At 38.8% G+C, this 72089-nt stretch overlaps 1 protein-coding gene, 1 long non-coding RNA gene and 1 pseudogene across 3 annotated transcripts; 1 reads left to right on the top strand and 2 right to left on the bottom strand.

Annotated features, from left to right (window-relative positions):
• Nucleotides 1-2796: 2796 nt before the first annotated feature.
• On the bottom strand, nucleotides 2797-4344 carry LOC149831552 (uncharacterized). The gene is made up of 2 exons (XR_016433030.1): nucleotides 4255-4344; nucleotides 2797-3200 (listed from the first exon to the last, which is right to left on the bottom strand). It is a non-coding gene; the product is annotated as an uncharacterized LOC149831552 (long non-coding RNA).
• Nucleotides 4345-25956: 21612 nt separating this feature from the next.
• Nucleotides 25957-36780, bottom strand: LOC149831551 (uncharacterized; annotated as a pseudogene).
• Nucleotides 36781-44470: 7690 nt separating this feature from the next.
• Nucleotides 44471-66514, top strand: LOC149831550 (iron-sulfur protein required for NADH dehydrogenase, mitochondrial-like). 2 transcript variants are annotated; one of them, XM_090013958.1, is made up of 8 exons: nucleotides 44471-44698; nucleotides 44789-44939; nucleotides 45133-45255; nucleotides 60684-60781; nucleotides 62568-62694; nucleotides 64118-64203; nucleotides 65757-65882; nucleotides 66131-66514. In XM_090013958.1, the coding sequence occupies exons 1-8, from the start codon at nucleotides 44636-44638 to the stop codon at nucleotides 66299-66301; spliced, it is 945 nt and encodes a 314-aa protein (XP_089870084.1). In that variant the 5' UTR covers nucleotides 44471-44635; the 3' UTR covers nucleotides 66302-66514. The 2 variants fall into 2 exon arrangements, with proteins under 2 accessions (XP_089870084.1, XP_089870085.1); XM_090013959.1 differs by lacking the exon at nucleotides 45133-45255.
• The last annotated feature ends 5575 nt before the right edge of the window (nucleotides 66515-72089 follow it).

Genomic DNA, 72089 nt, shown 5'->3' with positions numbered 1-72089 from the left:
AACCCTTAGATCCCTTTCTCTGTCTTCCCCTTTGCTTCTTTCAACGGCCCTCACTCATCAACGTTATAAGCGTACAGGTGATGCCGGTGCCCAACGAGGGATATCAACGGGGCGACAGAGTCGTCGTGGCCAGAGGTAGACGAGGAGGAGGAGCCACCCATTGTGTTGTCGAAGGGATGTTGCCTCTTGGCGCTGGAGGCGGTGTTGCTGCCACCCGCCGCTCCAATGGAGCCCTTGCACAGAGAGAGAGAGAGAGAGAGAGAGAGAGAGAGAGAGAGAGAGAGAAGCCTGTCGATGCATTTGGTGTGGAGGCTGCGAGGAGAAAGGAGGGGAGAGGAGGGAAGAGGGAGAGATCGTGCCCTAAATGGGCCTTTTAATATTGAAACTTAGCTACAGAATTATTTCATCGCAAAAGTCATCACTATTTAGCGACGGCTTCGCGATGGCACAATTCCATCACAAACACCATCTCTAATTTGTCGCGTAGTAGCTACAGATTTAATTTCATCGCGCATCCATTACGAATTAGCGACGAATGAGCAACAAAATATTTTTTGTAGCTAATTTCATAAATAATTCAAATGTTAGCGACAAATATTTTTCTCTCGCTACTTCATCGCAAATTTACGACGGATTTTTTTCGTCGCAAATTTTCGTCGCTAATTGAAGTTTTTCTTGTAGTGGCATAGTCTCTTTCCTTTTATCGTTAGGATAGAGACGAGACCCTATCCAAATGGGTGCTATGTTATGTACAAGATTTTAGGGATTAGTTTCTGTGTATAGATTATCGTGTTTGTGATCCCGAAAATAGTGGGATGGTTGTATATATTGTTTGTTCTTTTCCTAATGAGATACGATGGAAATTCTTTCTCATGATTTTTGGCTCTGCTCTTCACATGGTATCTGAGGCATTGAAAGGTCTATCATTTTGAAGTTGAATGCCCATTGAAGCTAGTTTTTCCATATCTCACTCGTTAAAGTAGATCATGAAGTCTGTTTCAATTGCAATAGGCATATCTTTGAGTTTGGCTGTGGTGAACCACAAGATAGCGTCAGTAGCCCTATCGTCATCATCGTCTAGGTGGGCAGTAGGTCGACCTCTGGTTTTGCACTCAAGGTTGCTCATCACAAGTTAAGTCATTACTTCTGTTTTTGTGATCTCCTTTGATCGTTATGGCTAAATCTGTTACTACATCTTCAAACCCATCCGATGAAACTACAAATCCTCTTTATTTGCACCATTCCTGTAGACTCAAAACTGTCTTAATATCTCAACCCCTTGATGGGGATAATTACGCCACCTAGAGTAGAGCCATGATAATGGCTCTGAGTTTATAGATCGACAAACTACCCAAAGTGGGTGCGATGTAGCAACATGATCTTATCATGGTTGTTGAACTCAATTTCATGGGACTTGGCACATAGTGTGATCTATGCTACTACAGCCCATGAAGTATGGTTAGACCTTCATGAGAAATTTTCTTAAAGTATTGCTCCCCATATTTATCAAATACAATATGCCATTGTGCATCTCTGCCAAGACTCAATGCCAGTTGCTACATATTTCTCTAAACCGAAAGGATTCTAGGATGATCTATCATCCTACAACCCACTACCAGCATGCACGTGTGGTGTGTTTAAGCAACTGAAAGAACAACAAGAGCGTGAAAGGGTGTTCCAATTCTTTATGGGCCTTAACGATTTCTACTACACCGTTAGAGGGCAAATTCTTCTGAAAGACCCGCTGCCTTCGGTTGCAAAAAATGAGGCTCTCTTGATTCAAGATGAGAGTAGTAGGGAAGCTCGTGTTGTGTCGGCAACAGCCTCTAGGAAATCAACTCTCTTTTCTCTAGGATTTCAAGCGACAAAAGTGTATCCACTGGAAGAGGGAAGCAGATCAGGTCATGCTGAAAATGAGCGTTTTTGCTCATGCGGGCATCTTGGCCGTCTGTTTGCAATTTGGATGACCCAAAATTATTCATAATACAACTATACCTGGATCTGACTGAACCCATTAAACTATATCATGATCAAGAGATCTTCAAAATCAAGAGACATTCATTTGCTTCATTACCAAATGTACTCTGAAAATTAAAGATTTTGTGTGAATTTGAGTCTCTATGGGTGTTTTGAAAAATGAGTCTGGGCCAGGTCAAGCATTTTAAAGGCCAGTTAACATCTAGTCGGGCCAGGTCAAGCATTTTAGAGCCTTGCTTGTGCAATTTGATCAGCCTGTCACTGTGCAATTTGATCAGCCTGTCACTCGGTCTGGTTCAGGTCAGGCATAAAACTTTGACCAAACCTAACCCAAACTAATTTGGGTTCGGGTATGCCTGGAAATTGTAGATCATATAAGTTAACGGGTTTGGGTATGTATCGAGTAGGTTGGGTCTTCAATAAACCTGATGTAATCAGTTCTAGTCATGACAGGTTGGGGATTCAGCTCTGGTCGGTATTTCAGATCCTCATTTTTTGTACTGTATTCATGATTGTCATGTATATTTTGAATTTGGTTTCATCCTTACCTCATTGGATATTATTCCAATGTGGACTTGGATTTGGATCCCTTCAAAGGGAAAGTAGCTTAGCTTGGATGAAGGTGTGGAAAACCTACTCACTCACCAGCATTTTAGGAATGTGGTTTCCCTTCTTCTATCTTATGATCTTATTATCATTTTATTAATTTTTTTCCTTCGCTCAAGAGAGAGAGAGAGAGAGAGAGAGAGAGAGAGTACCATCAAAGGGAAGGTTCGGTTGAGAAATCAATATCTAAAGAGCTGGACCAACCACACAACATTTAATAGGTAATTATGAATAGTGAAACAAGTTTGTATTATGAATCCAGTACATGATTTTAGAGAAACAAATTTCCAAAATAATTTTAATTTATTGCAATTTATTGGCACTTACAAGGTTGTTGTAACACAACCATGACATTGTATAGCAAGCCAATTTATTCAGTTACCTTCGGCATGTTATTACATAGAAACGTCCCGTTTACCCTATACTGGGGACCTGAAAAACTGTCCCATCCCTCTTGCTAACCCAAACCCATACCCTTTTGCAGTCAATATTAAGAATTACACTTGAGCCTTCTTTAACAATAAAGGCCTTCACATTAGGGTTCTCCCTCTCAATGGTGCTTGCTGCAATTTGCCCATACGCACCTACCAATTCTGGCCAAGAGCTCTTACCTGCACCTGAATTGTTTCATCTCCCTCGCATTAGCATCACATGGTCCAGCAGAAAAGCAGCAAAACAATGAAATAATACAATTGCTAGTTACTGTAAAGCCATACAACTGCACTGAAATTGGGGCAGTCCAAATCTGCCCCACAAAGACCCAGACTTGCTGAAATGACCCAATCAAGATCTAGGCAGGGCGGGCAGCTCTAGGATAGATGTTTGATATAGAGGGCTCCTTGTATTACGTCTTCTAGGAATTGATTACTCATCAATTCTTTTCATGTTGTAATTCTTCATATCATGATATTAAATATATTATTCTGTTCTTTCAAAAAACAAATCAATATATTTAAAAAAGAAAGTGGAGAAAGCAGGTGACGAGTTGTCACCACAACTCACAATACCGCAATACGCAACGACTCAGCAGACGAAATAAAAAAAACATCATACAAACCAAAAAAAGAAAAAGAAAGCTATGCCGATATAGAAACGTATGCGTACATGACTTGCCGGGTTCGAGAAAGTTTTAAAAAGATATTGCAACACGTTTGTGTGTGAATAAAATGTTTTTTTTTTCTGAATGAATAAGGTGGTTTTTTTTCTCAACAAAGAAGGATAATAAAATGGTTTGCTCTATTACTAATGTAATTCTTGGTTCTATGATACCATATAGGGTGTTCTTTTCCACACATTTTATATATCAAAAGGTAGCCACTGTAATTCATAAAAGGTTTTGTCCGACGTCCCAAGTAGCTGCCACGTGGTCTGAGTTTGGGTCCCATTCTCTCCAGGTGGCAGCCACATGGCTTGGGTCAGGGGCAGGGGCCGGGCTAAGTAGTTAGCAAAGCATTTGCCCGAGCAGTGGGGTGGTTTAGACACAGCTGGAAAAGGATAGCCATAGATACCCTGATACGCATCATTACCGAATTCCTCAACTAAGAACAAAATGAAGATCACCATGTCACCTACATAACATGAGTAACTTACAATTTACAGAACAAACCTTTTCGTTCTGATGCAATACACCTATATATGTGACATGAATAATATATGGTCATCAATCCATACCTTTGCAAAAGGATGACATCTCTCTCTCTCTCTCTTTGAAGACGTTCACTTACGGTTATAGCAAGCCATTGGTAGTGGGTATTTATAGATTTGGCTGGATAGTTATCCTTACCTTTCGTAAGGTGGCGAATGCCTTGTTTGAATGTTGACTATATTTTTCGTACCGTTCCAACATTCATTAAGGATTTTGTCACCTTCTCTCCTTATTCTTATGCTTCCATTACTAAGTCTGGATAGGCTTGTATATGTATAAGTTGGTTTGATTTCATGGCTGAAGTTTCTAACCAGCTGGCCGTCTTAATTGAACGTTGACCATATTGCTCCAGCCAATTCATACCTCTTTCAGTCTCTTATTGAAAAGGGTGTTGTGCATGTGTGGACGTAGGTGTTGGACATTGACAGATTTGGTTTGATAAAGACCACATCGGCTTATGGTTTACGCCTCGTGAGCGGATCCTATACTCGGCCCAAATAGCTATGTGTTGTGTCCCAGAAGGTTAAGGAATAACATGAGTATGGATATCACAATGTTTAATCTTTTCTTAACAAATTTTGAGTTGTCCTGAGAAATCTCATCTACTGAACTTTCTTTTTCTTCAAGACAGGCAAGAGAGATTTCAACTTCCTAAGAAAGCTCCTTAACATTATATAGACAGTTCATCTGAAAATGGTAATCTGCATCGGCTAAGTTGGATGAGACAAAATCTTTCACTGCATCAGCATACTCAAACACCACTTCTTCCTCTAAAGTGGGAGAACTAATGGTTTATTCAAACACAATATGTGCTTCTTCTTTTGGAGCTATGAGAGAACTGATCTAGAGCCTTCAAAGGGCTTTTCTCTTCTAAAGCCATGACATGACTTTATTTTTCTAAAATATTGACAAGACCTTTCTTATTATCTTTTATAATGATAACCTCAATGGATAATTCATGCACAATCTCTTTTTCTGGTACTTGGATACATGCATTTTCTTTTTTCTCCTTGATTTCAGTGTCATATTGGTAGATCTGAGTGCAAGCACACTGTAGTGGTTTAGATAACTGTGTGACTCATTTCTGATCAACAAAGTCAACATAGACTCTCAGGATTGTAATGATTTTTTTCAATATTGGTTCAACCTTGCTAATCATGTAGACTTCTTCGTTTTGAGTGCACAATCAAGGATTACTTTTCATCGACTGCTTGACATATTTAGTCGCAACGATTACTAACCTAACAAGGCACAACAGTTACTGTGGCACAATGGCTCATAGGAGTATGATGCCCTTGAAGGCAAAAAATAAAGCGAGCCATCATGACAGGTTCGGGCAATGAGGGCATCATCATGCCATCCATACTAGCCTAGGTGAGTATTCTGCCAAAAATTTTGGCAGCAACTCCCCTGTTTAATGGAAAAAATACTACGTTTCTTTTTAGCTTAGAGAGAACCTTGTCAAAAATTTTGACAGCATCTCTCCTATTTAACGAAAAATTGCTACACTCGTTTTTGGATAGATGTGCATCATTATACATATGTTGCATCTCCCATGGTTTATCAGAAACCTAGGCCTTGCCATGATTTCTTAGATGTTTACATAAATGCAGTTTTGGGCAAATCTAAAACCTTTTTAATATAGGGGTTTCTTCACCCAATAATATTTTAAATATGGTAAGGCTTTTGAATCACTTTTGGGCTATAGAGATCAGTCACCATTTGTATGCTTATTATCGTGAAATTATATTTATTAAAAGTAGGAGTATGATGCCCCATTGGGCAACAATTTTCCTCGCCATGTTTGAAAGTAAACCTCTTCATTTTTCGTCTATTCCTAAATTCTCCTTTCTTCTTTTTCTTACAAATTTCAGTACATCCATCAGACTTTTTTTTTCATATTTACACGGAGACACTACCCCTAGAATCAGAGACCTAGCCGTGCTAGCTGTCTGCCCTGACCTACTTACGGTCACTCTCCTGGCAGCATAAAACTTTGTGGGCTTACCCCTTGCCCCAGGGACTCGCTGTGATTCGGCTTGGGCAAGGGGTGACACCTTGAGATTTGAACCCATGCCACCTTCATAAGGGATTAGGCCCCATCTTACTAGGTCAACCAAACCCCTTTGGGGCTACCCATGTAAAATTGACTTTAGATTCCATACTCACGTGGATGTGGAGTGGTTGGTAACTCCTTTCTAGTGAAAAAGAGGGAATTCTCAAGCCTCATGCCAAACACAAACTATTTTTCTTTGGAAGATCTATCTGACCCCATCAAAATGGCTTACTCTCCCACCTTTGAAATATTTTCTGACATCCAATGAGCATGATCTTCCTATGACACTTCCATGTGTTTTGGTCACTAATGCCATTATCAGGATTTTCACAAAGTGGACAATTTAGTAATAAATTTAGTTTTTTATGTTTTCTCTAGAAAATCTTGAAAAAAGTAGTCTATATTGGAAATGCATAAAAATTAAAAACCATGTCAAATGACAAGATATATTGACATAAAATCTTGATATTTTGAGAATTAGGCAATACTTATAAAATATCATGATTTTATCTACATTTCATTGGTTTCCATAATTCACTATATTTTAAAAATAATGCCACAATTTTTTTTACCATGGTACGTACCATTTGTCCATAATCCAAAGATTCCAAACATTCCCAAACAGCCAACACGGCCACTGTTATGGTGCAGGTCTTGCAGGTACGTATAGGTCAACCTCAACCTAGTCTATGCCTTGCTTGTGCAATCTTATCAGCGTGTCATTCATGTCAGGTTCTAGGTATGACAGAAAAATGCCATATAGGCTGAGGCGTTAGGATGTAATCAGTTCGGGTCATAACAGGTTCGGGATTCAGCTCTGGTCGGTATTCCCGATCCTCATTTTTCATCCTTTTTGTACTGTATTCTTAAGAGGATCTATATTGGTATCCTTCTTTTGAACTATGGTCTAGATCTAAATCAAACAAGTCCAAACAATCAAACAACATAGGTCTAAATTTTTTAAAATAAGTTTTCTTAGGATGTTCTCGAATGCTCTACGAAACGTGAGGTCGCTCGGAATGATCTCTACTAAGACAAGATCTTTATACTAGACCTTTCACGATATACCCAAACTAAGGTTCCTAATACTGTGAGCGGGTTTATGATCTCTTTAGTCTATAATTTATATATCCAAGATGAAGGCTTCTGGTACTAGTGGAGGGATCCATAGATCCAAATAGATAGGATAAGTTGGGGGGTTTTGAAAATCCAAGTTGTAAAATAGATTCTCTATAATCAAAGTCCTAAGAAAGAGGATAAAAAATTAAAAACATAGATGAAGCAAACATTGTTTCTGTACAAAATGATTTTCTATTCTTGTTGGAGGTTCAAGATTTTCATAAGAAATTCTAAATGTCATGCAAATCTACAAGTTTTTCTAAGTTATTTTCTTAAAGCTAAACAATAAAGCAAACAATCTACTTATTGTCTTTTCTTAGGAAAAAACCAGAAATGCACGGGAGAAAACACTATGGTTTTGCATCCAAAATGATTTTCACGCGAGAAATAAAAATAGATCAGATCTTGGGTCTGAACATGGGCCTTATCCAAAAGGTACAACCGGGTCCAAACGACACCAAAAACACATGAAACCAGCACACACAGGTTTTGAGAACCGGGGCTAAGAAAATTGAATCTTATCCAAAAGCAGAGTGTTTTTTACTGAAATTTTTCTAAGTCAAGAAACAATATATAGCGGATGTTGCTATTGATTTTCGAGACTGAAAACATAGGATTCTGGAAAAACTCCCAACAGATAAAATAAAACAAATAAAAAGATCTTTTCAACGACGTATGACATCGAGAATTGAAAAAAAAATAGATAGAATAGAGAAAGAGGGTTGAAAAAATAAGCCTCCGAAAATGCAAACTGGTAGACAATTTCAGAGGAGTTGAAAAATACCGTTAGGATTTTTTGGCTCCTACTCAAAACTTGACGGATCTAGATCTGAGTTTCAGTTATACAGAGGGCCCAAAAACACGCGTTTTCATCGCTGGACAGCTAGGATACACAAAAAAGAACAGATATTTCTTAAGAAAAGCAGTCACTGAAATGATCATTTTCACTGTTCATGACAACTTTTAGAGACCGTACGAACAGAATATGCAAACGGGTTGAACATGTGAAACGTAGCCATTTTTGTCAGCTTTCCAATGAACCTAAGAACGCAAAAAAAGCGAGCTATGAACTCAAAGATATAACTTTGTCACTATAATGGTCTCCCTATTAGAGGCTCATTCATAGTTTTAGTTGATTTTGTGTGACAAAATTCAAACCGAACACAATTTGAAGCTTACCTAAGTATTATTCTCACTGTCTTGGGGTGACTTGATCCTACCATGGAAGCCCAATACACCGCTGGCTATGGAATCTTATTTGTGGCTAAAGAAATATGATTCCTAGATAAATAAAGGTTTGTTTAGAGGTGTTAGATCTTAATGGTTTGGAGATGCATCTGTGCCTTGAAAGAAACAACAGGAATATTTTGTGACTCTCACTCTATGGTTACAGCCTTAGCTGGATTAGAGGAGAGCTTCGAGAGATAGCCATGCTGATGTGGCCAGGCCTGGGTGTGAAATGGATCATCCAACACTGCTTGGGTCGTTCTGAGATGGTTTGAAAACTTGCGGTTTTTTACTTTCATTTCTCTTTCTGAATCCCATGTAAAGCCATTCTCTTCACTCTAAGTGATATCTCATCACTTAGTTTCTTGATGTAATACTTCCCATTTTGACTGTTAATAAAAAAAAAATTATTCCTTCAAAAAAAATTCTCCATGTAACTTGTTCGTTTGCTAGTCGTGTCAAAACTTTGATTTTGTGATGTAAGTGTCCACCCACCTGTGTTTTAAGGATACGGTTTTTCTCTATCTTGATGGGGGTGATGAACCACCCCTCGGTTATTCTACTCCCTATGACTTCGTTATCCATTTAATAGAATATTTTTAATTAAAAACAGAAAAATTATCAGAAACACACCTAAAGTTTGGGCATGATTAGAAATATAACTAAGTTTTCTATATTGTTCAAATCACACAAAGACTTTCTCCTGGTTAATCAAAGAAACCCAGGGCATAGTTCCATCAAAGTTGCTATTGAATGTATGCTGCAACTGCAATCACCAAATCTTGGGTGTGCTTTTGTTTATCACCCAAACTTTAGGTGTTTTCTTAATTTTTTTTTTCAAGAAGAAAAGTATTGATTTGGGAGTATTTATTCTACTAGCTCGACGTGGATTAATGACAACCCAAGTTAATGAGAATGTGTTTTTGGTTAATGGAGCATAGATCTAGGTGTATTTTTAACAATATCAGAAAGTAAGGTGTATTTCTGATTATCATCAAAACTTTAGGTGTGGTTTATACTTTATTGCAATTTATTGGCATTACAAGTTTGTTGCAGCACAACAATATATAGAAAGCCAATTTATTCAGTTACCATAGGATGCAAATGGATGCCATATCTCTCTCTCAATTATCTCAATTAGGAAGGATGTATGGGCTTGTACATGCGTACATGTGATTACGTCTGTTTGATACCAAGCTTGCAGTCTTTTTTAAACACTACAACAAAGCAGTAGATTAGCGACGACCACATTCCGTCGCTACGCATGTTAGCGACGGATTAGCGACAACGAGGCGACGGTATGCTTACGTCGCGAATATTTCGACGCTAACTGGCGACGGATTTATTTCGTCGCCAAGTCTGTCGCTAATTGCGACGGACTAACGAGCGCTATATTCCGTCGCCAATCCGCCGGTACTAAACGGCGACCACGGCTTGGCGACGGATTTACTTCCGTCGCTAGATTTATATGAATAGCGACGGATGGTTCCGTCGCAAACACGAAAAAAAATTTAAAAAAAAATTATTTGAAAATTAAATCCCGAGAACTGTACAATTTATATTTCCTGTAAATAAAAAACAAACCACACAAAAAATTCCATATAACAAGAATCTACAACAATTAATCGTTCCACCTTAAAATTAACAAGTTTAATTATTTACAATTCAACAATTACAATTAGGAAACATAAAAAAATAGAACTTCTTCAACACAGTTCTTTAATCATCGCCAAGATTTTGTGCGTCTTCTTGTTCATTGTCTTTATCTGTCCCTTCAGCTCCACTACGCTGATTATCGCTAGCAGCCTATACAAGAAAAGAACAGTCAGTATTGATAAACAAAATATAATAAAATAAATTACACACTATATGTGATTCTATCATGTGCTCATGTGTGATCTAAGGCAATAAAAAAACTCTATATGTGATTCTATCATGCTCATATGTGCTCTAAGGCAGACAAAAAGTTATATATATATATATATATATATATATATATATATATATATATATATATATATATATATATATATATATATATATATATATATATGATTCTATCATGCTCATATGTGTGCTAAGGCAGTCAAAAAATTGAATATGTGATTATAGCATGTTCATATGTGTTCTAAGGCAGCTAGAAAAACTCTATATGTGATTCTACCATGCTCAAATGTGCTTTAAGGCAGGCAAAAAACTATATATGTGATTCGATCATGCTTGTATGTGTGCTAAGGCAGTCAAAAAATTGAATATGTGATTATAGCATGCTCATATGTGCTCTAAGGCAGGCAAAACAAAAAAAATTATATGTGATTCTATCATAAATGATATATGTTCTAAGGTAGTAAAAAAACTCTATATGTGATTTGTGCATGCTCATATGTGTTTTAAGGTAGTCAAAAAACTGAATATATGATTATAACATGCTCACATGTGTTCTTAGGCAGTCAAAAAACTGAATATGTGATTATAACTTGCTCATATGTGCTCTAAGGCAGGCAAAAAAACTTTATATGTGATTATAGCATGCTCATATGTGCTCTAAGGCAATAAAAAAACTCTATATGTGATTCTATCATGCTCATATGTGTGCTAAGGCAGTCAAAAAACTGAATATGTGATTATAACATGCTCATATGTGTTCTTAGGCAGTCAAAAAACTGAATATGTGATTATAGCATGCTCATATGTGTTCTTAGGCAGTCAAAAAAACTTTATATGTGATTCTATCATGCGCATATGTGTTCTAAGGCAGTCAAAAAAACTTTATATGTGATTCTATCATGCTCACATGTGTTCTTAGGCAGTCAAAAAACTGAATATATTATTATAGCATGCTCATATGTGCTCTAAGGCAGTAAAAAAAGCTCTATATGTGATTATAGCATGCTCATATGTGCTCTAAGGCAATAAAAAAACTCTATATGTTATAATAGCATGCTCATATGTGCTCTAAGGCAAGCAAAAAACTCTATGTGATTCTACCATGCTCATATGTGCTCTAAGGCAGACAAAAAGTTATATATGTGATTCGATTATGCTCATATGTGTTCTAAGGTAGACAAAAAACTGAATATGTGATTATACCTGAGAGGGACCTAGAATCGAAGATCCCCTATTCAGAACAAGATTGTTGGTCTCATTTCGAAGAAAGGGGGAGACGGTGTATTGGAAGTAGTTATTCAGTGATTCATTAACGATCTGGCGTACATCATCACCAGAAAGAATAGTCGGCTGCTTGGAGCTTATGTCGGCGCAAGAAGTCGGTGAGCCGTAACTGGAAGAACCAATAACTGGTGAAGTGTTCATATTACTCCCAAACCCGAACACGCGACCTTTTTTGGGTTCACCTGCTGCAGTCACCCATGTTGTAGGATCAAATGATGGATGCTGAGTAGCGTCATCGCCATATCGCTCTACCATTTGTTGCTCATATGCCTCCTACAAAATAATGTTTAAAGTATTCATTAATAATTAATGATAACATTATGATAACTTGCATATATATTGCAATGATTATTAATAGAATTAATACATACCGTTGTCGTTCTCACCTTCTCTGATACGAAGACTCCCGTGGTCTTCCGTTTATGTGTTTCAACAAACACATCCTTATATGGTACACTGTCTCCTTTTTCTGCTTCCTGCGAAGTTAAATAACAAAAAATTTAGTACACAAGTTTGCGACAATACTTATAAAATTAATATTATATATTAATGAGTTACCATTTTCTTCAGGTGGCTCCCAAATGTCTTAGATCCACCTGTGTGTAGATGGGCTTCGGGCATCTTCGATCGATTTTGTGCAGCCTTCGCAGAGCGATTTCTAAATGCATCTCCCGCCCACTTATCGCACATTTCATCCCAATAATCTCTCCTGATAGTAATAGGACCATGGCCCTTCCACAGTAATGGATCATCTACTACGCCAAATGCTTTTTTTGTTGCAGTCTTCATAGTGTGCAGCATGTCTACAAATCGATTGGCAGCCACCTTCTGTCACACCTTCCTTGCATCATTTTCTTTCACCGTAGTTGCGAAGTGATTCGAAGCCTATAAATATTTTCAGAAAGTTAGTAGACATTACTTAAATAAATTAAATATGAAACACATTAACTATGAGGAACAACTGTATACCATGAATGAGGACCACAATCTGTCTAACACCTCCTTTGGGTACTCTTTCCATTGAGCAACCGGTCTTGGTAGATGTTGAAGAAGTGAATTCCTAATCTCCCGTACTACTTCTTGTGGCTCAAACCTCGTGATGCACATGAATTGTTACACAGTAAATATCAATATAAAATATTTAAAAGATATGCAATAATTGAAAACAAAATACTTACGGTCGATTATCGATATACACTATTCGAATGAGTCTTCTTGTGCCAGCCTGAGAAGACCATGTTTCCTGTGTTGGTTCTTGACTTGTGTGATCAACTGGTGTAGGTGGGTCGTGTACAGGCGCAACATCATCTGTAAAAAAATACATTAGAAATTCTCAGAATGCGCATTTGAACTAATCAAGCATCCAAGTAGTTATATGATATACCTATCACAGGCGCCTATGAAGATGAAGGCTGAGCCTGGCTACTACTGGATGATCGACCACTATAACCTCCACGAACCATCAGAATGCTATGATGAAAAAAATATCAAATTTATCATGCAATATATGATGTCATACAATCTCAAGAATTATGATGCATGCATTGATAACTTAATATTTTCATGTGCAAACTATTCATGACACGATACATTCATTTGAAGCATGCTTTCAGTATACAATTTCACATAAAAGACATAATCAAATTGAAAATAACTACATGTAAGAATGGATACAATCACATCAAACATTGCAATACATCGAAATAATTCATATCAAACAAATGTCAAACATGTACCTGCAGCAAACACACTTCAATATCCCACTAACTACTACCATGCCTAGCATGGACTCCGTACTCCAAAAATAAGAACACTTCCATATTCATACATTAAAATCATGCTCAGCATGATCTCCAAACTCCAACAAAGCAGTCCTAGATATCAACAACTAAGTGAGTGTGTGAACAATAAAGTGTTACATTCAATAAATTAAATAACATGTGATGCGCTTGCATCACTTACTCACCACGGGTATTTACCCGATTTGCATTGTTTTTGTCACTTACTTACCACGGGTGGCGAGGCACAAGCGAGTTCCGTTGAGAAATCTGCAAAAAACACTTGTTAAAATGAATATTGAAGCTAATTAGGGAAACACAAACACTTATGCAATGCAAAAAACAACTAAACTGATGATGATATATCTAATGATGAAATGCGATGAAATAAAGTGTGCAAGTAATGTACTGCAATGAATATTGAAGTTAATTAGGGAAACACAAACACTTATGCAAAGGAAGCAAAAAGACTAAACAGAACTTTTACAAGAATGAAAAACTAAAAGATTAACAAAAATTAGCAGAACAAAAAATGCAGACAAGGAATTATCTAAACATGAAATGCAATGATGAAATGCAAACACAGAAAAATGAAACAAGAAAATAACGAGAAAAACACAATTGGAAATTGAAATACAGGAAAACAGAAAAATGAACTTGTAAAAAAATTCAGGAAAATAAAATTTGAATGAAATAGACATAAAAAAATCAGATAAAAGCATGAAACATAAAACTGGACAAACAGAATTTTGAATAAAAGAAAAGAAAATAGGTAAAAATTAAAAACAGGAAATTAGAACCAGAAATTAAAAATAGGAACAATTAGCAACAGAAAAAAAAAACTAAAAACTATACCTAATGTAAACAGTAAAGCAAACAAAAAATTACTGAAAATTCAGAAAAGAAAAATAGGTAATGCAATGCTGAAAAAGAAAGCAAACAGAAACCGACTCAATTGAAAAGCAGAAAATTCAACAATTAATGGAATTAATGGAAGAAGAAGAAGAAGAACCTAATCAACAATTAATTGAAAAGCAGGTAATGCAATGCTGAAGAAGAAGACTTTGCATTGACAATGATGCCTTAAAATAAATAAAATACACACTAGTATCTTATTGTAGATGTATAGATCTGTCTTTGTGGTTTCGTAAGTTTGATCCTTTACTTCACTCAAAGAATTCTATAGTTGGTAGATTGCATCAAAATAGTAGTGTTGTTCTCTATTTTTTTTTTTTTTTGCATCGGTCTGTAAAAGTGTGAATTTGGAAATCCATTGATTTTCCTTTTGCAAACAAAAATATAATTAGAGATTAGCCAAATAACATGCCAATAGTTCTATATTGCAATTCATAAAAATAATCTGCGAAATGTCTGTGCTCTCTCCATTGAAATGAATACTCAATTCTCAACATGGTAGGTGCCTATTTTTGCCAATATATGGGGGGGAAAAAAACCATGGCAGGTGCTTACAAATAGTTGCAACGAGGGCAGTTGTCATGCTATTTTATATGATGTTATATTCCATCGCAACTGCACATCTCACTTGATAGAGCTATCTATGTATGGCCCCCCGCTTTAACATTCTCATGGTTTCCAAGTGAGATATACAAGATGGATTGAATACAACCCATGACCGTAACTGCTCTAGATGTGCCTAAACTTGGAAGTTGCTAACCCAGATAGCCCATTATGTCTGAAGATTCAAAGGTGCCTATACCATATCTTTAACCATTTTTCTTTCTCATTTCCAGCAAAGATGATGGACCCAAGGCTGAATGAGGACGCAGAATTTGCCTACGATTCGGGTCTATTTGATCCAAGACATGTTGTTCACCCATGCCTAGTGTATGAAATTCAACAACTATACCTAATCTTGTTTTTGTTTTTTATTTATTCAGTTTTATACAGAATTAATGGAAGAAGAAGAAAATGCAGATGAGGAATCGGAGGAAGAAGAAGAAGAAGAAGAAGAAGAAGAATGAAGATGACTTACCGTACCGGAAATGATTACCTGCGCGTCGTCGGGTGGTGGCGGGAGGGTGACGGGGAGCGGCGGCTGGCGAACGGTGGACGGCTGGCGAGCGGCGGACGGCTGGCGAGCGGTGGACGGGGAGCGGCGGCTGGCGAGCGGCGGCGGCCGGGCGGTGGTGAGAGCCGACGGGCGGCGAGCGGGAGCAAGACAGCGAAACAGGAAAAAGAGAAAGAGGGATGGGATTAGGGATTTACGCGACATTTAGTGACGGCTTAGCGACGGAATAATTCCGTCGCTAAGCCGTCATAAATCAAAATACCAAAAAAGCGACGGAATATATTCTGTCGCTACGTCGTCGCTAATTAGCGACGGATTAGCGACGACAGAGTTCCCTCTCTAAATCCATCGCTAAAATGGTGTTCTTGTAATAAAAATTAGCGACAAAAAATTGCAGTTGCTAAGTAGCGACGGATTAGCGATAAAAGTTGTTTCTTTGCTAATCCGTCGCAAATTAGCGACAGATTGTTTCTCTAGCTAATCTGTCGCTAATTAGCGACGAAAAAAATCCATCGCAAATTTCCGTCGCTAATTAACAATTTTCTTGTAGTGAAAGGCATGATGGGGTTAGGCAGACCCCCACCAGTTATTATTCAAGGTACCACTGGGGTTTAAACACACCACAAGGAGATGTGTGCTGACAGCTCCTACCAACCACTTGGAGCACCCCCCCCCCCCCCCCACCCCTTGGTACCAAGCTTGTAGTCTTAATTGAACGTTGACCATATTGTTTCAAGCTTGGTGAAGGGGCCCCTCTCTTTCAATTGGAAAGGCTGGTAGGCAGTATTGTGAAAGTGTGGTGTGTGTTGGATATTTGCAGATTTGGTTTGATAAAGACCACTAGTTTGTGTTGCTTTGGTACCAATACTCTCTCTCTCTATCTGGAGCTGGCTAGAGTTATTGTGTACATAAGTGGCGGGGCCAACCCAAAGGCATTGATGGTCATGATGGACAGGCTTGTTTTGATAAGTAATTGAGGTAACAAAAATTCATGCGAAAGCAATGTAAGATCTAATAAAGGCACAATCAAAACTCACACCACAACCAACACCTCTCTCTGATGATCAATGCGTGGTGATGAACCTTCTTCCTTCCTCTTTTTCTCTCCACTCTCTTTCTCTTTTACTTCTTTTCTCCCTGCACGCTGCACACAACCACTCTGCTCTTCTCTCTCCAGCACACAGCCTATGCACCCCTATTTATAGATGGCATAGAGACTTTTAGATGTGAGCCTTCTAGACTCATTCCAGAAACTGAAGGGGTTTTGACCCTTCAACTTCCTGCATTAATGGGAAGTGGGTGGCTATTTTACTTCCCCACATCATTAATGAAGGGATAGGGTTGGCCCTTCAACTTCTTCAGCATTAATGGGAAGTAGTGGGTGGCTATTCCACTTCCCCGCACCATTAATGAGGGATAGGGTTGGACCCAACAATCTTCCCCTCCAGCCCAAGGGGATACTTCAATTCAACTAATTAACTGGAGTTCATGTCGGTCAGCTATCGACATGTATTTTGTTTCTCCATCGATAAGGCCTTTGTCAGCGCATCTGCACCATTATCATTTGTGGAGATCTTTGCAAGACAGTAAATTTTTCTCAAACACATCTCGGCTCCAATGGTACCTGATATCTATATGCTTTGACTTTGAGTGAAAACTCGGATTCTTGGCAAGATGAATGGAACTCTGACTGTCGCAGTACACCAAGTACTTGTCTTGCTCTAAACCCAACTCCTTCAAGAATCTTTTCATCCATAGCATCTCTTTGCAAGCTTTTGTAAGAGCAATGTACTCTGCCTCTGTAGTAGACAAAGCAATACACTTTTGCAATTTAGACTGTCATGATACAGCTCCCCATGTAAAACTGAGTACAAAACCTGATGTGGACTTTCTTGTATAAATATCTCCAGTCATATCTGCATCTGTGTAACCTGTCAAGACAAGTGGTCTACTCCCAAAGCTTAAACAAACTTTGGAGCTCCCTCTAAGATATCTAAAGATCCACTTTACTGTTGCCCAATTCTCTTTTCCTGGATTTGCAAGAAATCCGCTAGCAACACCTACTGCATATGCGATGTCTGGTCTCGTACATACCATCGCATACATCAATCTTCTGACTACTGAAGCATAAAGAACTTTCTTCATTTTCTCCTTCTTCTCATCATTTGATGGACTATCCTCTTAGTTAAGCTTAAAGTGACCTGCAAAAGGAGAACCAACTGGCTTTGCATTATTCATACTGAACCTGCCCAACACCTTCTCAATATACTTCTCCTGTGATAACCATATCTTCTTGGTTTTTCTATCACGAGAGATTTACATGCCCAATATTTCCTTTGTTGGCCCCATGTCCTTCATTGCAAAGGTCTTACTCAGTTCCTTCTTGAGCCTGTCAATTATAGACATTTCTTTTCCAAGGATAAGCATATCATCAATATATAACAAGAGAGTAACAAAATTCTCACTGAACCATTTTATGTAGACACAATGATCTGAAGTCAATCTTTTGTATCCATTTTCAGCCATAAATGAATCAAATTTTCTGTACCACTGTCATGGAGCTTGCTTCAGCCCATACAAGCTCTTTTCAACCTGAATACAAGATTTTCTTTACCTTTGACTTTGAAGCCTTCTGATTGCTCCATGTATATCTTCTCCTCCAAATCACTACAGAGAAAAGCAGTCTTCACATCTAGTTGCTCAATCTCCAAGTTCAGGCTAGCAGCAATACCTAGAGCAACACGAATAGAAGACATTTTAACAACAAGAGAGAAAATCTCTTCAAAGTCAATATCTTGCTTTTGACCAAAGCCTTTCACAACCAATTTGTCTTTGTACTTTGGTTGAGAACTTTGTTCTTGAGTCTTCAACTTGAAAACCCACTTGTTCTTAAAGGCCTTTCTGCCTTCTGATAGTTCCACCAAGCCATAAGTGTGGTTTTTTCTGCATGCTGGTTATGATGAGTTGTGGAGCCTGATTCACTATTTTTGCCCCTGCAAGAAGGGGGTCCGGAGGCTCCCCCCGGCGCGGTCAGCGGGCGGGGGTCCAGGGGGGGCGCCCCTGGCGGGGGGTTATAGGGGGGCAGCGCCCCCCTAGAAGAAATTTTTCTGGGGCTTATGTTTGGGAACCGGTTTTCAGTGGATCCGACCCGATTTGGTTAGGGTTAGGGTTGTCGCCCTTGCCTTGTTTATATTCTCGCTTTTCTTTCCCGAGCTTGTAACTGTCTGTTAAGAGTAATAATATTTCTCTCTGGGCGGCCGTGGTTTTTTACTCTCTCTCGGATTTGAGGAGAGGTTTTTCCACGTAAATCTGTGTTCTTCTTGTGTTTTGTTTGATCGTTCTTGTTCTTTGTTTCCCTTTTGATTGTCTCTTACTCGTGGTTTTTCCTAACAGGTTAACCCCCTACCGAAAAGGTAGGGGGTTAACTCGTTGCATTTCCGGCAGGGGGTCAACCCCCTGCCGGAAAACGCGGGGGGGGGGGGGGGGGGGGGGGGGCAACCCCCTTAATACCTGTCTCCGGGAGGCGGTGAACGGCGGGGCCTGCGGACGGCGAACGGCGGGAGCAGGCGAACGGCGGGAGCGGGAGCAGCGAAAAAAGAAAAGGAAAAGAGGTCTAGGATTAGGTTTATGCGACAATTCGCGACGGGTTAGCGACAAATTAATTCTGTCGCTAAGCCACTGTAAATCAAATTTACGAACATAGCGACGGAATATATTTCGTCACCAATTCCGTCGCTGATTAGCGACAGAAAATCTTTCATCGCAAACGATGTCGCTAAATGTTGCATCTGTTACGACAAAATATTCTGTCGCTAATTAGCAACGGATTTTGCGACAGAATATCTTTCGTCGCTATTTTCGTAAATTTCATTGATTATAGCGACGGGTGTTTTTCACTCATTAATTCGTCGCTAGTTAGCGACAGAATTATTGTGTCGCTAACAACCTATTTTCTTGTAGTGTTTCTAGAATCGTCTTTTTTTTTGCACCAATGGAGGAGAGGGTACTTAAGTCTTTGCAATCTCATCAAACTCTAACGCTAATTAATGCTGACAAACATGGGGATATGATTAAATACGTGGTGCTTTTTAGGACCCCCGAGCATGAGATGCCCTGTTCGGGGGGGGGTAACATATAACCTGCTTCGGTTTTTAAGTGAGATGTGGGAGTGCCAATTAGGTATTTGGGAATCCCTTACACAAGGGGTAACAAAGCCAACTCTTTGGACTTTGCTAGATGTAAAATACAGACTTGGAAAGTGAAGGTGTTGTCAAAAGCAAGAGGGTATATAATAATGAAACTTGTTGTCACTTTAGTAGCACAACATTTTATGGGGCTTTTCTCCACCTAATTCGGTTCTCAAACGAATAAGGTTTTTAAAAGGTTTCTATAGGGAGGTCATGGAGAAAATTTGGTTTTTGCACCTACTGGATGGGATATGGTCACGCTACTGCACTCACAAGGGGGCCTGGAGATAATGGATATGCGATGTTTTAATAATAACCTTTTGGATATGCGACGTTTTAATAATGACCTTTTGATCAAATGGTGGTGGCCGATTGCAAGTGAAGAGGGATGGGGGCAGGGTAGCCCATTTTTTAAAATGTAAATGCAAGGATCTACCGGCACACACGCTTGCAGACCACGACACCTAATTCTCTCTCGTAGGTTGGGCATTGCAGGCGGCAATGGAAGGTTTCTGGTGGAGATGCTGGATCTTAGTCGCTTGGCACCAGATTTGGAAGCACAGGAATGAGATAACCTTTAATGTTGTTAATCCAAACTGGTTTCTGATACAACGTAAAATCAGCAATGAACTCAGTGAATGGTTACAGTTGAGGTCAGTCCAAAGAGAGGCCTATGGTTTGATGACGGCCTTGCAACTGTAGTTGAACCTGGTTTGATTTTTGGTGCAGGCTGTGGACGTTGCTTTAAAGGGGCTGATGATTCACCTCTGGTTTGTGTACATTACATTATCTAAAGATCTTATTATCCTTTTAAAAAAAGAATTCCTTCGAGAAGAGCGAGAGAGAGAGAGAGAACCATCAAAGGGAAGGTTCTGTTCAGAAGTCAATCTCTAAAAAGTTGGACCAGCCATACAACATTTGATTTATATAATAGATAATTATGAATAGTATAACAAGTTCTATTATGAATCCAGTTCATGATTTTGCAGAAATAAATTTCCAAAATAATTTGAATTTATTGCAATTTATTGGCACTTACAAGGTTTCTATAGCACAACCAAGACATTGTATAGCAAGCCAATTTATTCAGTAACCGTAGTTATGTTGTTACATTGAAACAACCCATTTACCCTATGGTGGGGACCTTAGTAACTGTCTCGTTCGTTCTGCTAACCCAAACCCATATCCTATCGCAGAGAAAAACTTGAAGTACTTTTGTACCTTCTTCAAAAATATCGGCCTTCACATTAGGGTTCTCCCTCTCAATGATGGTTGCTGCAATTTTTCCATTCTCACCTACCAATTTTGGCCAAGATCTCTTACCTGCACCAAAATTGTTTTATCTCCATCGCATTAGCATCTCATGGTCTACCAGAAAGCAGCAAACAATGAAATAATACAATTGCTAGTTGTTGTTAAGCCATACAATGCAGTGCAATTGGGCCAGTCCAAATTTGCCCTACCAAGACCCAGATTTGTCGAAACGGACCAATCAAGATGTAGGCTTGGTGGGCAGCCGGGGCAGGTTATATGTGCACCCCCCACCCCCGAACATGCACTGTAGCTATAGTGCGTGTTCGGGGGAGAACACGCAACACCCTCTCGTGGGCAGCTCTAGGATAGATGTTTGATATACAGGGATACTTGTATTACGTCCTTTAGTAATTGATTTCTCATCAATTCCTTTCATGTTGTAATTCTTCCGATCCTGATATTAATGATATTATTTTGGGTCTTTAAAAGAAAAACGACCCAGACTTGTTGAAAGATATGCATACATGACTCTCGTACATGACACGGGTTCGACAAAATTTTGAAAAGTAAGATATTGCACAAGCCCAGCCAAAATGGTCAGGTTATGTATATGAAAGCCCATATGAATGAATGTGTGAAGGACCGAACATTGCACTTGTATGACACCACCTCTTTGTGTTTTGTTCTTTGTCTATTCACATTAGGTCGCCCTGCTTTCTTAATTGACACTGGTGATAAGATGAGAATAAGGGTCAGATGAGCGATGTGTGGGATATTATTGACCATCAAATAAAATGGATAAATACTATATACAGCTCGCTATGATTCAACTGTATAGAACTTGTCATAGTAATCATCTAGGACATTGCCCTCATACAAAATACATGTGATGTCATGCTCGAAAGAAACTCGCTAACCTGCTACTCTTCACAAGAGCATTGCATGCTTTTAAGATCAATATAGTAGTCATACTTTCGGTTACAGGCCTTGTAACGATGGTGGACGCAATGCACTACTATGATGCATAGCTTTTGTTCTTCTATCTGATGTCTTTTAATATTTATAATTATCTCAAGCACTATAATGTCAGACATTTTCTCTCTATTTGTCCTTTTCTTGTAAAGTTTCATCAAGATTAGACGAAGTTTCTCAATAAGTGGGATTAGGGGCTTGTCATGTATGGGGAGAATCCATGAATTATAGCACTCTACTATATTAGAGGTTAAACACGTGTGCCTTCTATCGATAAAATGATTGCTAGCCTAATGTATCAGTTTTATCTTAACAACAACATATTTATATACTTCTTCACTTTGCTAACAGATTTTTGAAATTTAAAAATAACATTATCGTCTTGCAGATGGCGGCGCACCACTAGTATGCACCAAGTGGTGCACCAAATTTCTTTGCAAAGTTTTCAATCAAGTGCTTCATCAGTATCCATAATGACAGTTATGTCATGTGTGAGGAACGACAAACAAAAGCCCTTTGTGCCTATCTGAGATAACTTTCAACTGTTGTTTAACCTTAGGCTTATCATTATAGTAGATATTTATTTGGTTCTTCAAATACCTCAAAAACCATTTTCATGACTTCTTCGACTCCTTATCCACCACTCTAAATGTTACAGAAAACATATTACTAGAAGCATCAACAATGTAGGTAAACAACAAAATACCCATGTATTTTCCTTTTAAGAAGGTATCATCTACCATAAAAAGTGGTGGGCATCCTTTGACAAACCCATGGATGCATTATGAGAAGGATAGGAACATATATATATTGTTTGTATCAGTCTAAATAAACGCTATTAATCAAGGGTTAGCCATCATCAAATGATGACAATAAGCATAAAGCATCTTGAAGGACTCCTCGAATAAACTATATAGCATTAACTTAGTCAATTCACATCCACACCATACTTGTTTATAAAAAACCTCCGCACCTACATCGTGATTGAGGCCATTCATGATTTCGCTTGGAGTCATCTTCAAGTTATTATGCAAGCGTATATGAATAACACGTGAAATCTACTTTGAATGCACTTTTTTTTGCAACAAAGTCGTCCACTAATCCACCACATGTATGTTTGCTTTGATACCTCTTTACTTTAAAAAATGTTTCATCGTGCATATTTGTGCAGTGAATCTTTTAGGGGCAATCTACCATAGTGCGTGGGTTATTTCTCGTATATACGATAGTGAATTTGTTACTGCAACTCTTCATAAAATTTGTTTTAAGGTTATTTCTAACCACATGATCTCTCAAAAACTTGCAACACTGCTGAAGATTAGTAAACCTTTTGCCACAAGCAATTTCTTGATCGCTTGACTCTATTGATAGGTACTGAAATTGTTTGCATTTGTTAAGTTTTTTGTTGTTCAACTTATCATACAACTGAGAAGCCTCTGTATTAATTATTTTTAATTTCTTTTTATTGGATAAGAATTTGTTTATTGAGAACCAAGGGTTTGACTTCTCAAATGTCATTAGCACATCGTTCTTACTCACCAGTACTTGTTTCAAATCATCACTAATTTGGTTGTCCCTCATCATTTTTTAGTCTGACTCAGCCGACATGGTATACTCAGAATCATCTAATTCTGCATTGTGCCCATCATTGCTGCTAGCACAAAATGACTGATCAACTAAACAAAGTAAATCAAAACTCATCATATTTATGGCCTTCTTTGCTTCAAAAAATGCAACATTCCTGCAATCCCAACTTTCAAGACTAACCAAAAAAATAACACCTCAAGTTCAAGCATAAATTAGAAAGAGTTTCAAACTTTAACTAGATTTGTTATCTACATTGAAAGGCTAGGTGTCATACAACATCTTGTAGTGAAGATCGCTAACACTAGTTTGTCCATATGGTTCCGCATCGTTTGCAGTGATCCTCTCATCATTAACTATTAGGAATGGTGGGATGTTTGCCAAAGGAGTAAGATCAATAGCTTGTGGCTGAGATAGATGCACATTATCCACAAGATTTTCATCATTTTATTCTTGTACATCACTTTCGACTTTCACTTGATGTTTAACTATGCATCCTTCAACTTGTTTAACTTTGTAGACATTGTCAATTCATATAGTTTTACTAGCAACTAAATAAATGTTGTCCCTATATAACATTAATTGAACATCATTGTCATCTAGGAGATGTATCCATATATCTTCACCATCTAATATTGGAGTGCACTTATATTGAAAGACCATTAACTCTTTCATATATTCATTTTTATAAGACATTAATGCTACAAAATCATTATAGTTGCTATTTTTAAAGACCATTATAGATCTCCAAATGGGTTGCTCAGTGCTACACTAATTTACAAGTACCATTTCAGCAGCCATCATAACTTCTTACACCAACTACACAATGTATCATTCAATTAACAACTTTAAAAACCAACAACCCATAATAAACCACAATACCCTACACAACCAACCCCTATTCAATGATTGTGCATAGTCAATCCTAGCCCCAATCAAACAAAGATAAATATTGATAAACCACCGTATATTGACAAGCAATAGACAAAAATAAGTAACTATATGCGCATTTATATGGGATGAAAACCCCAAAAAATAAAAAAAAATAATAAAAAAATCGAAAAAAACTAACAGGAAAATTGATGAGGGATTTTTGCAAAGTCATTGTCCGCTGAAATATTTTCCTAAATGTCATCAGAATGTTGCCAAAAGTTTGCCGAAAGGATTGGGGACCACAGGAATGATAGGTGTTGCAAAAATATGGCATTCGAATGAAAAAAAAGGGTTATAAAACCAAACATCATTCATATGAGATGAAATTTTGTAATAAAAAGTAATTTCGTAATTCAGGTGTGATTCAAATAAGAGATTTCACAATATCTAACTTTCACAAATATTTTAGAATTTCACAATACTTCATGTGATACTTGCCAACAATTTTGCAATTATCAGACTTTTCACAAATTTTATGATTTTTGCAGGTTTTTTAGCGAAACTTGTGACGAGTTTAGCAGATTGTTTGGATTTTTGCATTCATTTTTAGAATTTTGCAACCTCATATGTGATTTTGTTGACGAGTTCTGTGGGTGTATTATTTTAGCGTCATGATGTGCAAAAATAAAAAATCTGCACCTATGAAGGGTAAAAAAATAAGAAAAATTGAGAATCTGCGATATTGTTCATTCGGCAAATTCGATAAATTGTGAAACATTTTAGAAAATGCAACATTTTTGTCATATAGTATAGTCATTTTTTAAATGTTTATTTAGTGAAAACAATCCTATTAATGAAAAAAGGCTCCTATTTTTAGGTCAAATTATAGAGAACAGATTTAAGGTACTCTCTCGAACAAGTGGATGCTGGGTAACTCACCCTTCTCACAAAGGAGTGGATGTGTGGCATTTAGTGATTTGGTGGAGTACCCAACAAGGTATCCTCTCTGTTGAATGCGATGGTTTGATGGTTAAGTTGGACCTCTTATAATTGGAGGGAGGATCATGTGCAACGTGATTGCACGCTTTTAGAATGCTGCCACACGGTCAACATCTGGTCACCCATTGTATCTCCGGAATACACCCTGTCAGCTGTGGGACCTACAACAGATGGTGGGTAATTCAGGTGCACCTTATTTCAATTTTGAATCTCATGTGAGTCATCTTCCCTTTGAGAATGGAAACTTCATCTTTACGAGGTCGGAAGCAGATCAGGTCATGCTGAATATGAGCGTTTTTTCTCATGCTGACATTGTGGCCATCCGATTTGCATTTTAAAAAGCTCAAAAGTCAACAAAACCACGTGGCATTCATCCAAAATGCAAACAGACGGCCACGATGTCGGCATGAGCAAAAACTCTCATGTTCAGCATGACCTGATCTGCTTCCCTTATACACACATATATATAAGACTTGTACTTCACAAGATACTATTTTCTAAATTATTACCAAGTTCATGAACTTAAATGTTTCCACCACATTTCATGAACTTGGTCACCTTCCTTGTAGTTACAAACAATAGAAATCCATCTGGTCATGCATTCCTCTCTTGTAGCCTCACAGGGAAACCACCCATCATCTTCGATGTAATGTTCGCATCATAAACTGGTTCGAAGCCCGACATCGGTACCACCTTGAACCGTCGCAACACACCAGCAGCAATGCTCTTCATCTGAACAAATGCCATCTCCTTCCCCAAGCACACCCTCGGCCCCGCTTGGAAAACTGGATACTTATACGGATCCTCTGCCACAAACCTCCGCCTCCCATCTGCACCATCCTTCTGCAGCCACCTCTCTGGCCGGAACTCCTCCCGATCCTTTCCCCATAAGGATTCCATCCTTCCCATGGCGTAGGAATGGTAGCCAACGGTTGTTCCTTTCGGCACCACAGTCCCGTCTGGCCAAATATCATCCTGTGTCCCGTACTTGGAATCGTACGGTACCGGCGGATAGAGTCTCATGCTCTCGCAGATGGCTGCATGCAGATAGTTCATCTCTTTCACCTCCTCGAAACCAACCACTTCTCCTCCAAAGCTGGAGATCTCCTTTAGGATCTCACATTCCACGCGTTGGTCGCAGGAAAGTAGCCAGAAGAACCAAGTTAATGCAGCCGAAGTCGAGTCTCTGCCTGTAAGTATGAAGCTGACCACCATGTCCCTTATGAAGCCCTCATCGGCTCCGGCGACATCTATAAATCTCATAAGGAGATCAGAATTCTCTATCAAGACATCTTGTTGTTGTTGTTGTTGTTGCTTTCTTTCACGAATGAGACTTCTGGTGAAGTCATCAATGACTCGAAGAGCATCACTGAGTCGCTTCTCAGACCCAATTCTGAGTGCACGTTTTAGCTTCCATACAACCGGAGAGCCAGTCACAAACCGTTCACTGAGCAGCCGGACAGCATCATCGAAGGCAGTAACGAAGTCGGACTGCGGAAGGGCAGGGTTGAGGCAGCCAGGGTCCCAACCGAACGCGATCCTGCATATGTTATCGAACCCGAACCGCTGAAGCACGTCCTGCAGATCCATGACGGTTTTTCCGGCAGCTGCGGAAGCAAAGAGCGGGAGGAGGCGGCCAGAGATCTCCGACTTCACTGCGGTGTCAACGAATTTGCGGAGGGACCGTGTGTTGAACTCGTGGCTCGCCATCTTCCGTTGGATCTTCCATGATTCTCCGTCGGTGTTGAAGATGCCGTCGCCAAGGAGGTCGTAGAGAGTGGAGTAGAAGACAGGGCCTTTAGGGTAGGCATGGAAGCGGGTCCTGAGGATGTGCTCGACATTGGAGGGGTTGCCGGTGACAATGTAATCAGAGCCAAATGGAACGCGGATTAGGATAGTGTGGGTAGGAGAAGAGAGGATGAGGTCCGACATGTACTGGGTGATACGGTGGGAGTTAGCAGCAATGGAGAGGAAAGAACCGATTATGGGGTATGATTTAGGTCCATGTATGTGTGGTGATGAAGGCTTGGATGGTGGTGTGCCCGTGATGAATTTCCTGATGAGAATAATGAGTAAGAGAATGGCAACTATAGCATGCAGGAAGAATAAGAGTGCTCCTTCCATTGTTCTTGGACTTCAACTAAACTGGCATCTTATTTCCTGTGACCATTTATAGTTGATTTCATGTGTGTCCCCGCGCCTGTGAGAGAGAGAGAGAGGAATTTGGATTAACTCATGCCTTTGTCAACCCTGTCGCTGCTTGCTTTTTGTGCTTATGCATGAGCTAAGTTAACTCATCCCGTATGCCATCCCTGTCGTCATATCCAATCTTGGATTCTTATTTATTGGCCGCTTGCTTTTTGTGATTATGCTTGAGCCACGTTTTGCCCTTGGATAGGACCTGGATCCTGCCCTTATCTGAATCTAAATTTTGTGAGACATGGTTTGGTAACCACACAAAACACAGAAAATATCTTTCGCGTGCAGATATTTTGCCTGTGTAAACACAAACACAGAAAATCCTTGCATCCGATGGATAAGATCGCTACAGGGGCAATGAAGATCAGGTGACCTAAGGTTGAATACGAATCCATATATATGAGATAGTGGATCTAATTAAAGAAGACCCAAATCAAGTTTTTTAATGTAAAATGTGCAAACGCGTCGAATTAAATAAACTGAACATAGATTCAATATAAAATACTGATTTCAATCCAAGTCAAATATGCAAATATAATTTTAGATCATGCTTCAATGGTCCATGTCCAAATTAAAATGAAGTGTCAGATTCAGATTAGAGTTCTAACCAAACCTGATTAGATCTATTCGACATTTAGAGATTATATATATATATATATACATATTAGGCCTCATTTCTGGTTCTGCCTCATAGTTTTTAAGTATTTTATGACAGATCTGAAGATATCAGATGCGTTTAACATGCTGAATTTAGGCCGGCAGGTTATATGTTCTCCCCAGGAACATGCACTGTAGCTACAGTGTGTGTTCTTGGGTCTCCACTGAGCACCACGTGGCACTCAGTGGGGTGTACGGGGGAGCCGTACACCGTCGTACATCCTGCAGGTTGATGTGTGGCAGTGTACGGCTCCCCCGTACACCCCACTGAGCGCCACGCGGTGCTCAGGGAACACGCACTGTAGCTACAATGCATGTTCGGGGGTGCACACGCAACACCCTCTCTGAATTTAGTGAGAATCGACTCTTGGATCATGTTTTTTTTATTGAAAAACATGTTTTTATGAGCTGAAAAAAATTGATACCTTCATTGCCATTGATTTTGGATAACTGGAAAAACCTGTATAAAGGTCAGATTCTGGTGATCGGAAAGCCCTTTTCGGTTCTCACTAAACAAAACATATAGATCACATCTATGGTGTTAGATGTGGAAAAAAAAATACTATAAAAATGTGATTTTGAGGGATCAGAATAGGGCAGAAGGAAGTGGGCAGAACCAGCGCATTACTATATATATATATATATATATAGCACCTAATCTTTAGCATCAACCTTGTCTCTTCTTAGTGGTTTGTTGCGTTTTCAAGTCCCCTTCTTGTTGCATTACCAGCATCTTCATCCATGTATGTTGCTAAAAATGTTGCTGCAGCACATTAGACTCCATGGTTTCTTTAGTTTCAGGTCTTCCATGAGATAACTGTATATTACACAGACAATTAGCTTTTTTTTGCGTTTTCTCTTTCTTAATTATTTCCTGCCTTAATTTGAAAAACAAATACTAAGACAATAAAATTGACTGTTTTCTTTCAAAAAAAAATTTGAAAACGATACTTTTGTTCAGTTCTATGGCTGAACATACTGATAATGATTTTGAATCATGTAAAAGATGGTGCTTCCCTTGGTCTTCTGCTATAGAGCGACTCCTTGCCACCCTCTTTCATATCTGTAGTGATTCTTCCAACATTTGACAAGGTCCTTTAGCTATAAGGGCAAAATATTGCTTCTATGCATGCATGTGGAAGAATCCCAAAAGCATTTTTTACAAGGGTAAAGTAGTACTTATAAGACAATAGCTGGTTCATCTAATATTGAACTATGAATAGCAGCTGTGATTGGACTCCTATAGTAAAGATAAATAAGTAATTTTAATCAATCATGGAAATTTTTCTGTTTAGAGTTCAATTGCTACAAGGGTGAATTAGTAAATTGAAAACGTGAGTAAGTGCTGACCTAAGGATAAAGTAACGGCAGTTCATGAATGGGGGCGTTTGAGTAATAGTGATAAACTTTTGGTGGTAAATAGAAAAGCCCGAAAAGTTTGCTGTGCACATGACTTAGACCCAAAATTTTGGTGGGTATTTGAAAATTTTCCTTTTTTAAATACAGACTAGAGGGTGGGTCTCCTTTTGGAAATTTCCCTTTAGTCTTTTAATTAGACGTGAACCCACAACCATGTGACAAATGAACCAACCATCGTTACTAATCTTTTCTTCAAATAATGTCACTTTTTGTAACTGTAGTACAATTAAGGCCAAATAAGCAACTTTAACTAGAAAAAGTGGCATAGGCAGTCAATTGAGTATTGTAAATATCAGCACCCATCTTAAAGTATTTAAACAAGGGTGATTAAACATAATTTTGTCATAGGTTAAGCATCTATATGTAAATTCCCCTATTTATTTTTAGAGAGATGAGCAGTAGGGCTGGTAAACTAACCAAGCAGCTCATGGTTCGGCTCATCACAAATTTGTTCGTGATCGGTTCATAAAGCTGGTGAGTTGAGCCATGAGCAGCTCGTTTAGCTTAAATGAGTTGAACCTGAACACAGGGTGTTCGGCTTAGCTTGGCTTGGGAGAGTGTGTGTGTGTATATATATATTCCATGTACAAATAACATAGAAAGTATTTACCTGAGCCAGCTCATGTTTGGCTTTTCTCATTCAGGAACAAGCTAAGCTCGAGCTTGGCTTGGCTAATCACGAACACGAGGTGAGCCACAAGCTCAATCCACTAGTAAACGAGCTGAGCCCGAACATGGAATGTTTTGCTCATTAACCAGGCCTAGTGGGCGCAGGTGTTGCATGCTTCTTTTGGCGACTTTCTGTTTCCCTTAATTGGGGCTGGCAAACAAGTTGGAGAGTCAAGCCAAGTTCAAGCTCATAATGAGCCTAAATTAAATGAGCCAAGTTTGAGTTGACTTGTTTACAAAAAAAAAAACTTTTTAGAGCTGGAAGAAATAACATTTCAAAAAAATGCATTGTTTTAGAGCTTAAAGTAATAAGAATTTACAATTAAACCTACTTTTTGCAAACAAAATAGTTTTTTTTCTTAAGAAAATTTCATTAATCACTAAAGCAGTAACATTGGCATACCAAACGATGTGGTATCAGTTGCACTACAAGAAAAATGTGGATTAGCGATGGACGCTATCCGTCGCTAATCCATTGCAAATCTATTGCTAATACATTTAGCGATGGATTGTGTCAGTCGCAATTTCCTGGTCGCTGAATAGCGATAGAACTGATATGTCACTGATTCCGTCGCTAATTTGCGATGGATTAGCGATGGACATGATCTGTCACGAGTCTGTCGCTAAATAAGCATAGATTTGGTTTTGCGACAGATACATATTTGTCGCTAATCTGTCGACAGATTAGCGATGGATTACATTTCATCGCAAAACCAAATAGTAGTGACGGATAATATACGTCGCTAATCCGTCACAAAATTTAAAAAAAAAATAAAAAACAAAATTGTTTGAAATATAAATATCGAGAAAAAATTTCTCGTTATATAATTTATATAAGCTGTGTATAAAAGACAAAGTATACATAAAAAATACATATACAAAGTATTAGTATTGATAAACAAAATTTAATGAAAGCTGATTTATCATGAGAAATAACTACTGCATCTATATCATAAATAAAATAAGATGAAGAGTTTGTTTACCAAAACATTTGCTAACACCAGTTGCTTTATCAACAAAGACTTTAGCACTCAATACTTGACCAAAAGACTGGAAAGCATTTGCAAGATCCTGATCACCAAATTCTTGAGGAATCTGATAAATAAAAAGATTTGCTCTAGAAGGACCTATTTCACAGGAGGTATTTGTATACATCCAGTTAATACCGAAACAATCATTAAGTATACCTTAAAATTGAAACAAATACAATACCTTAGTTCATAGTTATTTCACTGACCTTCAAAATTGTTGAAGAAACCAAACCACAGAGCAAGTCCTAAAATGCATCCATATAATTAAAAAAGAATTGATGATAGTATTGCAGGTAGATGTCTGGCCATACCTTTACACGCTTTTGATCCAAATCTTCTGTGCCACAAACAGGGAAGACACCCAAAACAAAGCAACTTAAAAAGAAATGGTAGACCTGGTGCACATAAAAAGCAGAATTACTGACAACTGAGGAAAACGGATACCACAATAATCTGCAATAAGATCTATATGGAAACATATCAACTCTAGAGCAATAAGTAATATATCAGACATTAAATGCAACAGTAAGAGAGTTTTTAACAGATACTCTGATCTACTCCAGCTTTACAATGGCATATTGCCATGATGCAATTGCTACAAGCAGCAAGACACCACTTTTCCACATTGAGCACTAGATCAATCCCAAGCGAAAGAACAATTAAAAAGAATAAAAGAAGGAAGAAAGAAACAATTTCTTCCCCAAGCAAAGGAACACTTTTCCACATTGAGCACTGGATCAATCCTAAGTGAAGGAACAATTTCTACAAGCAGCAAGACACCACTTTTCCACAATAAGCACTGAAACTCTGCGAGCTGCTCCTTCCCCATGCAGAGCATCCCCTGCCCGTCGACATCAGTGAGAACCAGGCTATCGAGCGTCAAATGATCTGCCACGATCTGCTAGAGGAGGTAATGCTGGGTGGAGGCGGCGATCAGCGAGGTGATCATCCAAACGACGTGCAGCTTCAGCCCACCATTCGTGTAAAATGACTCCAGGATGCCTCCCTGGTCCTCGGGGCCGCAATTGGGGTCCCTCTCAACTTTAATGGTAGGATCAATGGAAAGTTCGTCGCCAGAAGCGGGCCACCTGCAGAAGGAGGTGGCACCGAGGATGGCGCAACTCTCGAGTGAGCTCCTGAACTTGGCCTTCGACTTGAGGAGGGAGCCGCCATCGACGCCGAGCCCACCGCCATCGTCGTCGAGCCCACCGTCATCGTCGTCGAGCTCACCATCGGGGAGCTTGATGCAGAGCCAGCGAAGCTCCTTGAAGGAGCAAAGGACCTCACAGGAGGAGTGGTGGGAAACCTCCACGAGGATGACGCGCTTGGGGCTGATCATCTGTTGGATGGCCTGGATCGGCCGGAAGATGCTACCGAGGAGTAGCTTGGCGAGGACGTTGCTCGGCTTGGTGCCACCATCGGCAGAGGGGTCGTCGATGTCATCGCTGTCACTGGAGATGATGCAGACGACGACGGAGTCGACCTAAAGGAGGAGGGAGGCGAAGCGCCCAGAGACGGCAGAGCAATGGCCGAGGGCCTTGACGTCACCTAGCTTGTTCAAGATAAGGAGCAACACGAAGTCAGGAAGCTGATCAAAGTGGTCCACCACCACCATCGACATCCCAAGCCACTCGATAACGAGAGAGAGAGAGAGGGAGGGAGGGAGAATTTTATGCCCTAGATTGGCCAGTTTAAATAAAAAATTAGCGACAGGAATATTCCATCGTAAAATCCATCACAAATTACCGACAAAATTATTTTGTCACTCATTCATCATGAAGTTGCGATGGAGTTTGAGATGGAATGTTTCTGTCACTAATCTTTCACTAATTAGCAATGGATTTTGAGATGGCGCAATTCTGTCGTTAATTCTAATTTTAGAGACGACTAGTTTTCTCTATCTAATCTGTCGCAAATTTATGATGAATTATTTTCATCACAAATTTCTGTCGCTAATCCGTATTTTTCTTGTAGTGTTGGAAGCAGAAAACAGAGTAACAGTAAACAATTTTGCAATTGGCATGTTAAGGTTGAGGCTTTGATGTTGAGATGCCTCCGATCCAACTCAAGTCCTTAGAAGGCCACTTCAACACAAATGTTCATAAAGGATATGTTTTGTTTGCAAGAACAAGGACTGAATCACTGACGAATATGTTCCAACCATAAAACTCTCCATGCACGCAATAACCAACACCTCTAAACTAAACGAATTTCCATTTTGGCTGAAGGTTGCTAATAGCCTTGGCGATGAGAAGGTCTCTAAGTGGTGTATTGAGGTCAAGCACTGGGTTCTTATCAACCCAAGCAAGCTAAAATAGAAGTTGGGTGTAGAGGCAACTCTTGAAAAGTTGGTTTGTCGTCTCCATCGCCGCCAAGCAAAAAGGGCATTGGCTTGCTAAATGAGAGCCCCACTTTTTCAAGTTTTTATTGGTTAAAATTTTATCCAAGATGATCAACCAACTTGTAAATGAAGGTCTGGTAGGAAACCCCTTTCCCCATAGAGCTTTATGTGGCAGCCAATTCACCGAAGATAGTGACACATATCTATAGCAATCAACAGTACGAGGGATGTTCTTTGTCACTGACTTCCACTAAATCTGATGAGCCTATCTGAGAGACAAAGAATGGATAGCTTCTCTATTAATAGCAATCATTCGTATTGTCATGGGCTAAATTCCAAGGCTAAATTTTTTGCCTTTCAAGCCAAGGAACGCATGTGCTCCACTAGGCCTTGTGGCCTAGTCAGCCCACTTTGTCACGGGCATATAATTTTTTGCAAACCCGCGATGCACCAAATTGCTCAGCCTAACGACCAAAGGTCGCGCACAAACACTTTTCTATGTGTTGAATTATTTCATTGGCCCTGTGCACCACCTCGTGTGTAGCTGCCTAGCGAAAACTGATCAAGCGCATCATCAAATGCATATTCTATCTAGTCCATGCCACTTAATGCATAGTTGTCCCATACCCACTATCACTTCTGAAAAGGGTATAAACTTGCCTTAGCCTTGCATGCCATGGAGTGTATTGTGACTCCATGCACACACTCCAGCCAAAGCTCGTCACTGAAGGAACAAGACCTTGTGGCCCTCAGTTCGAAGACCAGTTGATGATTGAACACTGTAGGGAAGAGCACCACCCAGACTCATTTGTCGACGCCTAGGCATTCACTCGCCTAGTCCCGAGTCACCATACTCGATTGGAATCATCTAAGGTGATTCTTGAGGGAATTACCCTTAACCCACACGTACCTCTATGCATCTAAATGCTACGTGTGGGAAACGCTTGCAAACCGAGAGGTCCTTAACCAAATCTACAAAGGCAATATCCTCTGATCTGCTGGCACTGCTTAACCAACCAATGCTCAACGTCTGTGCTGCCATACAACGATGCACTAACGATGATATCATTACCTATCATGTGTCATGCTACCACTGCACATCATCGATCAAGCCAACACATACCATGCATTTCTACACATTGTATTTTCCACTTAGTAGAAATTCGTACTTTACCTGCCCCATTTTAAAGGCTCGGTCTAGGACATTCTATCCCACCCAAACCATTATCATCCTCAACAATGTCGGTGCGAGTAAGAACGCAGTTTTAACTGATATGTCAGTTTTCCTTTGTACTTATCTTTGGTCTACTTCTTTTCTTCACCCTACTCAACTTGTTCAGATTTTCATCCACCATCACCATAACTTTTAACATGCTAAGTCTTATTCCTTAACGTGCCTCCAATCACTTAGACAGTGGTCTTCCGCTCCATTAACATTGAGCATTCTTTGCTCATGGCACCCCAGTATAGTCCCATACACAAGCGAGTCATCCTCTTTGACACAACAAACTTGTCATCTTCATGCTCATGCTAGGGTGCCTTCCGACCCCAGCAAGGAAAATTCTAAGCCCATCATGGTCTTTGCAGAAAAGAATGACAACAAACGCATGCTGCAGGGATATCAACTCCCTTAAGGCACCAACTTGCAATTTTTTAATGGTCCAAACTATTCTTCAAGTGGAGAATGCCTACATGCGTATCACTCTAAAGCGGTCTTTCAAAGCATCTTCCTTGGCTCTCGTCCAGTCAAGGGGCAACACGACTCAACATTGCAACTCTCATCCAAAGTCAGTATGTTGTAACTCTCATTCAGAGCCAACAAAATATTTCTGCAGGAACCAAACCGACGAGCCACGAATAACTTTTTCTGCATGCACAATTCATAGAAGAACTCTCAACTCAAGGGACCAAAACAATGAGTATTCTACTCAAGATGGGCACTCCGCTAACCCACAACCTTGGAAGAGAATATAGAAGTTTAGTTGTGTCTCTTATACCCAAAGGTGCAAATCCATTCAGCCAAAATTCAATGTGCATTCTCTACATGCACAAGGCAAACGTCATGCTCCACCTGCGAGCCTAATACACAACTGTTATGAATCTTTGCCTTATCCATATTTCATTAGCCAACTGAGCAACAACCTTACACTTCTGTTTACCATCGACATGATGACCCATACCACCCTGCCAACATCTTGCTTCTATGCTCGATTAATAACACTTCATTTGCACAAATTTACATAACCAGGATAAACCATCAGTGTCCCTTTCAGTGTCGCACTCAATGAACAACAAGGTCTCTGTGAATCTTTCTGCTATAATGTCAATCTCAAATAAACTGATAGGCAAGGGATAGCCTTCCCTTCACATACAGCTGCTTGCATAGCTCCTTCAATTCAGTCGGCCCCATGAGATAATTGACCATGGCAAGGGGCTTTGCTCTAGGGGTCAACTCTAAATTGTGATCAACCTCGCGTCTTGGTGGCAGATGCTTCAGAAGTTTTGGGGGCATCACTCCCCAAAACTCAGCCAATAGTAGGGCAAGGGTCAGTGACACTGTTGTTTCCACCTTCGATTCTTCAGTGCGCACGGTGACTAGGGATGTCTGATCTCTCCCCTTGACACCCTTCTTGAATTATATAGCAGATAACATTGAAGACTTACTTCCAAGAGTAAGGCACTACACTGTGTGAAAAGTTTGGTCCTATGATTGTCAATGAATTGAACTTCACCAGCAGCATCATATTTTGGCTGCGAAGAAACTTTATGCCCAAAATCATTCTAAAGCCGTTTAGGGACACCACTGAGAAGTTGGCTTTGTCGACCCAACTCCCAATTTGGATAGCCGCACCCCTTGCTTCACCAAGGATTGGTTTGGTCTCTGAATTTACCGTCTTGATGGTCCTCTGCTTTGGCATAGACTTCAAGCCCGACCACTCAGTCTCTTCTCGTGAGATGAAGTTATGCATAACCTCGAAGTCTACCATTGTCATAGTAGAGTTCTCATTCGCAATGACTTTCAGATACATGAGTTTTTTACTAATTGGCATGCTCTCGGCTACGTAGCCTCTAACTGTGTTTATCGTCTATATGGCTCTCATCCTTGGTTGCACGATCTCGGCATCACTACTCTCCGCCTGTGTTGCATTGGCATGCCTGTCATCCCTCACGAGACGCTTTGGACATTGCCTAGCGATATGTCTATCACCACAAAACTAACAAGTCACAACCAGCCCTTTGTTATCGTTATTGTTGTGCTTTCTATAATTTTGTCCCTTATCATAATGGTGTTGGGTTGACGCCTCACTTGTATTGTCACACCAATCCGCCTTCTTGCCTTCGTAATCTGGCTTCTTCCTAGCCTTAATTGATGGAATAAAAGACTTCTGTTGTGTATCCACTAGTCGCTCAGTTGTCACATATGCATCTTCCAAAACCTCTGGATTGCTTATTTTTACTTTAGACTGTGACCAAGACTGTAATCTCATAATAAACCAGTTGAGTTTGTCTTCATCTGACACATTGGATACATCTAGCATAAGCTTATGGAACATTCTCATATAGTCTATCAAGGCTCTAGTGTGCTTGAGTTATGTCACCATCTGATAAGCTTGGCGTTGTACATTCATTGGCATAAAACAGTCTTGTAGCTCAATTTTGAAGGCTTCAAAGGTATCAATTACGCAATGACCCCTTTCCATGTTCCTACTCTTCCATCTCCACCAGGCTATAGCATATCTATCGAGTAGAGTTGTTGTTGCCTTCACCCTAAGGTCTTTGACCGATACATTTTGAATGTTCAAGTAGTCTTTCACCTAGAACAGAAAGTTTTATATGGCCTTACTATCCTTAAAATCATTGAATTTAGTTGGCCTTGATACATCTATCTTTGATGGCCTATCATCACTTTCACCATTGAGGATAACTGTCCACTATAGAGTGTGATTCTTCAACTGAAGCTCCTTTACTCAAGTCTGCAGGGTGGTCACTATCGTAGTCAGCAAAGTAACCCGTCCCATCAATAAGTTTACCTGCTCTCGCAGACTGGTCACCACATCATCCAGTTCTTTAAATGGCTCAATTACGTATGAAATTGCTTTCTTGTGGGAAGTCACTTCAACCATCAATTTATTAACGATCACAGCCATATGCTCATGGCCCCAAGGTAAACCCATCTCCTCAGCTTCGACAACTGTCTTTCCTTTAGTGCTCCGCGAGTTGTATGGCGGTGCCATGATGTTTTGCTCATAAATCACTACTTGTCGATACATCTCTCGATGCTAACTCTTGAATCCCTTCCCTAGCTTGAGAACGGGCTTTGGTACCACTCTGTCATGGGCTAAAGTCCAAGGACAAATTTTTTGCCTTTCAAGTCAAAGAATGCAAGTACGGCACTAGGCCTCGCGGCCTAATCAGCTCACTTTGTCACAAGCATAGAATTTTTCACAAACCCGCGATTCTCCAAACTGCCGAGTCTGGCCATCCTAACGGCCAAAGGTCGCGCACCAACACTTTTTCATGTATTGAATCATTTCATTGGCCCTACACACCACCTCGTGCGCAGTTGCCTAACTGAAGTTGATCAAGTGCATCTTTAAATGTGTATTCTATCTAGTCCATGCCACTTAGTGCATAGTCATCCTATACCAACTATCACTTCTGAAAAGGGTACAAACTTGCCTTAGCCTTGCGTGTCATAGAGTGTATTGTGACTCCATATGCATGCTACAGTCAAACCTTGCCACCGAAGGAACAAAACCTTATTGCCCCCAGTTCGAAGACCAGTTGATGATTGAATACCTTAGCGAAGAGCACCACCCAGACTCATTCATCGGTGCCTAGGCATTTACTCGCCTAGCCTCGAGTCACCATACTCGGTTGGAATCACCTTAGGTGATTCTTGGGGAAATTAGCCTTAACCCACATGCACCCTCATACGTCCAAACGCTATGCATGGGAAACTCTTGTAAGGCGAGAGGTCCTTAACCAAATCTCCAAAGGCAACATCGTTTGATTCGCTTGCACTGCTTAACCAAACAATGCTCCATGTTTGTGCCACCGTACAGTGATGCACTAACGACGATATCATTGCCTATCGCGTGTCGTGCTATCACCGCACATCATCGATCAAGCCAACGCATACCGCACATTCTTACACAATGCATTTTTTACTCATTAGAGCTCCGCACGGCACCTGCCCCATTCTGAAGGCTCAGTCTGAAACATTCTCCCTCACCCAAACTATTATCGTCCTCGACAATGTCGGTGTGGATAACAACACAGTCTTAACTGATATGCTAGTTTTTCTTTGTAATTATCTTTGGTCTACTTTTTTTTTTACCCTCATTGTGATTGTGATTTTTCTCCTTCTTTATTCTCTCGCTCTCTTGCACTCTCAATTATGAAAGCTTTCGCAATGGCAAGCGAGCATTCGGAAGGCTTGCGACAGTAAGAAAGGACTGTCGCGACTGGCCCATTAAAGAATTAGGCTTGTGACACATATTGGATAATGAGGTTATGATTTCATCTAATAATGACGTCCCAACCTCGGAAAGGCAACCAATAGCTAGATACGATGATGCCCTTTCTTGGCAGCTACCATATGGTAGTGCGAAGGCATGTGAGATGGGTAGATTGTCCAGCCATGATTCATACCAAAATCGGGTGTCGACACGGTTGCCGATGTTAATTTTGGTGGTCGCGCTTAGAAGATCTGTCAGTTCGCACCACACTTTCCAGATGCCACAGCCTGAAGTCCACTTGGAGTTGGAAATAATCCAATTGGAAGGCTAGCCATATACGTTATATTTTTGCTTGATGATAATAGCCCAAAGTTTTTCCTCATCTTTAGACAGCAAAAAAAAAAGTCATTTAATGTGATAGGCCTGATCGAGAGGACGAAGCACCAACAGCCCCATCATGCCACCCCGATCAAGAGGCTTGGTCATGACATCCCACGAGACAAGGTAAGGAGTCTTCCCATTATTGCTAATACTTCATATGAATCACTTGATCATCTTTATAAGATGTCCCCCCCCCCCATAGCATGTGAAAATTTTGCATAAGATCCATTGAAATCGCAAATAAAACATGATGATCCAAGATGACACATCCAGCAGCTACCAACCATATATTTTCTTAGTAACCTCATTCTTGACTCTTGACCAGTGAAAGTCTTTCGGTAATCCAATATAAAACGGGAAACCAAGGTAATGGAGAGAGAGCAATCATCGACTACAACAAAAAAATGATAGGGGCAGCTTGCGAGGTGGAATCATCTGTGTTGAGAAGAATTATGTTGCTTTTGTTTTGGTTTATTGTCATATCCGAAACGGTCGAGAAGAGTTGCAAGATGGCCTAGAGAGACCACATATTTTGAAAGGTGGCCTCCCCAAAAATCAAAAGGTCATCAACATATAACAAATGAAAAAAATGAGTGATGGCTAGAACAGATAGCCTTGTGAAAATGCTATTTTGAGATGTTTCCTCGAGCATAGAAGAGAGATCTAAAATTACAATATCGAAAAGCAGGGAAGAGATATGGTCTCCTTGATAAAGGCACAGTTGAGGCTTGAAAAATTCACCTCTCTTTCCATTGACATTGACGGAGGCAGATGAGGAAGATAATAGGCACTCGATCCAAGATAACCACCTTTCACAAAAACCCATTTTCCTAAGACAAGAAAGGATGTAATGCCAACTAACGGAATCAAAGGCCTTCTCTAAGTCTACTTTAAGCACAAAGTTAGCGGACTTGGATTGGTGGATCGAGTGAAGAAGGGCTTCATGGGCCAACAAAGCACATTTGTATATGCTTCGACCCGGTATGAATGCACATTAGACCAGTAAGACCACTTTGTGCACCACACTCTTAAGTCTCTCAGTTAGGGTCTTAAAGACAACCTTATAAACACTATTGGGTAATGAGATCGGTCTTAAATGGCCAATATCATTGACTCTCCCCTTTTTAGTGACGAGAAAAATCAAAGCTTTGCACATATCCATAGGTAACTTGGCATTGTAATAAAAATCTGATAACATTTGTAGAAAATCCTCTTCGCACACATCCCATTCAATAAGGAAGCCATCAAGGTCAAGTGCCTTCCCCAATGAAAGGGCCCCCACCATTGATTTAAGCTCATCCCTTGCAAAAGGTCTTTCAAGCCATGTACAATCCTCGATCCATATGGTCAGTATTATGGACCTTTTGTGCTCTAGGTTTGATCTGCCCCAGTATTGGATCCACTGAATCCAAGATCTGCCCCAGAGGAGCTCCCCGCAGTATTCCACTGTCTTGAAGCTTTCGTATTCTTTTCCTGGCTCTCCTCCTGGCTTGAAAGAATCTCAAAATTATTTTCCCTTCCATTTGCCATCATGGCTCTGAACTTTTGCTTGAGGAATGACTCTTCTATATCTAAACAAAAGCCTTTGAAAGTGGAAGGCACATGTTCATTTCTGTCTCTGCAAGGCCAACTCTTAATGTATAGAAACACTTAAAAATAATGTCTTGTTAACTGATGTCCTTTATGTACCATCCATGCGATGAAATTTAGTGTTTATTCCAGCTCTGAGTAATAAAGGCTTTGAAGTTAGGTTTTTTTACAAGAAAGGTCGCTATGGGAAAATATGGTCGAGTTATATTTGGTAGAGTCTTTGACAAAGACCATGGGTTGTTTAAACTTAACATTTCTTATTTGAGTTAAATTGCATCTACTTCTGCTTATATTGATAATATATTTAATGTGGGTGTAAATGTATGACACCAAAGATTAGGACATATTAGTCTAAATAAAATGAAGAAGCTTATCAAATTAAATTTAATGCCTAATTTTAGAGCAATGTCCTTTTATAGATGTGAATCATGTATTTATGAAAAAATGATAAGAAAATTATTTTTAATTGAAGTAATTAATGCATCTGAATTATTAAAAATTATTTATACAGATATTTGTGGTCCATTTAAGAAACCATTTTTATAGAACAACCTAAAAGCTATATTTTTAAAGGCCAAGAAAATAAAGTGTATAGGTTAAAAAAGTCTTTATATGGGCTCAATCAATCACCACATCAATGGTACTTAAAGTTTCATAAGACAATTACTTCATTAGAATTTATGACAAATAGATTTGACCATTGTGTTTATGTTTAGAAAGGTGGGAGTAAATTCTCAATTCTCTCACTGTATGTGGATGACATTCTTTTGATTGAAAACAACAATGATATGATTGTCAAAACCAAGTCATGATTAAATTTTTAATTTGAGATGAAAGACATGCAAGAAGCATCTTATATTTTTTGAAATTAAAATCACTCAAGATGAAATTTCTAAACTTTTAAGCTTAAGTTAAGAATGATATATTAATTATACACTTAATAAGTTTAGAATGAGTGATTGCAAGCATATTAGAACATATGTGGTAAAAGGTACAAAATTAAGCAAGAATGATTGTCCGAGTGAAGGACAAGAAAGGCTGAATGTATTTTATGTTATGCACGAGACCTGATATCAGCTTTGCTGTCGGTCCCGTGAGTCGATACCAAAGTAAGTCTGGTTGGCCTCACTAGCAAGCAGTAAAGAGAATATTTTGATATTTAAATGGGACTAAGAACTTGCAATTATGTTTTCAAAAAAATACTTTAGAACTGACTGGATATTTTGATCTTAATTTTGCAAGCAACAAAGATGATAGTAAATTCACTTCTGATTTTTTTTTTGAGGAGGTGAAGTTTTTTGGTCTTGCAAGAAATATAGAGCACACTCAAGAAACTGAGTATGTTTCCTGCAATGTTTTGTTACTTTTATCATTTGGATAAGTCACTTCATAAGTGATTTGAAGCAGTAAGATATAACCAACAGGTCAGTACAAATTTACTGTGATAATAAATCAATGATCGCTCTTATGAAGAGTGAAGCACATAACTATAAAAGTAAATACATAATGGTAAGATATCATTATATTCATGAAATGATTGAAAAGATTAAAATTACAATTAGTTACTTACCTACTTTCGATATAATTGTCGATCCCTTAACAAAAGGTATATCAAAAGAATTATTTTCAAAACATATATCTTGTATGGAATTGAAGTATCTTTAAGTAAGACATCCAAATAGATGATTAATAGCAAACTACTTGTTGCTATATTATTGATGTCTGTGTAAAACTCTTATAGTGAAAAGAAAAATCCCAACATCATGACTCAATATGCATGGCTAAGTTAGAGATATTAGATCGAGTTAAGATCTGGATTCAGGTGGCCATGCAAATTTTAAATAGGTCCCACTCTCACCTTATCGCATAGGAGCCGTATCAAATGGAGTTTGTAAATTGCTTGCACACGGAGGTTATCTTGAAGACAGTTTTTCCTTTTATACAGGATAACCGTGAAACATTACTAAGCAACAGCTACTCAGGAGAGGAGGAGATCACAACAAACTCCCCTCTATATAATAAGGCATTAACATCGATAACTCAAATCAACTGAGATACTTATCAACACTAGTAAAATCCCATGAAGCAGGCCGTATACTTAAAATACCTTCTTTGTTCTTTCTCTCTCTCTCTCTCTCTCTCTCTCTCTCTCTCTCTCTCTCTCTCTCTACTCTACACACTTCAGGTAGATCCTATTGATCCACAACAGTGCTGGCTTCCTTCCCTCGTGGCTATTGTAAAATGTGAATCCCATAGTTTGCCTTAAAAAAAGTTCTGTTGCCTGTGAAAGCTTGTTTTTGGAGTCATTCATGCACAAAATAGGATCTCCTCCTTTGACATTGAATGAGTTTCATCCTATGTTGATCTAGCCATCCATCTCAAGTATCTGGACGGCCATGATCGTACACGTAAAGGTGAAAAATGTGAACCAATCCTAACCATTGATTTGACAGCTAAGATTTAATGCAGGATAATGTAGGATGGAGCCCATCCTATATCAAATGATGGGATCCGTAAGACATGCACAAGTAGGATAGACATCAGCTGGCCAAGGCCAGACAGGTCCAAACCAATCCGATCCCGCTCTTATTTGGTTCGAGCTTGGTTCAGGACTTATCAGGCTGGGCTTGGGTCAGGCTCGTTTGAAACCCCAATATTATCGAATCAGGTTAATTATTTGGTGTTTGGGTCCACTTGGCTGTTTAAAAAAAAACTAAAAGCGATGGTTTTCTATTTTCCACGTCATTGTCTTATGTTTAGTATACACTGATCATTCTATTTGCTACATCTTTGATCTATGCATGTTTTTACTTAGAGTTACGGGTATTCGACCCATCGAAGTATCGGATTGGAGTTCGATTTTTTCGGGTCAAGAAAATGAAATCTCAAAGCCGAATATACTTAATTTAAAGTGCTTCTTTTCCTTAAAAAATATATAAAATAATTGGAACAAGCCACGTTGGGTCGACTATATGACAAAAATCTTATCCCAAATTTGACTGACATATTACTCGGTCAGGTTTGGATGAACCTGATTAATATTTTAGTCAGCATTTTCTATGCCCAAACCCGGTCATTCGCTTCCAAGTCGGGCCAGGTAACTGATTTAAACCCGACTCGTTGACAGCCAACACGGCTCTGACTTTTATAATTAATATTTTTATTTTTTATATTCAATCCTATGTTTTTAAATATCGAATTCCCCGTGTCGGGTCGTACCCGTATCTCTCTAAGTCATTTGCCCCTTGCACATCACACCGCGCCCATTGAGCGAGCGTCTTCGATACGGCGCCACTCTCCTTCCCGAAGGCGAGCGAGCCGCGGAAGAAAATCGAGAGGTTATTTGCTCATCAAAACCTCCCTCTAGCAATATGGCCCAGAGAACGCTCCGCTAGGTTTCTCTTCAACAATGGCTTTCGCCAAACTCCTCTCGGTACGAAAATCGCGGGTTTTAGCGTCCCCAACTCTCTTGGTGAGCCACCATTCCGCGTTTCTTCTTCAAATTCCATCCCCCCCACTTTCGTTTTCTCATTGAATCTTGATTGCCCTGTTGGGGGAACAGATTGGAGAGGCCATGCGCGGCTTCTCGGCTGCCGTCTCTTTGGGGGAGAAGGCGAAGGGGGTACCGACCGGTCGGCCTTCGATCGAAGGAATCAAAGATATCATCGCCGTTGCGTCCGGAAAAGGCGGTGTTGGGAAGTCGACGACCGCAGGTGATGATGGGTTCTCTGTTTTTTCGCTTTCTCTTTTCTTCATTGTTTTTTTTTTGGGGGGTGAATGAAGTAGTTGGGTGGTGTCTGTTTGAGAATTTGCAGAGTGGGGTTTGCCTTTGTTTGTGCGTTTGGAATTGTGGGTGTTCACTGTTCTTATGCAAATGAGAGTTTTTTATGGGTGTGTTTGGGGCAGTGAACCTGGCTATTGCACTGGGAAGAGGGTGTGGGTTGAGAGTGGGGTTGCTTGATGCTGATGTCTATGGGCCATCCATCCCCACAATGATGAAACTCCAAGGGAAGCCTCAAGTGAGCCAAGGTAGTGCTTTGTTGACAAATCCTTCAAAGTATAGAATTAAAGATACCATTTTTTTCTTTTTATGTTTTCTCAAATTTTTACAGTTTTGGAAACGCCGCTGTTTCATATTTGAGCTTATTGTATGTGATTGTGAAGTGATAGTCTGGTGGTAGTTGATGTCTCGGTCTCTTCAGCGGGGAATGTTGCTGGTCATGGTAAATAGAAAATAGTATATGGGTAAGGATAGGACTACCTGGTAGTTTCACTCCTTGGGTAAATTCCTTTCCAACGGACCTCTTCACTAGTCTGCTAAAGCCATCTGTCATGGTTTGAAGTACTTCCATATATATGATTTGTGGTTCTGTTTAAGCTAAGGGGTCCCCTTGTTGTCTGATGCCTTTACAAGGTTTGAAGTATTCCTATGCCTGCTCTTCACTGAAACTGTTAACATTGCCGACGAAAAGATTTCGAGCATTGAGTCTCTTCATTTCCTTCCAGAGCAACCTTCTTGATATATATCCACAAAAAACCAATAGACTGAATTGAATACCTCTCCGATCCACTTTCACTGACAAAGTTTGCAGTTTGCACCTTACAGCTATGCAACAAGTGAATTTGTTTTGTTGCATGCCCATTCTTGGGTTTGCTTTCCAAGAGAGAATGTGTTCTTGTTTGGAGAGAGCGTTGTGTTTATACGTTTCTCAGCCTACTGCCAGCATTTTGGACAAGGGATATTATTTATAGACTGAAAAGGTAGATTGAGCAAAAGCAGAATATCCTTTACTGCTTACTCTTTTCAAAATTGTAGATCCACCTGTTATAATGCAAAATGAGAAGAGCCCAGCCAAAATGGTGTAAAAGTTCTCGTGATGATGAAAAGTAGCTGATTCGTGTAGAGCGCAAGATCTTATCATATGATATGCTATGATATAAAAAGCATATTATATGATAAGGTGAAAAAGGATCCGACCCGATCCACGTCGATCCATGGATTGTGTACAGCCATGTAACATATCCATACTTATGTATTGTAACACACTTAGACTGTCGGGTCTGGATACACCAAACCCGGATCCATATCTCTGTGTTGTAACATTATAAAAGCACTGTTTAGGTCACGATTCAAGGATGGAAAAAATAAAATCGTAACAACCAAAGCCTTGGGTTCCTTCTTCGTCTCTCTCTCTCTCTCTTTTCTCTACAGGTGAAAAACTTTCATGGTATCAGAGCGTAGATCCGTCTAAGGCTGAAAAGGATTCCGGCAAGAGCAACGTTCAAAAAATCGAGGTCTCTCGTTCCTCTCTCAAGTTCGGAAAATCGAGTTTTTTTTTTGTTCCCATCTCCCTTTTCTTCTGTTTCTCCTCATTTCCTCCCCTCTTTGCTCATTCGTCCCCTCTTTCTAAAATCTCCTGTGTACCCACACCTCACGTGGGTTTCTTTTCTTTGTGAAACAGTGATCCACGTGAACCCTATTCACGTGGGTTTCATATTTGGTGAATCTGCGATTCACGTGCACCCTATTTACGTGAACACAAACTGTGGGTGACTGTGTTTCACGTGAATTGATTCATGTGAAACACCGATTCTTTCCTTATTTTTTATTTTTATCTTCCTTTACCTAATATCCTCTAAGTCTGTCTTTGCATATTCGAATATTTTTTTTATTCTTTACTGCTATGCTGTGAAACTTATTTCTTGATTATCTATTTCTATTCTTGTAAAAAAAAGATTTTTTTAACATGTGAAGGCATTCTTCATCACGTCAATTTCAGTTTCTGGACTGTATAGAAAAGGTTCAGAAACTGAGTTCTCCTGAATCCGACAGCCTGCGATTCTCTATCTTTAAAAAAAGAGAAAAAAAAGAGGAAAGCGGGCTGAACTTTTTGTGAGCACCCTGGTTGACATTCTCGTTGATTTTCATTCTCAAATGGACCCTTATCTCTCTCAATCAAATCTTTCTTCAAGCTTTCTCAACCAACTCGTTTCTGAAAAGTTGAATACCTCAAATTTCTTGATTTGGAAGAGACAAATTATTTCTTTTATAAGGAGTCAAGGTCTCTTAGGTCACCTGGATGAAACCACTCTCGTTCCACCAGAATTTGTCCCGAGAGAAGAGAAAGATGATCAAGGGGCGAGTTCGATCGTGTATGTCAAAAATGTGGAATTTCTTAATTGGGAAAGGAAAGGTCAATTAGTTGTTGCATACATCACCTCAACCCTGTCTCAAGAAGTTCTAGTTGCCATTCCCGACAATTGTACAACGCTACAACTCTGGGAGCGACTGGTTCAGACGTATTCGCAGGTTTCTCAAGTAAGGATGGTTTTCTTAAAAGGGGAATTTCAGTTGTTAAGAAAATATTCCATGACCGTCATGGAATATTTGAACAAGATAAAGACCATCACAGATCAACTTGCAGTTATAGGATGTGCCGTAAGCGACAATGACATGGTACAACAAACTCTGAGTGGATTGGGATCTGACTACAATATGATAGTCACTTCACTATTGTGCCTTTCTGCTCTTCCTTCCTTCGATGCGTTACGAGCGAAATTGATTCAGTATGAAATGACTCTGAAGGGATTCTCTGAAGAAACTCACATTCACACAAATTCTCAAGAAGTTTTTGCCACAGGAGTGACTTATGGTAGAGGACGAAGACGAGGAAGACAAGGGCGAAGTGGATACGGAGGGCGTGGTCTGCTCCCCACTCCAAATATGTTTGCTCATGCGCAGGGATCAAGATTCATCCCCACTTGCTTCTTTTGTAACAAAAATGAGCATATCAAGGCGAATTGTTGGCACAATCCATAGAATAAAGGAAAGGGTTTACAGACAGAAACGAAAAGAAAGTTCACAAATACCAGAGATAGTGAAGAGATCAAAGATCTACTAATATCTGCCTTGTCAGAGTTGAAATTGAAGCAGAGTGATGAAGGCACTTGGTTTGTCGACTCAGGAGCAGTGACTCATGTGACAGGTGATGCAGGTAAGATTTCTAATCCTATTCCTTATTTTGGAAAAAGTAAGATTGTTACTGGAGATGGATCCCACCATCCTGTTTCTCATGTTGGAAAAACTGTCATTCCCATGTCACATTCCACTCTTACTCTTTCTGTCGTTCTTCATGCTCCTGACATTAAGAAAAACATTGTCTTTGTCTCCAAGCTTATTTATGATAATAATGCTTTAGTTGAATTTACTCCCTTCTCTGTGCAGGTCAAGGACCTACGCACGAGGGAAACATTCGCTGAAGGAAAAAGACGAGGCAATATGTATGTCTTTGAATAAGCTCCATGTCATGTTGTTCGCCCTGTTCATCTGAATTCGAAGCCTTCGTTAGAGTCGTGTTCATCTTCTTCTGCCAGTGTTTTTAGTATCTCTGAATGTAATAAGTCATTCTTATGGCATAGTCGGTTAGGACATTGTGGGAGTCATTTTATTGAGAAACTTGTTTCTAATAATCTCATTCCAAAAGAAAGTCTCAATGGGAATGAGAGCAGTCATAAGTGTTCCAGTTGTCTTTCATGTAAGAGTCATGTATTGTCTTTCCATTCCATTAATAAGAGAGCTTCAAAACCTTTTGAGATTATGTGTTCTGATGTATGGGGACCCGCCCCAATTGTCTTTGGATCTGGGAGCAGATACTGTCTAATCTTTGTTGATAGTTATTCTCGATACACTTGGATATATTTCATAAAGAATAAGTCAGAAGTCTTCTCTTTGTTTCAAAATTTTCTTTCCTTGATCAAAAGTCGATTTTTTGAGTCCATTCAATTTTTGTGATGGGGGTGGGGAATTATCATCCCGTGATTTTGTTTCTTTTTTTCAAAATAATGGAATAGGAAGAAGGGTATCCTGGCTCCACACTCCTCAACAAAATGGGATTGCTGAATGAAAACATAGACATATTGTTGAAAGTGCCATGAGTATGCTTCATGACAGTAATCTTCCTATCAACCTATGGACAGAAGCCTTTCATTCTGTCGTGCATGTGATAAATAGATTGCCCATGGTTGTTCTGGAAAATAAGTCTCCTTATCACTGTCTTTTTGGAGCTCATCCTAGTTATCATGATTTGCGTGTCTTTGGTTGTGTTTGCTATGTGCATATTGATCAGTCTCTGAGAAACAAGTTTCAGGACAAAGCCTAGAAATGTAGGTTTGTGGAATATGCAGATGACTACAAAGGATATAGGTGTTATGATTGAAAGATTTTCAATGCTCAAATCCTTCCACGCGTGAAAGTTGAGAGAGAGAGAGAGAGAGAGACTGCAGAGAAAACCGATACCCTCTATTGTGTATGGATCGGTTGCTATTCTTATCCCTTTATAATAACAAACTAATACAAAGATTAGGGTACTAAAGTACCCTTATTACAAGAGAATAAATTACACAGTGCCATTAATGAAATGGCAATGATCACGAGTCTGGATCTCCTGACCCGTGATCCGTAACAAGGAATACACTTCTTTTCACCCTCCCTCAAGTTGTGCATGATTTTGAACTATGAACAACTTGCCTTTTAACATCCAAAATCTGTCTTTTGTCAATCATTTTGTAAATATATCCGCCACTTGATCTGTAGTTCGTACAAATTCAAGCTCAATCTCTTTCTCTTCTACTTTTTGTCTCACAAAATGCTGATCTATTTCAATATGTTTGGCACGACTGTGATGGATTGGATTAAAAGACATACTAATGGCACTCTGGTTGTCACACAAAAGAAGTGATCGAGAGATCGATTCTCCTACTTCTGTCAGTAAGTGTCTAATCTAAGTAGCTTCAGCAGTGGCGGATGCCATTAACCTGTATTCAACCTCTGTACTGGATCTGGCAACAACCTTTTGTTTCTTACTACTCCAAGAAACCAAATTCATCCCAACAAACACACAATAGCCGGATACTGATCTGCGTTCATCTGGATCTCCCGCCCAGTCCGCATCAGAATAAACAGTGATCTCATGTGCATTTTGCCCATTGGTCTTTCTCTTATATAAGAGGCCATCCCCAACCGTTCCCTTCAGGTATCGAAGTATCCGTTTAATGGCTTCCATATGCCCTTCACATGGTGCATGCATAAACTGAGATACTTGATTCACAGAGTAAACTATATCAGGGCGAGTAAAAGTGAGGTATTGTAACATACCCACTATGCTACGGTACTGTGTGGGATTATCAAATGGATCCCCATCTTGAGAGCTAAGCCTTTGATGAAGAACGTTAGGGGTTCCCAAGGGCTTGCAGTCTTTCATACCTGCTTTATTGAGAACATCAATGGTATATTTATGTTGAGTGAGAGTCATCTATTCAGGGGTACTGTCGACTTCAACTCCAAGAAAGTATCGTAGTTTGCCAAGGTCCTTCATTTTGAACCTCTGATTTAAGAGATGTTTGACTTCTTCAATGTGCTCATTGGAATTACCAGTGATGATAATATCATCTACATATATCAACAACAAAGTAACTGTATCTTGGTTCTTAAATATAAATAAGGAGTGGTCAAGAAGAGATTTCTTAAAACCATATTTTTGTATTTCAAGCGAAAAACTATCGAACCAAGATCGAGATGCCTGCTTCAATCCATATATCGCCCTTTTTAGCCTGCATACATATTTTGTAGGATTGCCTTCTGCGTAACCAGTGGGTTGTTCCATGTATACTTCTCTCAAATTTCCATGAAGAAAGGCATTCTTCACGTCAAGTTGATTAATAGTCCATTGATGTTCAATAGCTAAAGAAAGTATGACTCTGATTGTCCCCATCTTCACCACTGGACTAATGGTTTCATCATAGTCCTGTCCTTGCTCTTGTGTAAAACCTTTGGCTACAAGTCTCGCCTTATATCGCTCTATAGTCCCATCTGGTTTATACTTTATTTTGTACACCCATTTCGAACCAACAACATTTCTTTCAGGTGGTCTTGGTATAACATCCCACGTATCACATTCATGTAGAGCTTCCATTTCCGCATTCATTGCTTCAATCCATCTTCTGGAATTTGATGCTTGGGAGAACGTTATGGGTTCATCTTCTTTACTTAAGGCTGTTAGAAAGAGTTGAAAATCTAATGAGAAATTTTCATAACTGACCCGTCTTTCAATTGGATGGCGAGAACGAGTGGATCTTCTAGCATCAACGATGTTGGATATAGGGGATGTGTCCATTTCTGGATTAACTATGGTGGGCGACTCTCTTTCTTGTCGAGTGTAAACAAGACCTTTATACCTTTCTGGACTCAAAGTTGGGTCTGTATTTTCATGGACAATCATTTCATCAGTAGACACAGATTCTTTATCCTTTTGAGTACAATTTGAGGGGCAGACATCACTAGCTCCGGAGAAAAGTTCATAATTCAGCCAAGGATAATAAGCCTTGATTTTAGAATTTGATTATGAAGAACTAGTACATCGACAATAAAAATTCAATTCATCGAAGATGACATTTCTTGATATTCTGATGCGCTTGCTCACCGGATCATAGCACCTGTATCCTTTATAGTCATCAGCATAACCTACAAACCTGCACTTCAGGGCCTTGTCCCGAAACTTATGTCTCATTGAACTATCAACATGAACATAGCATAAACAACCAAACGCACGCAAATCATGGTAGTTGGGATGTGTACCAAAAAGGGACAAGTAAGGAGACTTGTTTTTCAAAATAGTCATAGGCAATCAATTTATCACATGAACTGCAAAATGAAAGACCTCTGTTCATAAAGTAATCGGAAGATTACTATCATGCATCATGCTCATCGCACTCTCAACAATATGACGATGCTTCCTTTCAGCAATCTCATTCTGCTGAGGTGTGTGTGGGCAAGACACCATTTTCTTTATCCCGTTACTTTGAAGAAAGTTAGTAAAGTCAATGGAAGAAAATTCACCTCCTCTGTCACATTGGAAACTAAGGATGTTTTCAGAAAATTGGTTTTTGACAAAGGAATGGAAGTTTCGGAACAACTTAAAAGTCTCATATTTGTGTTTCATGAAAAATATCCAAAAATAACGAAAATAACTGTCAACAAATATAAGATAATATCTAGTTCCAGATATGGAAGCAACTGGCAACTAGGGCAGGCCCCCAAACATCAGAACAAATAATTTCAAAAGGTCTTGAAGCTCTTTTATTTATAGAATGAAAGGGTAAGACATGACTCTTACATAAGAGACAACTAGAACATTTGTTGTCATTGACATTTATTCCTAAACTTGACTTGGGAATAAGGTTATTTGAAACAAGCTTTTCAATGAAACGACTACTGCAATGACCTAGATGACCATGCCAAAGATTTGACTTATTGATTTCAGAGACACTAAAAACACAGGTAGAATTCTCAGAAGGCAATGATGAGTGGAGCTTCAAGTTTGGGTCTGCAGGGCGAATATGTGCTGAAGGATCTTCTTGAAAAACATACATATTGCCTTGCCATTTTCCTCTAGCGAACGTCTCCTTCGTGCAGAGATCCTTGACAAGAACAGAAGAGTTGAGTAAATTCAACTGAGGCTTTGATATCATCAACAAGTTTAGAAACTGAAACAATGTTTTTCTTGATGTTAGGAGCATAAAGAACTTTTGAAAGGTTGATAGAAGATTCAGACAAGGGTATAATGGAGTTTCCAATATGAGAGATAGAGTGGTGTGATTCATCCCCAGTAACTATACTACTTCTACCAATGTAAGGAACAAGTTTCAGGAGCTTACCGGCATCACTAGTAACATGAGTCGTTGCGCCAGAGTCCACGTACCAAGTACCTTGCTCATTTTGTTTCAGATTCAATTATGTTAAAGTTGACAACAATAACTCCTTTACTTCTCCGTTGGTCCTTGTACTGTCTGTGCCTTTTTTTGCTTCAGTTTGTGTCGATTTTCTTTTATTTTGGGGATTGAACCAACAATTAGCTTTGATATGCCCCTTTTTATTACATAGAAAGCAGGTAGGAATTGGCCTCTGTCTTTGTGGATTGGTATATGTGTTGGGTGTAGGCAATAATCCACGACCTCCTTGACCACTTCTCCCTTGTCCTCTTTTTCCCTTGATATCATAGCTTCCTCGTCCTCGTGCATGAGTAACCCCTGTTGCAAGAACTTTTTGTGCTCCAGTATGCATAGATGATTCTTCAGAAAACCCCTTTAGGTTCATCTCATATTGTAATAATTTTGCACGCAGATCTTCAAAGTTGGGCAGCTCAGGTAAGCATAACAAGGAAGTAACAATCATATGATAGTCGGGTCCCAATCCACTGAGAGTTTGATGTACCAAATCTTTATCAGTTACTGCACATCCAACAACTGCTAGTTGATCTGTGATAACCTTCATTTTGTTCAAGTATTCCATGATGGTCATGGAATCCTTTCTTAACATTTGAAATTCTCTTTTAAGAAACATAATTCTGGCTTGAGAAACCTGTGAGTATGTCTGAACAAGTTTGTTCCAAAGTTGCATGGCAGTGCAGTCATCTGGAATTGCTACGAGCACCTCTTGAGACAGTGTAGATGTAATATAAGCAACTAGCGCTTGGTTTCTTTTCATCCAAGCTACAAATTCAGGATTTCTAACATATACCGTAGTAGATTCTCCTTTGTTGTCCCTTTCTTCTCGTGATATGAACTCAGGAGGAACTGGAACAGATCCATCCAGATGTTCGGAGAGATCCTGACTCCTAATGAAAGGTATGATTTGCCTCTTCCAAGTCAAGAAGTTACAATTGTTTAATTTTTCAGACACGAGTTGACTGAGGAAGCTTGAAGAAAGGACCGACTGAGTAGGAAGTGAATCCATGTTTCACAGTATTTAGAGTGTGTCCAGCACAATCTGTTTACAGTTTCTGTAACTTTTTTTTTGCTAATTCAGGTCAATGGTTGATTTAAAACAAATATTGAATATCTATCAGATTTCTGATTTTCAGAAGAGAATGAATGCTGGATATGAAAACCATAAAAAAAAATGTGAATAGGAATTCACACTCGGTATTGATGCAGTGCTTTCAAGCTAAAAGAGATAAAATGATAGAAATGAGGGTAACGTCAGATCTGCCTGGTCAGATCTGATCAGGGATGTAGCTGGGTCAAAAAAGACCCCGATTACGTGATTAGATCACGCTCTGATCGAAAACAATAAACAATGTAACGACAGATTGAAGAATGAGAGAAGGGATTTAATGAAGGGGTTGAGATCGAAAATCTGAACTGGGTTAACTCAGATAAATTAGAGAAAAAAGTTTGATCAGATCTAATTAACGTCAGATCTGTCTGAGATGAAGAGACAAAGAAAAGGTAAGATGAGGCAGATCTGATTAACCTCAGATCTGATTAACGTCAGATCTGATCGAGAAGAAAAATGAGGAATAAAAAATTCAGACGAGGTTGAGGAAACAGACAGAAGAAAAAAAAGAAAAGAAATTTTCTTGACTTAGAAGAGAAAATCGAGAAGAGACAGGTCTTTCAGATGTACCTTTGAGATCGATTCCAGGTCCAGTTGTAGCGTGGCTTTGATACCATGAAAGATTTCCAATGCTCAAATCCTTCCACGCGTGAAAGCTGAGAAACAGAGAGAGAGAGAGAGAGAGACTGCAGAGAAAATCGATACCCTCTATTGTATATGGGTCGGCTGCTATTCTTATCCCTTTATAATAACAAACTAATACAAAGATTAGGGTACTAAAGTACCCTTATTACAAGAGAATAAATTACACAGTGCCATTAATGAAATGGCAATGATCACGGGTTTGGATCTCCTGACCCGTGATCCGTAACAAGGAATACACTTATTTTTAACGATCCCACCAACAAAACGTATCAGAATCTCAAGAAATGTTGTCTTTGATGAACAAAATTTTGATGACAGAGCTGATGCAACGAATATGTCAACCGAAGTTTACTATCCTTGGTTGAGTTCAGAACTTTTTGTTGACTCCAATGAAGCATGCTCCTCAGATCGCGTACAACAAGAAGAAGAGAGTTTTGAAGACACTGGGACGTCAGGATCACAGAATACAGAAGAAGTACCAGGCAGATACAAAGGCATTGTCTATTCTAGACAGAGACCGACAGCATCAAGCCATTCAAATCATGTCTCAGACGGCAATCCGACTCCTTCTCATACTCTTGAGGTCAGAAAATCAAACCGCAAACGACATCCCATTGACAGGTGGGTTAGCTATAACAACTTCTCATTGGATCTTCAACTCTTCTTAACTGCTCTCAATAAGGAAGATGAGCCCATCATGTACTACCAGGCAGCCACTTCTACCAAGTGGGTAGAAGCCATGAATGATGAAATGCAAGCCTTGCATGAATATGAAGCCTGAGAAGTTGTTCCCAGACCACCTGACAAAAATGTTGTTGGATGTAAATGGGTCTACAAAATAAAGTACAAGCCAGATGGAACCATTGAACGATACAAGGCAAGGCTTGTGGCAAAAGGATTCACTCAAGAAGCAGGGCAAGACTATGATGAGACCTTCAGTCCGGTTGTAAGAATGGGAACAATCCGAATTATTATTTCCCTGGCTGTTGAACATGGATGAAAGTTGAGTCAGCTTGATGTGAAAAATGCATTCTTGCATGAGGACTTAAATGAGGAAGTATACATGGAGCAACCCCCTGGGTATCAAGAACAAAACTGTAAAACTCATGTGTGCAGGTTAAAAAGAGCTATCTATAGTCTGAAGTAAGCATCTCGCTCATGGTTTGATAGCTTCTCGCTAGAGATTCAGAAACATGGATTTTCACGTTCCATGCTGGACCACTCATTATTTATTTTTAGAAGTCAGACTGTGAGCACTCTGTTATTAATTTATGTTGATGATATTGTCATCACAGGAAACTCTGCGACCCACATCCAAGAAGTAAAAGACTTACAAGGTCAGATGTTCAAAATGAAAGATCTTGGAGTTCTACGTTATTTCCTTGGTATAGAAGTTGATAACCAGGCTCATGGCTTGACACTCACTCAGCACAAGTACACCGTAGACGTTCTGAGCAAGGCAGGCATGCAAGACTGCAAACCTCTGAGAACTCCGAATGTGCTTCATCAAAAACTTAGCGCTTAGGATGGAGATCTGTGTGATGACCCTACCAGGTATCGAAGCATAATAGGAATGTTACAGTACCTCACATTCACCAGACCTGATATTGTTTATTCAGTCAATCAAGTGTCTCAATTTATGCATGCGCCACGTACTGGACATATGGAAGCGGTCAAGAGGATCCTTAGATATCTGAAAGGGACTATTGTGGATGGATTGATATATTCACCTCAGTCATATGGCAAAGATGAGCACTAACTCACTGTATATTGTGATGCAGACTGGGCAGGAGATCCTGATGAACAAAGATCTACATCATGATATTACGTCTTCATTGAAAAAAACTTAGTCTCTTGGAGCAGTAGAAAACAAAAGGCCATCGCTAGATCAAGCACTGAGGCTGAGTATAGATCTATGGCTACTGCTACTGCCGAAACTACATGGATCAAGCATCTACTGACTGAAGTAGGAGAAAAGATTTCCCACACTACTTTGCTATGTGACAACCAAAGTGCTATCAACATGTCATTCAATCCAGTACATCACAGTCGTGCCAAGCACATTGAGATTGACCAACACTTTGTGAAACAGAAGGTTGAAGAAAAAGAGATGATTGAGCCTGAGTTCGTCAATACTGAAAGACAAGTTGCAGATCTATTTACCAAAGGGTTAACAAAGGATCTTTTTTGGATGCTTAAAGGCAAGTTGTTCATGGTCCAAAACCATGATCAACTTGAGGGGGGGGGGGGGGGGGGGTGAAAAAGGTGAAAAAGGATCCGACCCGATCCACGTTGATCCATGGATTGTGTACAGCTATGTAACATATCCATACTTATGTATTGTAACACACTTAGACTGTCGGGTCTGGATACACCAAACCCGGATCCATATCTCTGTGTTGTAACATTATAAAAGCATTGTTTAGGTCACGATTCAAGGATGGAAAACATAAAATCGTAACAGCCAAAGCCTTGGGTTCCTTCTTCGTCTCTCTCTCTCTCTCTTTTCTCTACGGGTGAAAATTTTCAACAAGTTGATGCATCATGATACACCACATATTGGAAACATATTGTGTTGTATGAACTTTACAATACTCCAAAGAATCATAGTCTTATGTGATATATGTGATATGATATAATTCTTATAATGCTGCTGCAAGTTGGATCAATGTTTTAAGAATTGACTGAGCTGGCTGGGCGAACTTGTCGAATGAACTCTTTATAAATCTTTGTTGGTTATGTTTTTGGCAGAACTGTCTGGACCATCTGGTATGGCTGTATTTGTCCTTTAAAACATTGAATGGTTGAAACTCGAACCAATGAGTCAGCTGTATATAATCTTGCTTACAAAGTTTCAACTATTTATGATTTAATATACTAAATTATATTTCAATAGTTGCTTCTTTGAATCGGTAAAGTGAAACCCTACATAGAAAATCCATGTACTACAGTCCATAATTTAAGAATCATAATAATTTTGTGATCCAATCTATGTCACATGGATGCTCCATTTTGATTCCTGTTCCATATTCCCTTATATACCAGTCATTGAAAACTTCATAATATGGCCCCATCCCAGTATCCACATTAGTCTCCATGTGAGGTAGGATCCAACTATTTCATTGAGTCCTTGGCTTTTCTTTTTCTTCTCTGTGCCTGACCTGTGTGCAAACCTGGAACCATTTCATTTCTGCAACATTCTTCAAATCCTTTTACATGATGTTGTTATATACTTGTTAACAGCATAGGCAGATCTTCTTTGTGCTGTTATAATAAATGATAGGTTGGCATTCTTCTTCTTTTGTAATAGCATTTTTGTTAGAAGTCTCCATGTGACTGTATCTGAAAGATCAACTTGGATGGAATGGCAGTTTTCCCAAAACCATGGATTATTAGACTCAGAGTGCCCGCTAACTGCACAGGCAACAACAGAACATGAACACAAGTGTATATACTCATTTTATCAGTTTTCTCTCTTTCATATGTATTAAATGATGCTTGTATCGTTACTCTTCTAGCTCTTACATCCACTTTTCTTTTCTTTTTAGCATCTTCTTGGTGGCTTAAAAAGGGTACACTAATTGTACAAGAATCACTAATTGTCTTTTTATATCTAACTCTTGTGTAAGACTCAATATAAACTCTTTCACAAAGCTTTCATCGAAATCTCTTATTTTCACCACCTCTTTCAGCTTTTTCAAGCTTGTCGATATACCCATAGTGACCTCCCATCATCACATGATGTAGATAACAAACTTGAATCAACACTCTCACTACCACTATCAGTAATACTAGCAGCAGAACTTATATGTGGGGATGATGATGACGCAAGTTCTTTCCTTTTATTCGTCATTATCGTCCTTAAAACAAAAAAAATTATTATATTAAAATAAAATTCATATCAGAAGGGCTGGGTTTGACAGCCCAGGGCACTGGGAGCCAAACCCAGCCTAACAGGTTTGGGTTCAACCAAGCCGATCTCGATGGCTAGTCGGGGCGGGGCAAGGAGAACTGAGCTGGGCTTGGTGCTAGGCGAGCTCATCCCGACTTTGCCTGACAGAGCAGGCAGAGGGAGGGCTAGCAAGGTCCAACTGAGTTGTCTCCACCCTGAGTCAGACTCGGCGCACCCGAGCCGGCCCGGAGTGCTAGACCGAATCGGGCTGAGCTTAGCCTTAGCCAGGCCCAACTTGATTCAGCCTGACTCGACCTCGAGCAAAACAAGGAGAGATGGCTCGGCAGTCAGAGCGAGCCGGTCTGGGATGGTGAACCGAATCGAGCTGAGCACGGCCTTAGCTGGGCCTAGCTCGGTTCGGCCCGACTCGAGACAACAGCAGCAACTCGGCTTGGTTCGGCCTGACTCAAGATAGCAATAGCAGAAGCTGCTACTGCTCGAGCGCAACAAGGGTGGCTCAGCAGTCAGGCCAAGCCGTGCCCAGTCCCAAACTGGGACAGGACCGAGCTGGCTCGGTCCACCAACAAGCGGAAGGGAGAGGGGCGGAGCAGGGCTCAGGTTCGAGAAGACCGGAACACACAACCAGCCGAAAGAGTAGGGTTCGAGGCCGTGCCCGCCACTGGTGGCATGGCCGAGAGGCGGAATTCAAGCCCGACTCGGGTTCAAGAAAATCAGACAACACCGTCGTAGGTGGCCGAGTCGAGTGACGGGTGAGTGGCCTCTACCACCCCCCTCTGGCATGCCTAAGGAAAAAGAGGAGGAGGTTGGGGAGAGAGAGGTACGCGGAGAGAGATGTGGGGTGGGGGTTTAGTCGAGAAGATTGAGAGAGACGGGAGAGAGAGAGAGAGAGATACATACCTGCAGTTGTCATGCCGGAGGAGATGGGATGGATTGGAGACGGCTCAGAGGAGAAGGGAAGGCAGCGGGGTCGGGGGGGGGGGGGGTAAATTTTTTTGCCCTAATCCCCCGCCCAGACCCCATTTCATCATTTTTTTAGTCCAGATTTGGACTGTTATGACCCTGGATGCATTGACCGCACCTAGTGTCGGTTTGATCGCACCCGCACCTGATTCGTGCCGCATCGACGCCGGTGCGGCACCCTGCTGGCCGAATCCCTGCGACATAGATAATAACTTATAAAAAGGCTTTAATCATTAAATATGGAGAACTAGCACATCCTCACATCGAGTGTGCTAGGCACGTATCTAGCATCATTTAGTCAATCTACATATGTTGTTGCTATGTCATATGTATCCTATGTCACATGGGTGCGGGTGCGACACAGGTGCGGCGCAATTTCAAAAATTTTGGATACGGGGACTCGGCTATATATATATTAAAAATAAAATAATATATATATATATATATATATATATATATATATATATATATATATATATATATATATATATATATATATATAAGACTCGGTCAAAGTTGTGCCCATTAGGGGACAGGTGATGAGTTGTGAAGGCATTCTGTACACTTTCTTCATACAGGAATAATTCACTTTTGGGAACTTTCTTCATACACTGTAATAATTCACTTTCTTCATACAGGAAAAAACTACAAAAACTTGAGTTGTGCCCATTCTGTACTTAAAACTTGAAAGTGTACAGGTTTTTTAGTTGTGATGGGTTTTTTTCCTTACAGCTGTAGCCCAGAAAATTTTAAAAAAAAAATTCAAAAAAAAAAAATCCAAAAAATGGACCAAAATGACCCTGGGTGCGTTGACCGCACCCAGGGTCGGGTTGACCGAGTCCGAGCCGCACCCGTGTCCGCACCCGTGTCGGTGCGTGTCGACGCGGGTGCGGCGACCTTGGAGCCGAGTCCGTGTGACATAGTATGTATCCTAATATTTTTATTAATTGTGTCGGTTAAGAAAGCCTTGTTGATCTATAACATATTCTGATTTTCTCATTTAAGTTATGGTCTGGTAAGAATATTCCATATTATTTCTCTTGGCAGATTTAAAGATGATTCCTATGGAAAACTATGGAGTGAAATGCATGTCCATTGGGTTTCTTGTTGGCAAGGATTCTCCAATTGTATGGAGAGGTCCCATGGTAAGTGTTGTTTTATGGAAAGGTTATTTGATCTGTTTCTCAGTTCCATGAGGATTAGTCCTGATGAGCTACTTGCATTGGTTACTATAGTTGGATATTATGTGTGTATCATACTATTAGTTTGTTGCCTATCAGTGTGGCACCTATGCTTGATATGTCAATTTCTACTTTATTATAACTTATTATTTCCTATTTTTTATTTTTTCAACTCCACCTCCTCTCTATTCTTTTTGTTGCTTTAACCTTGTTACAAAGCTACTAAAATCATCATTGAACATTCAACAACATCGAGTATTTTTGCCTATTCATGTGCAGATTGTTCTGAAGGCCTGACTTGACACATCCTATTTTGGATTTATTCCTAGGATCAATGTATAATTTTTGTGATGGAGATGACAGGAAGAGCATTAAGGTTTGCTGGTCTGATACCAGAAAAAAACAAACTAATGCATGGAAAACTACAACTTAACTGAAAAAATTAAATCTATTTTCTCAGAAAAATAACAATAAAAGCTAGGAATTCTATCAATCCTTTTTCTCCTTGTCCTACTCTGCTATATATAAATGAGAAGTTTCTAATCCTACTCAGCTCCTAATTAGAAAACTTCTAATCCTAATTTACTTGTAACTTGAAATTTTCTGAGTCTATTTTACTTCTATTTCTAACCATTTCTAATTTTTTGTTTTGGATCTTGGTGAAAATGGGATTTGAATATGAATTGAATTATCAAGATGGATCTGGGACTTCATGGCTGGATATATATATATCTCAAAATTGGTTGTCTCTCGCCCCTCGTATGCATCAGTCCAGGTGCAGACCAAAGAACACACAATTAGAAAAATGAGAAGAAGAAAAACTGAGTAAAAAATTGTGGCTTATGGTTACTACTATTGTGTCTTGATTTTTCTATCTTTTCATTTAGATGAACATGCCATGGTCTCTCTAGGCATTGATATGACTACAACTGAAGATACTGAAGTAAGCATAGAGTCCAGTCAGTTTTTCATCTGAGAAAACTAGGGTCTTTTTGTTGTTTGTGTAGAAAATCAAATTACTAATGTATTCATTAAGGTCTCATGAGATTTGGATACAGAGTCTTGATTTCTCAATTTGGTTTATTTACTTATATATTATTCAGTTGCCGCCTTCATTATAAATTGATTGCTTGAATGATTGGAGTTTGACGTGTTCACCAAAATTTTCTACTATATCATAGTGGTGCCTTGCATTAGTTGACACCTAAAAGGTTATTTTAGTAATTTTAGAAAATTTTATTTGAATTTTTGTAGTGAAATTCTTTGCCTTATGCACATCTTAAATCTGACTCAGAAGGTTTTATGATTAACTAAATATTGTTGGTAGTGCCAATTAATGGAAATCACTAGCTTTGGCATTTAATAATTGTTAAGGACAAAGATTCAGTAACTTGTTTATCATCCACCAAACACATGGAAATTTTGAACAATCGAAGGAGAAGTGAACAGAGAGTTGTATTATGTTGCTTGGGACTGGTGATATCTCCCATGCTTCATTAGATCGATCTGAAAGATAATTTATTTTCCTTTTTTTCCTAATTTTATCTTTTAAAGATTTCATTATTGTGGCATTGTTTTAAATCTTCCTTTGACTTACTGCTAATATACATTGAGAAGTTATGACTGATAAGCATAAATTACTAGTTTGCGGCATGACACCTCTGAACGATCTAGAATTTCACATGATATTAGTATGTTTGATGTTTGTTCTTGTTACACATTTCTGTTGACAAATCTCTTGTATTTGAAGGTAATGAGTGCTCTTGAAAAGTTGACTAGGGGAGTCGCATGGGGAGAGCTTGATATACTTGTGGTTGATATGCCACCTGGCACTGGGGATGCTCAGTTGTCTATTTCACAGAGGCTGCAGTTGTCAGGTTATTTGTTAGTTGAAATTTATAGCTGAGGTGTACTTTAGTGAAAGGTTCAGTGAGATATTTTTCTACTACATATCTACATTTGGTGGAACTGTTTGCTTTTATTTTATTTATGCAGTAAGTTCTCAGGCACAGACCATGATTGAATTTACCCTGGGCAACGGTTTTACTTTTATGTGATTTAACTAATATCCAGTCTTTATGTTGATAATATTTGGAGACCTAATGAGTAGGGCTGTCAACTGGTTGGGTGATAATGATGTGAATGTGCCAGATTTTGGTTAGCTGTAGGAATTGCTGAATTTGACATAATCTTATGTCAGTTGGTTGGATTTGAGGCTGGATAGAAATAAAAAGCTGTTACTGAGCCTAGATCTCATTAGCGATTTGCCCTAATTGGATACTCTTTACATGTAAACACATTGGGACATTAGTCGGTTTCAAATTCAGTTGTACAAATCCTGTAACTGAGGACAACCCCTTTAACTGATTTGACAGTAATGCCTTACCAAATCTGATTAAACAATAATTGGTCAGTCAGACATCTGAACTGAAGCAGGCCGATTGACATAGGTAAAACTGTACCCTACCTGATACTGAACCAACCTAATAAGAGTTGAATCTATACCCAAGATAACAGTTTTGGATTCTTCCTTTAGGTCCATTGTGGACAAGGACCTGGTATGTGTGTTTGTAAACCAGATTTGGACCCAACCCAAGGTCCGATCATGTATGCATATTCTCCAAAATATAGGAGCACTACCTGATTAGTCCTGTTCTAGTTTTACCAATCCAGATCTGGCCTGCTAAGTCAGGCCTAGGTAGACCTGGACTGGATCCAGTAGCTGTGGTTCAAACTCATTTCTGGGTCTGGACCAGGGGTGATCTGGCCAGAATCCAACACATTGACAGCCTGTACATGAGTCTTTGCATGTCGTTTCTTGTAAATGTTTTTGCATTTTATTCTGTTCTGTTTATGTCTTCATATATCTTTCTGTTTCTTGCTGATCATTTAACCAACTGATGTGTCACGAACAGATAATGCCCATATTTTATCAGGACTAACATTTAGAAGATAAAAGTATTTTCTTGAATTGCACAGCATAGGATCAATCAATTGGATTATTAATTGCTGTAAATTGTGAGAGTCTGAAACCCAACTGTATGACAGTTCCTCTACTAATGGCAACTTAAAGCTTGCAAACTTAGGCATTTGTTTATAGCTCTTTATGAAATGATAATCCGCTGTTTGAATCATTTTCCATAAGCGGAAAGTTGATTACCTCCGTGTAACTTTTTAGTCTTGCTTTTTATTCTGTGATATATGAACCTGAAAATGTTTTATGACAAAAAAATTCTATTTGCAAGCATTGATTTAGCTTTAATTTCTGTTATATTAAACATTATCTTTGCTTCACTGCAGGCGCCTTGATTGTTTCAACTCCTCAAGACATTGCACTATTGGATGCACGGAGAGGGGCTAACATGTTCCGTAAAGTTGAAGTTCCTGTATGGACTACTGCTGGTTCCTGCTTTTCATTGAATTCCTTTTTAAGTAACTTAAATGAGATAAAAAGGAATTGGATTGACATATTGATATTGTTTATACTTCATCAAAAGGCTTGCAGGATTCAATTTTGCAGTCTCTTGTGTTGTTTCTCTTTTGCTTTTTTTTGTATCTTTTGTTTGTTTTCATTAAAGGTTGTTTATTTTGGTCTGAAGTAGTGCCTGCTTAATGCTCACAGTGTTCCAGTGGTAGAATCAAATCCTGAACTCCTAAGATCTCTGTTGATCAATTCTATGTATTAGTACTCAACACGGTTGTTTTTGTGGCTGATTGAGATTTCTATTTATAGTTAATTGCATCAAATGTTTCTAAGAATAATTAATGTGATACTATACATTAGTATTATTTTTTGAATTCTGCAAGTTGGTGCAAGAAAAAGAGAATGGGTTCTATCCATAGTCACAAATATCAGTATCAGCCATATCTCAGCAAGGCTATTTCTCGTGATATTCTCAGTTTGGTGATAAATCTTAGGAGAATCTCAGAGCTTAAAAAAATTTAAAAATATATAAAAGTAACAAAAATAATTTAAAAAAGATCATGTTTGGATAATAAAATACATATATAATAAGAAAATAAGTACAAAATACAAAGTAAAGAAGAAAAACACATTTAAGATGTAGAAAATAAATAAATACAGTAAAAATGATTGATACTAGCACGATATTCTCATGATAATGTCACGATATAATCAAATTGGCTATATTTTCAAAATATCATGATATTTTACCTATAATATCGTTCGCTAAAAATATAGTGATAATATTGCGATATTTTGAAAATATCGCCCACATCTGTGACAGAGGTTCTATCCTATGACAATCATATTTCATAACTACACATATAAAAGATGGTAGAGAATCACAGTTACTTTACTGCCTTCATGTAAAAGACTTCTGGCTGACAAATAAAACATAATTGAAGCACAATATTAATAGTTACAAATAGCGTAAAATTATGACATAGTACACAATGGACAGTAAGCATCCAGATATAAATTATCTGATATAAAACCTAAAAGGATATTATATAAATTTCAAAAAATATCTAAAAATATTCTATTTCTTCCAATCCTTTCCTAAGCAGGTCTTTAGCATCTCATTTCTCAACCTATTTCTTGTCTGTGTGCCTGAGAACCTGAACCCACTCCTTATGTCACTGATTGGTCTTATTCTTTCTTGACTTCTACTACTGGTTGTGTGCACATTGTCCTCTTGTGCAGATATAACCTCATCCTGCTTTTCACAGTATTAAGTTGGGTAACGTGCATTAGAAATCTTTGGAGTTGTCGTTATTCCTTAGTGTGACAGGCGTGCATAATGTTTGGTGGGGGTATTTAGTATTTACTAATACCTCTTCTGTTTTTGTTAATGGACATTCTCTTAGTGTCATTTGCTTGTGTAATTTTGAAATTCATATATCATTGATAGGATATAATTTATGAGAGAAGTAGCATTGTGATATTTTGGTTTGTTATTGACACAGCTCTTTGCAGATACTGGGATTGGTGGAGAATATGAGCAGCTATAGATGCCCTCATTGTGGTCAACAATCTCATATATTTGGTCATGGAGGTGCACATAGAACTGCTAATGAGATGAACATGGAGTTTCTTGGAGAGGTACTATAGACTAAATGTTACCAACATAGGATTTTTTTAAGTTGATCACGTTGACGTGATGTTTTAATCAACAATCAATTGCACCATTATGCTGGAGAGAACCAATTTGGATGCAAAGATGCAATGATTATATTGTAAATCTGACCTAATTTGAACCTATCCCATTGTGTGGATTTTAGGTTAGTTCAGTTTATATATGGCACTTTTCTGCTAGATCAAAGCAATGGTATATTTTTGTCTCATTGCAGATACCACTGGATTTAGAGATTCGAAGAACATCTGATGAAGGAAGCCCGGTAGTTATATCATCACCTAATTCTGTTGTTTCAGAAGCATACAATGACATAGCCAGCAAAGTTGTGAAGAGACTGCAGGAGTTGGAAAAAGCACATCAAACCCGTCCAGAGATTCTGTTATGAAAATTTCTGTCCATTTCGACACTGATTTTTGTTGGTCAAGATCCTTTTAACACCAATCATATGTATGTAAACATTCGAAAATTATCTGCCCTTTTTGTTTTTTATTTCCTTCACACAAAATGTAGCGTACATTTTCTTTTTCTTTTCTTTTTTTTTTTGAGAGGAAAAATGTGGTGTAATTTTCAAATGAATGAAAATTTTGCTTTAGTGGAACTTTGCGAGACCGTCTAATATCTTTACCTTTTGTTCTATAGAATGCTGATGCTGTATTCTATGTCATGTCTGTGTATATGAGAGAGAGTTATTTAGAATGCTGATGCTGTATTCTGTCTTGTCTGTGTATATGAGAGAGAGAGAGAGAGAGGCGGTCGGATCTTCCCAGTGTATGATCATATTTTGTATATTATCCACTATAATGTACATAATAGTGCCTCATCAAGGGTTTTCTAGCTTGAAAATAAGCAAATAGTGGGAATAATTTGCTCGCCACTGCATTGCCTGGTTGGAGTCTACTCTCTTGATAAAATATGTGGACGCCAGGTCGCAGGATGTAAGTACAACTGGCAAGTTAAATTTTTTTAAAAAAAGAACACAAGGACACGGAATTTTAAATTTTAATAATAAAAAAATATTTTGTGGTACTTTAATGCTTAAAAATGCTTTTCATTGAAATATTATTAAAAAATAACAAGTTTTATTTAAAATATTAAAATAATGAGCATACAATTCCGTATCCAAATCGGTGTGTCTGCTTGTGTCACCAGGGAAACGCAGCCAAAATGGCGTGTTCTTGTGACATAACCATCAAGACAAGGAATCACCGTGGGGTCTCTTGCATGGCCAGCGAGGTGGTTGTGAGGGCGTTGAGATGAAGACTCTGGATCAAACCCCACTGGTGTATGGGTGTATAGGTAGCTTTCAGTGGTGGGCCACTTTAGGCAAGGTGGTCATGGGCCTCACTTGGGGTTCTCCTCGCTTCAGCAAGGGTTCCTTGCCATCAAAAATAAAAGAAAAATACAAGACAACGAAGTTGGGACCTTTTCAATCTTCATGTACCATGCCAGCATCCTCTTCAAGATGTGCACCCTCCATCTCTTCACTTGGATACTCTCTCCCAAGTTTGGTTGGGCATGTCTCACCATCCTCTTGATTCATAATCATCATCATGCCTTATTTCAACTAGATGCGGTTGGCTTTATAAGTCCTATTTCTCCATCTCATTGTTTCCTTTGAAGACTTTAATGGTCTTCTTTTCCTATTTTCTCCTACTTGTATCACCAGCCAGGCTCCACCAGCAGCTAGTGCACGTCACCCTGTGTTAGGGCGTTGCAAGTTCAAAAACCAATGGTACGGTTGTATAACTGGTGGTAGGGGGGTCTGCCTAAACCTAGCTTGCATATAAAAAAAATCTACTTGTGTCATGTTCCCTTTTCTTACTGGTGTTGTAATAGGTCTTTATACATTATGTTCAAATTACCCTAAATGGCAGTCTAATTTTTTTTTTCTTTTATTGATAGAACTTCTCAATCCTCATGATTCATAACATGAAAAATAAATACTGGACCGAGTTTTTATGGCAATTGAGTTTATCTTTGCTGTCTCACCATGCTGGAAACAAAATCGCATTCAATGTCTATTAGACTCATAGCTGACTTAATTATCTGTTATAATCGCTCATTAGAAGGTGCCTGGTGTTGAACGCCAATTGTGTTTCAAATTTGATTAGGTTGTGGTGATGGACGGTGGGGCATGTGCACCGGAAGGAAGGGTTGAACCTCCAACCTTGTGAAGATCAGATGTTCTACCATTGAGCTATCCCAGCTTCCTTCTCCTCTATAATGAATCTCTTAATCTCTTCTATAGAGAGCTCTCACTTCTTTCGGTTTTTCATTTTCACATTCTCATCTACATGATGCAAGGGATTCACCACTCTTTATGGAGAAGCATGCGCCACTCTCCAATAACCACCTCCTCTAATTGCACACCAAAGGTCCATTACCTTGGTGGTTATTGGATTTCATTTTGTGATACTCAATGGCTATATTTGGATCCAATATCTGGATCCAACATCTCTCACTTGGCTATAGGGGCGAATAAACTTATTATATCACAATTGTTGCATCATGTATCATATATAGTAAAATATGCATCAAATGACCTTGCACAATTCTAAGGGTTATATCAATATCTAAGTACAATATTTTTCTCACATGTTATGGACTATTTCTCTTATAGACATGTGATTTTTTCATCATCATATGAACTATAATTCTTTTCACGTATAGTTTGGGTTTAAGTCATGACATCATGAGGTTCTATATATACTAGCTGGACTTTTCCTTCATGATATTTTCTATCATAAAGGATATTCACAAACTAAGTTATTTTTTATTATGATCCTTTCATACACTCTTTTACATGACTATATAGGTTTCTAATAATCTCAAATTTTAATCATAACTCTTAATATGCAATATCATGTGCAAAAATGTATTTTCGTTTTCACTTTCGCTGCATCTTTAACTATAGAGTGTAGAGCAAACAAATATGTATCATCATGGTGAATTATTTTGCACATATATCATAATGAGGGTCTCACTTTTTTAGTTATTCATGAGGTTCATATGGCTCTTCCATGACCATATCATAAGAAATCATCATGTGATAATAACTTTGCACAAAGTCTTCATGCACACTAACGGAGTACTATAGATTTTCATCAACCCATGGATTGATAAAAATTTAACATCACATGAATCCTTAAAAATTTGATTTGTCAAACATGACCTGCTTCCACTTTTCAAGATTTCACCATAGACAATACATACTATCAATGTGCATCATTATTACATGCAACATGCTTAGACACTCATCAGGTTAACCACCACATGACCATGTTGCATACCATGCATAAAGCTTCTAAAGCATAAAAAAAAAATCCTTGTATACATTCATACAAACAATTATGATAAATATCTACATAATATATTAAATGCTCTCACTTTTCATGTGCATTATGAAAAGAATAAGCATGTCCTTTATTAACCATGAAATCAAAGCTACATACTCTTACTTTCTCAAAGCGAATCACTATATGATCATACCAGTTTTGGACTCATGTATCTGAATCCAATCATTATGTTTTGTTATTTAAAATCATGAACAAAAGATATGCATTAGGCATTCAAAGCATGTCAAAAAATATTCAATTATGTTCTCATCCAAATTATTCATTCAGAGAGCATATCTATTGAAAATCCTAACAATCATAATGCTACTCTGACTTTTCATGTATATAATAAGAAACTTGAATATATTTCTTTTTAAACATGTGCATTCAAAGTCATGCTCTAATTTCACAAAGCGATACATTACATCAGCATATAAACTTTGGATGTATATGTCCAAATTTATTTTTTGTTCAAACACATGAGTGTAGGTTATATATTATTTAAAATATGATAAAGCATGCAATCAGCTAATTATGAAAGCATTCCAAGTGAAAAGAATGTTACTTTCACTTTTATAATAGTTGATATGATTCAAGGAAGCATTTTAGTAATTAATCATGTCATGCACTTTCAAGCATAAAACCAAAGCTTTTTAGATTCATAATATGTCAAATAAAGTAACATTGAGAGCTCAACACACATTAGTGTCATTTTAATTTTAAAGTCTTGATATTTAGTCCAATTTAGATTTATACATTATGGACTATTGCATGATCTAGATCTAAATAGGATAATCAAGATCCACAAATGAAAAATCAAGATAATCATGTTTGGTATTAAACAAAGAAAGAAAAGAATCATTCATATCCTAACCTGATATAGCTCTTAAATCAATCAAACATGTTTTGTTTTCATATATGTCTCATCAAGTTGTTGAAATAAATATGGGTTCTAGTCTTTATTTTAGATCAACTACATCAACATCTACTTATTCAATTACACAATTGTGAACACCCCAATTTTTTTCAAAGTTTTATAAAAATGACTCTTTTGCCCCTAACCCCGTTTTCTGAGAAAATCAAGTCAGTTCTTCAGATTCTCTGAATTAAAATTCATATTGATATATTCAAAATCAACTCCGGATCCGAATCCAGCACTTTAAATCCATATTTCCTCCAAATCCGGATCAAAAAAACCCATTTCTGAAGAAATCTTCTCAAAATAGTTTCTAAAATTCTCAGAAAAACTCCTTTTGTAAATATTTTACAAAAACATCAAAAAAATTAGTTTCAATCTTTTGATTTCTTGTAAAGCTTTAGGATTTTATTCTAAAAAAAATATAGAAAAATAACACCAAAACCCAAAAAAAAAAAAAATTGGAAAGATTTTGAGAAAAACAAAATGATTTCGAGCCTTTTTGAAAAATAATTTTCGCTAAAGACCTCCGAAGCCCTCTTTTGTAAAAATTTGAAAGTTGAAAAGGGGGGGGTCTTTGGAAAACACTTTTAGGGTTTTTCCTTTTACCCTTCGTAAGGAAGAGGAGGGGGAAGGAGGCGCAACCGCCCCTCCCGAAACTGCCTCCATGGCCGGCCGTTCCCCCCCCCCCCCATGTGCGATCTCCACGCTCATCCTCCATCCACCCTCCATCACAAAACGGCACACCCTCATCTCCACCTTCAATCCCCAACGGGCTTTCCTCTCTCGAAGTTTCCATTTCCTCTTTAAAAAGAGGCCAGCTCCTATCTTCTGAGGATCGTTTTTTTTTTTACATCCATCTTGCAACCCATCCCCTTCACTTCATCGCTCTCCAGCAACTCTCAAGGAGGAAAAGAAAGGCGAGAATCAATACCTATCATTGTTGCTCACCCAGTTTCTTTTAATATCCATTATCTTCCTTGAAATCGTCTCTTCCTTCCTTCATATCCATCTTTTGACCATCCAACAAGCTTCCCCTCAAGGCCACGGAAGAAGCTCCTTCTTCTTTCAGAAGCTCTGCAGATAAAAGTTTACGCACCTTGGATTTTTGCTGATTTTCGAATTCCCCTTTCATCCGGAACCTCTGCAACTCTGCAGGTAAGTAAATGCTTCTCCATCCCTTTCAAATTTCCGTAGAATTTCCTTTCTCTTTATTGCATTTTCTTTTGTTTTCTTTTTGTTCTGTTCAAACCTTGCCTCTGGTCCCCTTTCCTTTTCTTCTTTTATGAAGCCTCAGGAGTGGTATTGACCTGTATATATTGCAGGTTCGATCCGCCCATGGAAATATTAACGGAGCATTTATGTTCCAACATGCGTTCTGTTCTCTTTACAATTCCTCCCAGAATCCTTCGTTTCTTTTTTTTTTTAGCATAAATTTTCAGATTGTTTCTGTGTATGTCTCTTATACAACATATTATCTCTTCAGCTTTTTCTTTTACTTCAGCAATTTAACATTTCTATAATTCCAGATCAATGCCACCGGTTTGGTTGGCATTCATGTCTCGTTTCATTAAGCTTTCATCCTGTCGACTCTGGGTTTTATTTCCACTTATGCATATTCTGTGAATTCAGTATTATTATCATCTTTGATCTTATCTTCTTTTTTGTCCCTTCTCTCTGTATCCTTTTGAATGATTACATTTCAATTCTGATCGTTTTAACCATCAGTTTTGATCTTGGTTTTTCGTGTGAGCTTAGTCCATTAAGAGATCCATCTACACTTCACATTTGGAATAATCTCTATGATGATATCCGATCTGATCTCATATCAGATCGGATTCATTTTTTTTTTACACAGTAGCTTTCAGTTGGTTATTTCTTTTTATGTTCTTTCTCTCCTGAGATCGTGATATGATGCGTTG

Source organism: Nuphar pumila, chromosome 7 (assembly GCF_984573655.1).
Source record: "Nuphar pumila chromosome 7, dmNupPumi1.hap1.1, whole genome shotgun sequence".
Classification (NCBI taxonomy): Eukaryota; Viridiplantae; Streptophyta; class Magnoliopsida; order Nymphaeales; family Nymphaeaceae; genus Nuphar; species Nuphar pumila.
The sequence above is the reverse complement of the archived record's forward strand: the minus strand, read 5'-3'. Positions and strand labels throughout refer to the sequence as shown.

What these genes read in the sequence shown, in the direction of transcription:
- LOC149831550 (XM_090013958.1), top strand. Translation starts at nt 44,636, where the DNA reads ATGGCTTTCGCCAAACTCCTCTCGGTACGAAAATCGCGGGTTTTAGCG. An exon ending in GAAGCCTCAAGTGAGCCAAG is followed by an intron (nt 45,256 to 60,683) that starts GTAGTGCTTTGT and finishes TTCTCTTGGCAG; the next exon opens with ATTTAAAGATGATTCCTATG. An exon ending in ACAGAGGCTGCAGTTGTCAG is followed by an intron (nt 62,695 to 64,117) that starts GTTATTTGTTAG and finishes GCTTCACTGCAG; the next exon opens with GCGCCTTGATTGTTTCAACT.